This window comes from Ceratotherium simum, chromosome 37, assembly GCF_057802395.1.
Source record: "Ceratotherium simum simum isolate JZ-2026a chromosome 37, ASM5780239v1, whole genome shotgun sequence".
Taxonomy (NCBI): domain Eukaryota; kingdom Metazoa; phylum Chordata; class Mammalia; order Perissodactyla; family Rhinocerotidae; genus Ceratotherium; species Ceratotherium simum.
Window position 1 is genome coordinate 4981216 of NC_141936.1, and position 72089 is coordinate 5053304.

General features: G+C 43.5%; 1 protein-coding gene across 2 annotated transcripts; it reads right to left on the reverse strand.

Annotated features, from left to right (window-relative positions):
• Positions 1 to 35038: 35038 nt before the first annotated feature.
• Positions 35039 to 48133, reverse strand: COPS8 (COP9 signalosome subunit 8). Of its 2 annotated transcripts, XM_087424642.1 has the most exons (9): positions 47975 to 48133; positions 46865 to 46935; positions 45671 to 45719; positions 44138 to 44270; positions 39906 to 40013; positions 37832 to 37894; positions 37219 to 37287; positions 36805 to 36852; positions 35039 to 36079 (listed from the first exon to the last, which is right to left on the reverse strand). In XM_087424642.1, the coding sequence occupies exons 1-9, from the start codon at positions 48050 to 48052 to the stop codon at positions 36000 to 36002; spliced, it is 699 nt and encodes a 232-aa protein (XP_087280768.1). In that variant the 5' UTR covers positions 48053 to 48133; the 3' UTR covers positions 35039 to 35999. The 2 variants fall into 2 exon arrangements, with proteins under 2 accessions (XP_087280768.1, XP_004427773.1); XM_004427716.3 differs by lacking the exon at positions 37219 to 37287.
• Positions 48134 to 72089: the final 23956 nt, after the last annotated feature.

Genomic DNA, 72089 nt, shown 5'->3' on the forward strand with positions numbered 1-72089 from the left:
GTAAACACCCTAGGTCTCCCCCACTGAGTCAGTGTCCTTCAGACGATGGCCTTCAGGATGGGAACTGGCAGGCACTGAAGGGCAACAATCCAGGATCCTGTCTTTTGTCTTCTCACGTTGCCTATTGTGATGCAGACTCAAATCACTTCAGACTTATGGGGACCACATACTCTGTTAACTCCTGTAGAGCCCACAGTCAACTAAAACACCAGTTGATTCCCCAAGGTTCTTCTGAGCCAACTCTCAGTCATTTTGCAGACAAGATATTTCTTTACAAATGTTCATATTTACATGTTTGTGCTCAGTGTGGTCTCACGTTATATTTGGCTTTGAGTTATGGTCTCCTGAACTCCCCTTGAATTCCTTTTATACCATCCAGAGGATTAGTTATCCTTTCCAGATTTTGGTTATTCTCAAATAGGAGCTCCTTGCTTAAATAAGGAGGCATTTCTGCATGCAGCTATGCTAAAGTAACTGGTATCATAACTTCCATTGAAAATCACTAGAAATCTGGTCAAAATTTGTGAAACAGCTGTTTTTAAGTATTGGACAACAGGCAGAGTAGGATTATAATCTCTGATAAAAAATAAATAAATTAGGTAAGCCCTACAATTGCCCCAGCTTTCTGCTTGTTTCTGAGCACATTCTAAACTGTGACACTGAGTGGGGGGATCTAACTGTTGTGGTCTTGTTGGGTTGAGAAGACAGAGGTCAGGACTGGGGCAGGATGAAGTGGTGAGAATTTGCTGTTCAGAGTGCTGGAGAGGAAGGAGCTGTATACAGAAGGAGCACCAGCAATGCATACAGCACTCCCTTTGAGTCTTAGACTGAATACTAAGCTATACATGTAGAAAATTTAAGGATGAAATCATAACAATTCTGCATAAATTAAGAAAATAAGAGGAAGGAACATATCTCAACTCATTTTATGAGGCCAGTATAACATATAACCCCAATATGAATACTATACAAAGACATTACAAGAAAAGAAAACTATAGAATATCCCTCAAAACTAGAGAAGCAAAAATTTTTAATAAAATGTTATTAAACCACCAAAGATAGTGATATGTGTGAAAGGAAGATATATCATGACCAAGAGACATTTATATCAGGAATGCAAGGCTTGTTTAACATTCAAATACCAATCCGTGTAATTCACCACTTTAAAAGAATAAAAGAGGAAAAAACCACATAGGATCACCATAATAAATACAGAAAAACATTTGACACAATTCGTCACCTATTCTTGATAAAAACTCTCAGTAAACTACAAATAGAAGGGAACTTTATCAACTCAATAAAAGGCATCTATGAAAAAATCTACAGCTAACATCATACCTAATAGTGAAAATTTGAATACCTTTCTTGTACAATCGAAAAAAAAAAAAAAAAAGGATTTCCACTCTAACCACTTCTGTTCAATATTGTACTACAGGCCCTGTCCAGTGCATTAAGACAAGGGAAAAAATAAATAATATATAAATAGAAGAGGAAGAAGTTAAATTGTCTTTTTTTTTCCCCACAGAAGACATGATTATATACATGCAAAATCCTAAGGAATCTACAAAAAAAGCCACTAGAACTGGATTTAGGAAGGTTGCAGGATACAAGTAAATATGTAAATATCAATTGTATTTCTGTATACTACCAACAAAAAAAGGGAAATAAAATTTTAAAAATACCATTTACATTATCATGCAAAATCGTGAAATATCCGGGAATAAATTTAACAAAATATATGCAAGACTACTTGTACTGAAAACTACACGACATTGCTGAGGAAAATTAAAGAAGACATATGTAAATAGCATGCTCATGAATTACAGAATTTAATATTGTTAAAATGTCAGTTCTCCCAAATTTATAGATTCAACACAACCCCAATTAAAATCCCAACAGGATTTTTGGTAGGAATTGATAAGCTTATTCTCAAATTAATATGGAAATGCAGACATACTAGAAGAGTGAAAACAATTTTGGAAAAAAAAGAAACACCAAAATTGAAGACTTATACCACATAATTTCAAGACCGACTGCACAGCTACAGTAATAAAGACAGAATGATAGTCTTATAATGGTAGACATATCAATCAATGCAACAAAATGAGTACAGACATAGGCCCAGACATCTATGGTCATTTGATTTTTGACAAAGATGCTAGACAATTCAATGAGGAAAGCACGATCTGTTCAACAAATGGTCCTGGAAAAATTGGATATCCACATGGGGGAAAAGTTAACTTTCACTCTTACCTCATGGCATATACAAAACTTAATGTGAAATGCATCACAGACCTATACATAAAAGCTAAAACTATAAAGCTTCTAGAAGAAAAAATAGGGCAAAATCTTTATGACAATGAAGTAGGCAAATATTTCTTATACAAGACCCAAAAAGCATTAACCATAAAAAAAAAATCAGTTAGTTGGACTCATCAAAATTAAAACTTTTGCTCATTGAAAGATTTTTAGGAAAATAAAAAGGCAGGTCAGAGACTGGAAGAAAATAGTCTCAAAACCTATATTTAACAGGGAACTTATTTGCAGAACATATAAAGAACTCATACAACTCAATAATCAGAAGATCAACAACCCAATAGGAGATGGACTGAAGAATTGAGTAGACAATAAGCCCATGAAAAGTTGCTCAACATCATTAGCATTATTAGCCGTCAAGGACATGATCATTAGAATCCCAATGAGACACCACTACAAACCCAATAGAATGGCTACAGTTAAAAATTGGCAACACAGAGGTGGCAGTTGGTGACCAGGTGGTAAAGGGTGATGCCTCCAGGAATGGGGTCTTTGCTCTCCCATTCAGGAGTCCATGGCTCTTGAGTGTCCCTGACTTGCTCTTGCTCTTGCTATGGGTTCGTGAATGGGTCCCACAGCATCCACAGCACGGGCATCTGAAGCATCCAGAGCAACCAGCACATGAGGACTGCAGCATTGGTTGCTCCCTGAGTGGCTCCTTTCTACCTTTGTATCCTTCAGATATGGCTCTCATGTCTGTCCCTCCCACACCCACAAACCTCTGACCACACTTTCCTAGAGTCTTTGGAGACCCCTTGCCAAATTTAACATACATCCTAATGTTCTTGGGTTCAATAGGTGCTCCCTTTTTCCCCTTGTTGTCCCAAAAGTGGCACGATCACTGTTCCTTATAAAAGTGAGAGATGAGCAAGCTTGTCATTTCTTGGATTTCTAGAACATTTAAAACCATAAAAATCCAACTGTTTTGAGTTTGGCAAAACACAAATGGTAATTGCCAAGCTTCTTGCCTTCATTTTGAAGTCTGCATTCACTTAAAAAAAAAAAAATGTATATATATATGGATTTTTTTTCTGGTGTGTTTCACCTTAGGTCTTGCAAAATGACCATATAAGTTATTGAATTTTCAAGAGGCTTTGAGAGTTGTTTTATAAAATAAGAGTTTGAGAAGAAAAAAAATTAAAACAATAATATGTTTGAGTGTTTTCTCCCCTAGAAACCCTGTGACTCAACAGATTTTACACCAGGCAACACCGGCTCTCTCATCCCACATAGCAGGGATCTGTGGTGTAGACAAGGAAATTGATTGTGGAAACAGTAAGTATATTCTACATGGAAATTAGAAGCACAAGTCTCTGTCTTCAAGGTTTTCCCACAAAAAGGAAAATGTGAGCAGAGCACAAGAGTTTTTTCCCAAGAGAAAGACCAAGCTGGGTATTCTGTTTTTAAAGTAAGATTTGGGTTTTCCTTAAGAGAACTAAAGATCAGAAAGCTGACAGCTCCTTGATTATTCAGCTTGAGACTACAACAAACCCAACTGGTGTTCAGCTTTCCCTGGATTTGTTCACGGTACTGAAATATTTCAGAGAAAACAAGACTGGGAATTAGGGGATCAACTGTATATAAGATGACTACAGTGAAATTCTATTCAAATGTAATTTTATTCCTATTCATTACCTTTCAGTGTTTGTGAAAATAAATATAAAACTCAAATCAACTTCAAAAGTTGGTGAAAAGTGAAGTATCAATTACACATGATAAACCAGTAGGATTATCACGACAGGACAATACAAAATAAATTAACAGGCCCTTGAAGGCATAATGAGCATCTTTTACAACAGAAAGATCAGATCTCAATCCTTTTCTGACTTGCATCTTCAGTTCTGGTTTTAGAGCTAGAAGTCAAGGTCAAGGTCATGGGTCAACATAAGAAATCCATCACGCCAAGGCATCAATGAAAGCGTCATATAATAGACAGACAGACAGCTATATGACAGACGTGTAGGATGGGTAGACATATAAGACAGACGAATGGATGTTAACAGACATATAAGACAGATAGGAGGAAAAGTGAAGGGGCTCTCTTGGCCAATCACTACCTGCCCCTACAAAGCTCTCAGTCCCTAAGGATTTAGAGAAGACAGGGTGTCCTCTCTTCTTATGTAAGAGACTGGATAAAAGTCCTTGGAATTTTTATTTAATAGTCCCATATTCTGGCAATATTCAGACATCCTTTGGAGTAAGCATTCCACCCAGATCCCCATATATGGACCAGATCTCAGTTGAGCTCCACGGCACACTGGGGCCCAAGCCCACAGGCTTCATCTGTCATGATGGTTGTCTGCTAAGAAGGTTTAATATTTGGGCAGCTCCTAGAGTTCAAGTCTGGAAAAAGGTAAGGGCCCTTCCACTCCCAATATCTCTGGCTCCCAAGTCCCATCAGGCTATGAATGTAGGTTCATGGACAACCGGCCATCCAAATTGCTGTGAACTCTACTTTCCTAGTTCATTGAGTAACAAATTAACAACCAAACCTCAAAGTAGTAACCACCATCAGTTCTTCTCTGACCTAATCCCACTTAGCCTGTGGTGAGAATTATGATACATAAAGATCTGAGGTGGGAGACTTCATCTACCTGCTACATAAGCACACGTAAGAAAAAGTCTGTGAGAAAGAATCTGTTACCTCACTAGAATAGCAGTCTTCCAGGGTGACCTGCAAATACCCTACTTGTTCTCTCTCCTGTGAGGGCAATGAGGATGACTGAACTTAGCACCATTTTCTGGGAGGAAGAGAAACAACCCGTTACCAGACGGTAGGTTGCCTATTTGAGCAGAGCTCAAATTCCTGGATTTCAAAACTGTCACAGCCAATGTCAATCCCTTTGTTTCTAGAATGTTCCAGGTGACAAGGGCTTATGTCACCAGTGTGGTCCACAGTGAGATTTCTTGGAAGGTTGTACCCCTACTGGCATTGACATAAAGTTTCTCCAGGAATGGCTTCTTTCTTTCAATGGGGGAAATAGAAATACCTTTCTCTTCTTAATTTGAGCTAATATACTTGGTTTAGAAGCCCGGATGTACAAGTGGATGACTGCTCTGTGTCAATCAATCAAATGCAGCACAGAAGAGTTTTGCACCACCAGTGGATAGCCTGGCTCCCAAATAATATTATTTTATTTTATTTTTTGGTGATAAATATTGACACTGAGCTAACATCTGTTGCCAATTTTCCTCGTTTTGCTTGAGGAAGATTGTCCCTGAGCTAATATCTGTGCCAATCTTCCTCTATTTTGTATATGGGTCACTACCACAGCATGGCTTGATGAGTAGTGTAGGTCTGCGCCTGGGATCCGAACCTGTGAACCCAGGGCCATTGAAGTGAAGCACGTGAACTTAACCACTATGCTACCAGGCCGGCCCCCCCAAAAAATGTTAATGCCATCATCAAGCTAAATAAAAAATTGGATAAAATAAAAATTTCTCAGAGAAATCAAGAACATTAACACCCATGAAAAAATAAAATCCAGTACCACTTGGATTAAAAAATATTTAACTGAAAACTAAAACATAATCCAAACTGATCATAGGAATTAATCATAAAGAAAGAAGTTTTAACCCTGCAATCTAAAACAGAAGGATCGGATTGAAGACTATAAAAGCCAAGGTTCTCAGTTAAGTGAAGATTCCTAGGGTATGTAAAGATGGGAATTAAAAAAAAAATGCAAAGGCACTGATTTGGTGATCTAATCATGAGGTCTTTTTTGTTTACTTTCATATCCTCAGAAGGAGACACTGCCATAGCTTTCTAGTCTTTCTTTTGTCTCTGAGGGGACCTCAAAGAAAAGATCTTCAGAGCAAAAACAGTGAATTTCTTTTTCTTCCTTCCTAAAAGTTCTTTCTCTAGAAGCAGGAGAAGTTGTAACTGGATATAGAGCCTCAAGTCTCTGACTCAGACTGCAACCAGAAGAACCAGGACAGAAGGAGCTTCTGAAGCAACTTCAGGAGATTAAGGGGCTTAGTCACCTCCGGAAAGGCCAGCCTATGCTTCTCTTACAAGGGGAACATGGCCATTTGGCAATGGATAGGTGAGAGCACAAGCCAGAGGATCCCACCCTTAAACATTTGTCTCATTTTTCTCCCTGGGTCACACACCTAGGAGACCTGTTTACCAAGCCACATGTCAATGAAATGTGCATTTGCCATTTAAAATCAGTCAGATATGTGTACTGCACAAATCACTGACTGCAAGCTCCTTGCTGCCAGTGTTTTCGCCCTTTATATCCCAGAAGACCAGCACAATGCCAGCCACATTGGGTGCTCAAAAAGCAATCAGTGTGATGATTAAGAGCACTGGCTTTGGAGCCATGCATTCTGAGCCTCAGCACTCAATATCCTCTCTGTGCCTCAGTCTCATCTGTACCTCTTTTGGGTCAATGTGAGGATGAAACAAGAAAATCCAAAGTGTTTCTTGTAGTGATGTTTTCAACTCCACGATTTCCATGTGGTTCTTTTTTATAATTTCTATCTCCTGATTAATTTTCTCTATTTGATCAATCATTGTCATCATACTTTCCTTTAATTCTTTAAATGTGGTTTCCTTAAATTTTTTGAACATATAATAGTTGCTTTGAAGTCTTTGTCTGCTAAGCTCAACATCTGGGGACCTTTGGAGATAGTTTCTACTGATTTATTTTTTTTAATCCTGTGTATACATCACACTTTCCTGTTTCTTTGCGAGTTTCATATTTTTGTTAAAAACTGGATATTTTAGATATCATATTGTATCAACTTTGGATTCGGATTTTCCCACAGCTCTGAGAGTTTCTGTTGTTATTGCTTTTGTTTGTTTAGTGAATTGCCAGGACCAATTCCATAGTCTGTCTCCCCATCAGTGTGTAGCTGCTAATGTCTCTGCTCAGTTTTCTAAAAAATTACTATTATAGTCTTTATTTTTGAGCCTAACTTTCTCAGAATCACTCCTACTTCATCAGAGCTTAGTAATCATGCAAGATTACTGATTACAAGATCGGTCAGAGTTTGTGCTTAAATATCTCAAGTCAGTAAGCATTTGCTAATGAGTCTGTTTGTAGGTTGGGGATGCATTCAAAGTTCAGGCAGTTTACGAATCTTCCCTGACTTTTACTTTCTGTGGGACATTCTCATGTCTTCTCTGTATGTGCTCAAGGCCTCGTGTTCAGCCAGGGATGTGTAGATAGCTAGGGCCCTCTCTGTTCTCTCCTGAGCATGCTCACATCTTGCACATACGCACAACCTTCCAAACTGCCAAGCAGCTTATCGAGGTCGACTATGAATGTCTCAATCCTTGGATTTCCCCCTTACCTTTCTGGCTAGTCTGCCAGTCTGTTGTTCACCCCAGGCAGCATCTAAACATCAGGCTAGCCATGACATTGTCCTTTCCTGTTTGTTTGTCACTGAGATCACTATTTATCTTCAACAGCACACCTTCAACAGGGTTTTTTTCTTTTCTTTTATTTTTTTTTTTGTGCACTGCTCCAAATCAAGTAAGCTTCCTTTGGAAGGGGAGTTTCTGGTTTTCAGGGTGTGCCCACCCTGGTAGAACTACTGCATTGACTGCACTGGGGGGTGGGGAAGTGGGAGCAGCCCCAGCTAAAAACAACACAGACTCCCATTTTTCTTACCCAAGCTTCAGCAGTTTTGCTTAAATCAATGCTTCTCAATTTTTTGTATGGCTTTGGTCAATTTTTAGTCTTGAGATGGTTGTTTTTGATAATTTTGTCCAGTTTTATTATTGTTTTTCAGGGAGAGGATTTGCCAAGCTCCTCATTCTGCCATTCCAGAAGTCAAGAACTGAAAAATGTGAAAATTATTAATCAGACTAGCATCTTAACTACGTATTTCTTTTTAAAAATTCTGCATAGATCCAATCATACACCTAAATTACATAACCTTTATGGCAGCATTGAGACTTAGAAAATTGTTAGATTAATCTTCGGAAGATTTGGTTTTACATCTGGGAAAAGTTACTAGTTCTATGACTCAGAATCTCCATTGATTAATCTCTCTGAGTCTTTAATTTCTAACTTTAAGAGTGGTGTGGAAGGGGGTGCAGAATACTATTATTGTAAAAATTAAATGCAATGATTAAGCAAAAGCATTTTGAAAATTGAAATATGTTATACAAGCGTTACTGCCTTCAATGTGTGTTGGTGCTATGCTGGGTGCTGAGGATCCAGAGCGTACATCACAGAGAAGTCCCTGCCCTCATGGAGTTTACAGCCTGGCAGGGAAAGCAGACATTAATTACAGATGTTGGAGTTTGACTGCAACAATAAACAACACCCCCTGTCTTCTTCCAAGTTCTCAAGCAATTGAAAAATAAGGTACAGGTATCAGACAGGTGGAACTAAAAATATCAGCTTTATTACTGATAAAACTAAGTGGATACCTTGACCTAATCTGTGCCCACAATTGGGCTCCCTAATACACACTCCTACTATGCTCCTCAAACTTCTCCATTCAGCTGGTTGTGGGCAGACTGGTCAGGGGTAGGTGCAGGAAGAGAGTGTGTGCACAGGAGAAGATGCCCCAAAGGGAGCGATACTGTCAGAGCCTGAAGCATTTGGGTTCATTCCATTCTTTCAATCTCTCCTCAGAGAGACTATTTGGAGTGAGAGAATAATCTGTCAGAAGGATGCCTGAGACTCCAACACTTAATGATTAGGCAGAGGAGGGAAGAGGCATGGAAGCAAATTACGGAGGATCCTGGGTAAGAGGCAGACCAAGAGAGTGTTGTGTTGCAGAAGCCTGAGGAAGATAGTTTCCATTCCTAGAGCACAGTTGGCAATGCAGCCTGCTACAGCGAAGCTGGGCATGGTGGGAGGGACCAAAGGTGTCTGTTGGATTGACTGATGACCATAGTGGGAGCAATTCTAATGAAGTCATGTAGGCGGAGGCTGGATTAAAGTGAACTGAGGACTGAGTGAGACATGAGAAAATGGGGACAGTGAGTGAGGGCAGTTTGGGGAAGTTTATGTGTAAAGGGAACAGAAAGACAAGATAGTAGCTGCAGGGGGATGGGACTGGGGAGTATAGCATTGTGATGGTTAATTTTATGTGTCAACGTGACTGAGCCATGGGGTGCCCAGATGTGTGGTTAAATGTTATTTCTGGGTGTGTCTGGGTGTGTGAGGGTGTTTCAGGATGAGATTAATATTTGAATGAGTAGACTGAGTAAAGCAGATTGCCCTCCCCAGTGTGGGTGGGCCTCATCCACTTGGTTGAAGGCCTGAATAGAACAAGGAGGCAGAGTAAGAGACAATTCGCCCAGCTCTGCCTGACTGTCTTCAAGCTGGGACATTCGTCTTCTCCTGCCTTTGGACTCAGACTCAGACTGGAATTTACACCATCAGCTCTCCTGGGTCTCCAGCTTGCCAACTACAGATTCAGGGACTTCTCAGCCTCCATAACCATGTGAGCCAATTACTTGTTATGTATGGAGATATATATCTATATCTATATCTATTTCTATCTTATTGGTTCTGTTTCTGGGAGAACCCAGACTAATACAGGCTTGCATAAAAGACTGTTTATATTGGCGGTGGTGGTGGTTTTGATTGGTGTTGGTGATGGCAATTTTGTGTATGCTTTTAAAGGTGAGAATATCATGAAACGACGAAAAGGAGACAGTAAAAGCAACATGTCAAAGATACAGGCACAAGTAAGAGTCAACATGTTAATGGTCCTTGGAATTAAGAGGTTGGAGGGGCTCCAGAGCAGGGGGAGAGGCAGGCCACAGTCAGGGCAGAGGCAACTCTTCTGTTTCACCAGGAGAGGAGGATGGGATAGAAAAAGACACAAGTGGAAGTGCAGATGTGGTGGTGCAAAGTGGAGAGAGCTCCACGTGATGGTTTCTACTTTCTCTGGGAATAAGTGAGCAAGGCCATATTTTGGGAGCAAGGCCATATTTTGGGAGTAAGGAGTGAGAGGCTTGGGTAGAGTGGAGGCCTTAAATCTGAGTGAGGGAAATTCCCTCCAGACGTTCCTGGAGTCTGTGCTTCTACCTCCTTCCTCCTCAAAGCCGCATATCATGGGCAACTATGTCATTGACTCCCACAGCCAGTTTTTTTTTTTTTGTGCAAGAAATTTTGCAGTATGATATAAATTTGATGAATGCTTGAATTGTTCTTTTGCGTTCTGTTTTTTATACTATCTCATTAGTCCAGCCAATTTTTAAAAAAATTTCCAGACAGTTTTATCAAACTAAGAGCTTGATAAGAAAGGTCCACCTCTGTTCATACATGGGACAGACAAGACCAGTTTCCGACTGCCAGCAATTTTTGACAAAAGGTGGATGTGAAGCTGCTCTCTTAATGTCTAATAGTAAGAACAATAATGTGTCAGACTGTATGTTCCAAAGACACATATTTATATTCATAGATACTTATTCTGTTCCACATATTCTTCTTATAGTGTGATTGAGACCCCTTCCACTGAGAGAGGGGGTGTCTAGTTTCCTCCACTCAAATCTGGGCAGACTTGTCACTGCCCTGACCAATGGAATATGGCAGAAGTTTGACGACATCTGATTTCCTATGCTAAGTCATAAAAAAGATACAGCCTCCTCCTGGTCCTCTCTCTCTAGATGTCAAGATGTTCATCTTTGGAATCTAGACACTATTACGTGAGGAAGCCCAAACCACATGGAGAGACCCACATGGAGAGGGATGAGCCCTCTGCTAATAGGCAGCACCAATTTGCTAACCATGCAAATGAGCCACCTGGGAAGTGAATCCTCCAGCCCCAATCCAGCCTTCAGATGACTGCAAACCTGGCTGACCTCTGACTGTGCAACCTCCTGAGAAAGTTCAAGCCAGAACCACCCAGCCAAGCTGCTCCTGGATTCCTGATCCACAAGAAACCATGGGAGACAATAAATGATTTATTGTTGTTTTAAGACACCGAGTTTTGGGGTGATTTGTCTTGTAGCATCAGATAACTAAAATAAACAATAACAGTAGATTTAACAAATATTATTTGAACGTCTACCTCTGTCTGAGTTCTCAGTGCCCAGCACTGAGTCTAGGGGGGTCAGTTTAGAGTAGCCATCCTAAAAACTCCATGCTAGAGTGCTGTAACCACATTACCACATAGAGTCCTCACAAAATCCCTGCACGAGGTACTGAGATTACACCTATTCTACAGACCAGGAAACTGAGGCCAGAAGGTCACAGCTGAAAATCAGAAGGCCTGGGACAAGAACCCACGTGACTCCGTCTCTGAGACCACGTCCGAGATGATCTTCTGGACCTGTGAAGGTATGCTCTCCTTTGGCTCAGTCTTCTTACCCCCAGTCTGGCCCATCTCAGGTTATAGATGAAGGACAGCCCTGTCACCAACTAAGGGGAGACCAGCTTCACGTTTCAGGCCAGGTCATTCCCTGCCAGCTCCCCCACTTCCCTGTCCACTAACTGCCCCGCTGCTGGTACCCCTCTGGAGACTGTTGCTTTCTGATTGGGGGTATCTGTGCCTGATTAAAGACTCCATGGGCTGTGGGAAGAGGAGAGCAGCTTCTGTGGGGGGCTGTCCTGCAGTAGGACACGTAATGCTTCTCTATGTGTCTCTTCTTGGTGATGTTTGTTTTAGCTGATATAAGCTGGGCTGGCCAGAGCTCCCCACCCCTCTGCCCACCAAGCACTGACGCTTGCTGCACTTCTTAAAATTGTCCCGCAGCCTCATGCCCCCAAAGCCCCAGCCCTTTGAGTTTGAGGCTCCTTGGGGTCTCTGCAGGGATTCCTTCCACTTTCCTCCCAGGAGAGATTTTTCCAATACATGCACAATTATACCAGTTAGTACATCTTCCTTCAATCCAGTCATCTACTCAGTATGTTGAAGACATTTCCTGAAGTTTCTTGCCTATGAATTCCAATCTTCCCTGTTTTCCAGTGTTAAATCACTTCTCAGCATTATTCTTACATTTTTTTCAATCATTTCCCATGGGAATTTTGGAGAGAGAATAGTTTGATTCAGGGGCTTGCCATCTTGAACCACAGACTGAAGACTTTTAATGGTAAAAACATCTCCTCTGCAGAGTGAGTTAATTCAGGATGGAGAGCAGGATTTTGGGCAGCCTGGCACAGAGGAGGAGAGAGGCTGGGAGCAGACCCACCCAGGCCTTTCTGACCTCAAGCCTAATTTGCCCCTTGGCTGCGGAACAGCATTTCTCTCAGGAGAACATGAGGACCTAGAGGCAAAAGGCTTGGTGTGTGCCCATGGTCAGAAACTAGATAGCTAGATGATTTTGCCTTTTCATTGTGGTTAGAAAGGGTATATAAATGAAGAGTATTAAGTATTCTCTGTCCTGAAGATGCAATTTTCCCACCCACAGCTAAGGGCTACTAGCCAACAGCAGTTCCCTCAAACCAAGGAGAAGATGGCATGTGGGAACATGAGTCAGTGACCTTGGCCTTGGGGAGGGCTGTGGCCCCAAGGTTCCAGTTAGGATTATTCAGTCCATTCTCCCTCCCACCTGAACCTACTGGAACCAATGTGTCAGGAAACCCACAGATGAGACAGCATTTATGGAACAGCAAGTAGTTCTCTAGGAAACTCCGGTGACATTGTGAGGAGCCATGGTCTGCTGGGCGAAGTCCCAGGGCAAAGGAGGCCAGAGCCCCAGGCTCAGTCCCTACACTGGCCAATCCGCTCTCCCCTGACATAGGACCGGCAGCTGCATCTTGATCCTGTGGTCACGCCCTACTGTTCTAAACATCTGCTGCTTCTCCCACCCCCTGCTCTCCTCAACCACACAAGGAGACCACAGCCCCACCAGGGCAGTTCAAAGTGGAACAGTGGGTCTGGCCTCAGTAGCTCTCTGGCTCAATGTGCAGCTAGGCCCACCGCAGGTCTTGTTATGACCATTTTGGACAAATGGCTGCTTTGTAGGCCTTGAGGCTGAGTCCCAGGCTCCCTGGCCCTGCTCTCAAAACTTGGAATCCCAGAGCCTATGCAAGAGATTCTGGAGGCTGGGGGCCGTCTGGCAGGACTTCTGCTGGGTGCCATCCCCTGCATGTCAGGTTTCTCCCAGGTCTACTTGGATTGGTGTTGCAGGCCTTGGATCTGCTCTGACCTTAGCCTGTGGCCCTGTGCCAGCTCCATTCCCTTACACTCATCTCCTAGTCCGAGACCCATTTTCTAACCAGTGTCTCCACTGATGTCCCTCAGTTAATGGTGTCTTCGGCTGTCCACACACAGCACGAATTTGACATTGTGCATCTTCCTAGCCTCTCACACTGGATCTTCCCTGGTTTTTACAAATCAAACAGTATCATTTGGGAGAGGGAAGATGGTGAGCATTTATAAATGTGAAGTCATGAGCCTCATTGCCTGCAGGGGCTGGACCATCAACAGGAATGAGTGAAGTTGGCTCTGACCTGGAGGGTCATGAGTCTATGAAGGGAGCAGCAGCAATGTAGCTCCTGCCAATTCCCATTCCACAGGAATGCTGGCCCAGGATTACCAGATGCTCAGATTTTCTCAAGATGTGAGAAATCTCCCACTTTTCAGATGTTAATGTATTAGTGTTTTACAACACTGTGAGATACAACTAAAACATGTCTGCTGACCAGACTTGGCCCATGGACCACCATTTGTGACCTCTGCTATGAATAAAATCATTTTTTAATAATAATAATAATAATGATATTAATAAAAAGTAGTGAGTTCTCACCACATGCCAGGCACTATTCTAAGAGTCTTATATGGGTATCCCTTTTAATCCTCACTAATATTATGAAGTCAGAACTATTATCATCCTCCAATCTTATTCAGATAAACAGAGACAAATAACCTCAAAAAGGTTAAGGAGCATGCCCAAGGTCACACACCTAGAGAGTATTAGCCCCTAGAACGTGTGCCCAAACCACCATGCTGCACTGCCTTCACAAGCAAGGAAGGGCTAGGGAGGGATTTCTTTTTAAGGGCTATGATATGTTTTTTAAAAACACTGGAACAGGGCCGGCTCCGTGGCTTAGCGGTTAAGTGCGTGCGCTCTGATGCTGGCGGCCCGGGTTCGGATCCCGGGCGCGCCCCGAGGCACCACTTCTCCGTCCAACGCGAGGCCGAGTCCCACGTACAGCAACTAGAAGGATGTGAACCTATGACATACAACTATCTACTGGGGCTTTGGGGGGAAAAAAATGAATAAATAAAATCTTTAAAAAAAAATAAAAAAATAAAAAAAAATAAAAACACTGGAACAAACTACACTGGCCCTTCTAGTAGGATTATAAGCAACTTCTTTCTTTTCTTTGGTTTCCAAATATTCTTTTATATTATTTTAAACAAATTTAGTAGAGTCATTAGTGAAGGACTGAGTGAGCCCCAGTCCATCTCTGTGTCCCTCAGAGGAAATGGCCACCCCCTTCTCAGCACAGATTTCCCAATCCCTTGGTGATGCATCTTTGTGGTGGAGAATGAGAATCACGGTTCTTAGTCCCAGTGACGGGGTGCATGTGTGAGTGTGTGTCTGTGTGCATGTGTGCGTGCAAGTGTATTGGGCTGGCATGGGAGCTGGATGTGTGGATATGTATTTTGGAAAGATTTTCCAGATGATTCTGCCAACCACACCCCATTCTGCTTGAGAATGATTATTTAAAAATTATTTTTAACATTAGAACTAATCTTCAATACCACTATAACTCATCTTCCATACCACAATCACTAAATCTACTGGCTGAGCCCGTTCACTTATTCTTACTAGCAATGGAAAACCTTATTTTCTCCGCTCTGTTATCAAAGTAAGTTGTGCTCATTCAGGAAGATTTACAAGATACAAAAAAATAGAAAGAAAGAAAAATATATGAAGTATCATAATATAACCACTGTTTATACTTTGGTATATTTCCTCTTGGTCTTTTAAATATGTGCAAATAACAATGTGTGTGTGTTGTTCAAATGTACAACTAACCTAGCATCTTCCTTTTTAAACTTATTATATCGTAAGACTTTTCCATGTTACTAATATAATTTATTGGGAAAGCTGGTTAATGGCTCTATATATTCAATCAAGTGCACTTGTGGCAATTTTTTCATCTTTTCTATGATTATCAATATTTCAGGGTTTTTTTCTCTCAAGTTTATTACTGTAAAAATGCTGAAATGAATCTCTGCATATTTTTTAAAATATATTTTGTTTAGTCCCCAGGAGAGATTCCCAGAGAACAAATTAATGAGCAAAAAATATGAACATTTTTGAATCTCATAAAATGTGTTGCACAATTTATTTCAAAAAGTTTTAAAATGATTTATTTTCCCTCCAGCAGTGTGTTAAAGTGCCTGTTTTCACACCCTCTCTGGCTTTGGGCGAGCTCGAGCACAGGGGAAAACAACAACAACTTGTTATTTTAAAATCAACTCCACGCACCAAGATGCACGTTGTGGACGGGAATATTCATCCCATATTTCAACAGGAAATATCCTTCCCAAGCCAGAGGTTTATAGTATTTCAATCAGGTGAACTGAAGCAAATCTGAGAAAAACAGAAAACAAAAAAAACTAAGGTTGAGCTGGTACTTGAACTACCCTAAATCCTATGAAGGAAAACAGTTTTCTTCCCGCATGACAAATCCTTTCCCTTCCTAAGAATGTGTCTGAGATTTGGAGCTGAACTCAAGCACAAGGTCAGATGGGCTATTTGCTGGGCTCTCAGACCCTGAACCTGAGGTCAGCTGGGGCTGCCCCAGCCTGCCTGCCAGCCGGCCTCTGGGCCTGAAGCCCCCACCGGCTCCCTTAGGAACTCTATCAGATTTGTCAAACATACTCTGTACCCTTGACATGTAATGCAAGAAAGGGGGAAAAGAGAGGCAGGGAGGTAGGTAGAAGTATTGAACTCCAGGTTCCAGAGGGTGGAGGTAAAACATAGCTTCAGTAAAGAAAATGGAGACTATGTCACTTTGTTCCACACTCAGAATGTGAGGGGAATCCAAAATGGAATACACTAACAGACAAACCCAAATCACAAATGAGAGGGCTGAGAGGCAATGACACCTCGCTAGCAATGACCACACCTGGTACCCAAATCTTGGTTTCTAAATAATGTTCTCCAATTAAAGGAACAGGGCTCTTCGGAGAGACAGCTGACACCAGGGCTGGCCCAGGGAGTGTACAAGATTAGCCAGGAAATTTTGTGGTGCCAGAGAGTAAGACAGTGATCAAAAAATAATGGGGTCATGCCAAAACAGGAGCCAACTTGAATGATCTCCCAATGACGGAATCTGGGACAAGTTGAGCAACAAAATATATTATGATAGTAACTCTTAGAATAAATACCCACGACCTCATACTAATACAAATAAATAATTGAACAAATAAATAGGAGACAAAGACAGCTCTTACTTACAGTGAAATTCCCACTAATATATGCAGAAAGAAGGATGGAAATAGAATGTCATTATCTTGCTAACACATACAAATAATTGTTATAGGCAAAAAATCATTCAACGGATGGTAAAATTAGTGAGTGAAAGTATGATGAGAAATGAGTATTTACACAGTTTCAAAGAATCTCCCCACTAGATGCTTATTAATTACAAAGAGAAACATACTAACTTGACAGTGGAGAAACCTGGCAGACACCACTTTAATCAAATCATCACAGTGACCATTACTGGTAATAAGACATATGGACCTCATGTACCCTCGGCTACAATGCACTGAGAAGGGCACAGCATTGCTCTGGGGTATCTTTGGCAAAAAAGCATAACCTCAGTCTCATCATGAGAAAATATCAGACAACTTCAAATTGAGAGACTGTCTGCAAAATAGCGGCTGGTATTGTTCATTCACTTCGAGGCCGTGAAAGACAGAGGAACGGCCCCAGATTGAAAGAGATGAGGGAGGTAGGACAACTAAATGCAATGCAGGATTCTAAATCAGATCCTTGACCAGAAAAAGGACATGCGTGGGATAACTGGTGAAATGTGAATAAGGTCTGTAGATTAGTTAACACTATGTCAACATTAACCTCCCGGTGTTGGTAATTGTGCTATTGGTTATCTTAGATGTTAACATTTGTAGAAGCTGGAAGAAGAGTATAGCAGAATCCCTGTACTATTTGTGCAACTGTATTATAAGTCTGAAATTATTTCAAAATAAAAAGCAAAAAAAAGGGGTCGGCCCTGGGGCGTAGCAGTTAAGTGCGTGCGCTTCGCTGCTGGCAGCCGGGGTTGGGATCCCAGGCGTGCACCGAGGCACCCCTTGTCAGGCCATGCTGTGGCAGTGTCCCATATAAAGTGGAGGAAGATGGGCACAGATGTTAGCCCAGGGCCAGTCTTCCTCAGCAAAAAGAGGAGGATTGGCGTGGATGTTAGCTCAGGGCTAATATTCCTCACAAAAAAAAAAAAAAAAAAAAAAAAAAAAAACAGGAAAAAGTGAGGGCGATTTTTTAGGGTTTCAAAATTTTTCATTGGAAATTTCATTTATTAATCATTTTGGGAAAAATTGATATTTTAACAGTACTGAACCCTTCATTAGGTCAGATAGCTTGGCTTCTTTTTAAAAAACTAACAACACAGAGTTTATTTAAAAGTCTTGGAAGTAAAATTAGCTGGGAAAGGGACTGTATTTTAGCGGTGAGCAGTGGAGTTAACAGTCATCCAAAATCAACAATGTTGACTATTAAGAGGTCAAGTCGAACTAATTACACAAATCCTTGACATGCTGTCTTGATTAAAAAAGAACTCAAACTAGCATTTATGAGAACACTAATCAAAGATTAATTGAGAATCTCACAAAAGTATGCAGTGTAATCAAGGCATTTTCAGAGCCACACCTTGGATTTCCTGCAGCTGCATTAAGCCCGTCAATTAGCTCTTCTAGCTGAAGTCCAGCTTCAGTTTCATGGAAATCCAGGGCTCTTGGATTGCTTGAGTAAGATGGAAATTACTGACGATTTCAGAATGCACTAATAAGGGAGACCCTCCAACTGGCTATGGGCTTTACCAGAAAATGAAGCAATAGTCAAAAGTTTGGAATATCTACTTAGATTTTAATCACATTTAATCTCTAATCTCTGAATTTACTGTTTGGCATGCATTTAAAACTACAGACAATTTCCATCACAGAGCTTCCATTAAATCTTCCCATTGAGGATGACATGCTAACATTTTGTAGTTTTTATATCCATCACTCCACTAAATCCCCACTAAAATGACCTAACAGAATAATAGGGAAAATTCTCCATGATCACTGGAAACTAGGAAAAGGCACCATCCAAATTCTTAAATTCTTGATGATTTGCAATAAGAAATGGTACCAGAAAAAATGGGATAAGGGAAAGGTGAACCATCCCACAATTTACATCTTCCAGGGGGAGCTGTAGATTATGGTGGTTCAGTTAACAGAGAATGAATTTCAGTCCTACTGCAGCCTGAATCTGGGGCAATCTCAGCCTATGATAATTGCTGAGATAGAGAGAGAGGTAAGGACGGCAGCTCTCCAAATGGAGCAGGAAATTCTGTTGTGTCAGCTCCTGCTGAAGTTTGTCAGCTGGCAATGGGAGATAAAGGGTTAGTGCCCCCAGCTGGTGTAGACTGCCACAGCAGATGGCAGACTGGGAGAGCAGATATTCTAGTACAAGACTCCCTGGGCTTTGTGCGGCCTTCCACTAACTGCAGTTCCCGTGTTGCACATCAAATTACATTAAACCTAGCAAAAAGAAGGTCAATAATTCTAAAATTTTCCATTCTTTTATCTGGGATAGGTTTCCCTGTGTACGGCTAAAAAAGCATTGAAAACTCACCAGTTCCTGCAGAGGAAAAGATGGGGACCAGTTGGCCCATTCAAAGAAATTGAACCTTCATGAAACAGAGATATTTCAAGAAACAGAAGAAAACTTAAAAAACAAAAAGAAATCAAGGTTAAGAAATTTGAAATATATATCCTAAATGAGATTTGAGGAGATATTTTTTCTTTCCTTTCGATTTTGCTGATGCAATTTGAGAAAAAGAGAATTCTCAAAGAATTATATACCCAGCTAAACTACAAATAAATGGCGAAGGCAAAATAAAGACCTGTTAACCTTCAAGAAATCACAATATTGTGTTCTATATGTCCTATCTGGGACCAGAAAAAATGTGTTTAGGAATAAAATTCAGCAAAATAAAAGAGAGATCAAGGAAAAGAAAACATGAAATTCAAGAATCAATGGAAATAAACCAAAAGTGCAATGAAAAGAAACTCCAGGATACTAACATTAAGACAAATGATACATGGAGAATGAAAAGGCAACCCATGTAGTGGAAGAAGGTACATTACATATACCTGACAGTTACATTACATATACCTGACAAAGGCTCATCTTTAGAACATACGAAGAGTTCCTAAAGATTGATAACAGTAAAATAGTAAAACCAATCTAACCAAAATATGGGCAAAATACTTTGCAAAAACCGATATCCAATGGCCAATAAACATATGAAAAGATGCTCAACTTCATTGGTCATTAGAGTAGTGCAAATCAAAACCACTATGAGGTTACACTACATACCCATCAGAATGGCTAAAATAATAAATTTTAAAAAATAGACAATACTAAGTGTTGACAAGGATGTGCAGCAACTGTAACTTTCAAATGCTGCTCATGGGAATGTAAATTGGTACAATCACTTTGGAACACTCCATAAGTGGAACCACAACCCTTGGATCAAGGGTCTGGAATCCCAGATCTGGGCTCTTCCTGCTGTTTACCAGAAATGTGTTGGGGCTCTGTGCATTGAGATCCACTCTGCAAGAAGATTGGCATCATGTCAGTCAAGGTCCCAGCAGGAAACAGATGGCACACTCAAGCTGGGGAGTGTAAGAGAGTTTAAAAGGGGACAATGAACAAAGCAGGGCCCTGTCACTCAGGCTGCCATACATGGGCTAAGCCTACAGCTGAAATCTATGCTGTGTCCTCAGCAGTACTTGTCATTGTCACTCCCAGGGAATTTGCACTGCCCATTGACATACAGTTGCAACTTTAGGCTCCACTGGATTACAGGTCTGCTTCCATAAGGGTGTGCTGTTAAAAGTTCCACTGAAGTTGAGGCTACAGTCATGTTGGGCTCCACATGCCAGTGGACCAGCAGGCAAAGGAAGGAATTGCTCTATTGACATTTTGAGCTAGATCATTCTTTGTGACAGGGGCTGTCCTGTGCACTGTAGGGAGGTTAGTGGCATCTCTGGCCTTTGTGTCCTCCACCACCAATTGTGACAACCAAAAATATCTCTGGACATTGTCAAGTCAATGTCGGGAGCCAAAATTGCCCCCTGTTGAAAATCACTGATTTGGAGTTTCATTCTCAGCAATGGGAAGATCCCAAGGTTTTGGACAAATAAACTTCAATGCTGATATTCACAAAATTTCATTGGATTTGCTTTATAAGAAGGGGCTCCTTTCCTACTGAGCAGCTAATGCAAGGTTAGGATTCCAGTCAATTTTCACATAACTGCTTCCACTGTAAAAGGCTACTTTACCAGACAACCTCAGGCCCTTCCCCAGCTCCAAAGATAGTTTTCCTGTAAAACATATGAAAGGGATAACACTTATGTTTCCTAATACCTTTAAAAATATTTGAGACCATTTGGTATTGAAGAAAGAGAATGGGCTAGAATCAGAGAGAGGGAGCTTAGAATCCTGGCTTTCTGCCACTGTTTTCCCACCTTGGAGGGTCAAGTTTCTCTGAGGGAGCGGGGGGCAGGGGGCAATTTCCTCAGACTGTAAAATAATACCCAACCCAGGAGCTTCTTTTGAGGAGTAAATGATATCTCACTTGTGAAGCACTTAGTAATGCCTTCCCCGGGATGCTTCCTTCCTGTTTTAGGCTGGTTGAGCTTCTAGTTACCCTCTCTTCTCCTTTTTGTGTGCTTGTTTCTCTCCCTTATCGTAGTGGGTGAGAACCTTCAGCGAGGAACAGCTTTCCATGTTGCTGCGTGCAGTTTTGCTTGTCCTTATGAACCAGGCATAACCGACGGCTCTACACAACTGAAAATAGAAACTGAGACTTTTACAAACATCACCCGGATTAACACAGGATGACCCCCAAGTAACAAATAGGTGTGGTACGCCGAAAAAGAAGGCTTTGTGAAGTCTCACAATCCACTCAGCCCAGGTTGGCAGAGGAGGCAGGGGTGAGGGTGGGGGGAGGGTGGGGGTTGGTTGAGTGGGGCCAAGATGACAACCAATTCTGTAGGACTAATGTAAGTCAGGTGTCAACTGAAAGAGCCTTGTGCAAGGCCTATCCTTGAGAAAGCAATTTTGGGAAGGTAAATGGGAGTGAGGGAAATAGAGGGAAGTATGTGTGTGTATGTACACACACACACACACACACACTCTTACACACTCTCACATATGAACACACATATACACTCTCACACACACATTCTATCACAGTTTCTCTGACACACACACACTCACACACACATTTGCTAAACTCACACATATGCACAAGCTCACACACTCACACAGACTCTCTAACACACATTCACACACTCACACACACACTCTCATACACAGACTCACAGTCTCTTTCTTTCTCTCTCTCTCACACACACACACACACACACACACACATGCTTGCACACTCCTACTCAGTCTTCGCCCCTCAGAAATGTCCCAGATCCCGCTTCCCTCTATGACTCAGGGTTCCCAGAAGGAAGAAGCGCCACATCATGGGTTTGGCACTTGGTCTGCTCCATCTTCCAGCCGCCTCATCCCTCGATGAATCATAAGCCTCTTGTTTATTTAACCACTTCAACAAGCTGGATTTCTTCCAGGTGCTTTCTTGGGCAGCCGGGGTTGTGAAGTGGGAAGGAAAAGCTGGGTCACTCTTGACCGGAGATTTAGAAAGGAGGCGTGACGCAGAGGACGTGCCCGCCAGAAAGCTGCATGTTCTCCCCGTCTGGCGCTGGGCCTCTGGGTGTCCCCGCGGACCAGAGGAAGCAGTGGCACCCTGTGTTGGGGCGCCCCCAGGGCCCAAAGTGGGGGCTCCCCGGTGCCCCACAACTGAGGAGGAAGCAGCCTGTCCTCCCGCTGGAGCTGGAGCGAGATGCTGCGGACCAATCAGACAGGGAAGGGTGTCCTCCTGGAAAAAAATCGGAGCCCACCACCAGGCTCGTCACTGCTCCCACTGAACGAGCTCAGAAAAGAGCGGCTTTTAGAAACGTTTGATTTTAGCTTATGTGGCACTCACAGAAATCCCAGGAAACAGGAGATTTTAGTAAATCTAGATAGCCTTTTGGGAGGGCTTTTATCTGAGAGCTGTTGATAAGGATTAAGAGGAATAGCTAAATAACAAGAATGCTTCTCATATTTGTTTCTCAGGGTATGTCTTAATATTTTTTTAAGGCAAAGGGGAAATTAGAATGTTATAGCTGCCAGAAATGTCCAAAATTAGACTTGCTTTAACTGCTTCTCAAAGGAACTTAGACCCAGTGACTTACAGAGGCCCAGATGTAACTATGGCTAAAATGTCCTTCTAACCAGACAGCTGTCCTACATTTGGAGGAATTCTGAATGAACTTGGCGGTATCCCTCATTAATGCTAATTATCTTTAGCATCCCGGCAGGAAGGATTCCCACCTGGCAGAAACACAGGTTCCCAGGGAAGCAGCCCCAGTGGAGCAGCCATCTCGAAGAAGTGTGGTACCCACTCCATAGCCTCACTTTTCCTCCAGAAACTGTGGAAAGCAAGCCCAGAGTTGGTCAGAACATGCCTTGGCTCAAAGTGACAGCCAGGGCTGGTGGGATCGGCCTCCTGCTCTGCTGGGCTGACTGGGATGGGACACCAGCTCGTCATCCAGGGACCTTGCAGGTGCGGCAGAGCCCCGGTCAGTGGCCTAGGACAACACGCTGTCCAAGGAAGCAGTGCACACGTGGTGAGGCAGGAGAAAGCCCTCGTGTGAAGCCTCTCCTTCCCTTTTATCAGTGGGTGGAGACAATGGTTTCAAGAAAAGTGTCTTTTAGACTGAATTTTACCGTATTTGGTTTCAGTTCGAAAGGAAACGGAAGAAGAAAAAGAACAGGAGATGGGGAGGGCCAATAGGTTGCAAACAGAGATTGACGTTCACAGAGAGGGAAAAGGGTATAAAACAGGGGTGTGGGGTGTGGAGGAGGAGGGGACAAAAGAGAAATGGTGATCCTTAGGGCGGCCCTGGGGACGGTGGCCCTCGTGGGACCCTGGGCTCAGATTTCATACCAGGGAGGGTCTGAAGACCAGATCCAGGCCTGATTCGGGAGTGAGTGGGGTGCGGGGAACCCAGTAGACCCTGGAACAGCCTCCTGTGTGCCCCAGTGGAGAGGAAGGGGTGGGGGTCCAGGCTGAGGGCGGATCCTCCTGCCCAGGGGCTGGCCTGGGGCCAGGTGCTGCACATCTGTGTCACCTTAAGACCCAGAAGGAAGTCACATGTTGTACACCCGTCATTGCACACAACTTCACAGCCTCCACAGACCCTGCAGCCCATGCATGGCCTTGGGTTCAAAGCCCAGGCCCACACAGGACCCCTTTATCAGCCCTAGAAGTGAAGCTGAGGCTGGGGGTCTCGGGGAGGCCTAGGAGGGAAGCCAGGAGGGCCGGGCTGGGACCTTGAGGCCGGGCTCCAGCGGCCCTGGTGCTGCTCCGCACGTGCACTCGCCTTCAGAGAGGGCTTCCATCCAGAGAGGGTGCCCACGGCGGGCTGTGCTGGGGTGGGGACACACAGGAAGAGGACATGACAAAGGAGGAGAACCCGCAGGGAGAGGGAGAGGATGGGGGAGAGAGGCGAGTTCTGGTTAATGATTTCTGCTGTGCGTTGCGGGTAATCTAGTGCTTTTACATGTGTACATGTGTGCATATGTACGTGCATATATATTGAGGTATTTATTTGGAACAGGAGCACATCTTGAATTTGGACAATACCAGAGTGGCTCTAGGTTTACACTTCAAACTTAAAGGAAACAAAATCTTCGTGGTAGAAAAATTTAGTCAATTAGATAAAAATTCCCATTCTTTTTCTTGAAATGTTGAGGAAATGCACTTCTAGGCTTGGGCATTTTTAATTCTCAATTTTTGAAGTGCTGCAAATTCCTTTTCAGGGACTGACATTAAGGATAGTGTGTTAAAATTCACAGTCTTAGTATTATGTTAGGAAACAGATTAAGCATTTAGTGCCCCTCCCAATTTTTGTCTAGACCAAACTAGACAAAATGACAACAAAGTAATCCAATTAGTGGAAACCAATGCTTTTGAACAATGGAAAAACCTTCAGTTATCTGTGTTTTCAATTACAGAGTGGGTGTGTGAATGCCAAAGGTTCTAAATATATTTTGACGTTAATTGAATGATTAATTTCTCCAAGAAAGCTTTCACTCCTCTGGCCAAAAAGAGGCCCAGGGAGGGTGAGGACCTTGCGGTGACAAATGCTGGTGTCCATGACCAGTAATTGTTCTCATTGTCACCGGGCTCTGGTTTGTCTTAGAAATGAAGGATCAGTAGGTCACAGGGGGAAAGAGAGGAAGGGTGCGGAGCAGGGGCTGGGCTGTTGTGACTTGGGCGGATAATAGTAAGGCTGGTTTCAGTCAAGCTCCATAAATGTGGACCACCAGAGACGGGGAAAGGGGTGCTGACTCCCCACAGAGTCCATTCAGTGCGCCAGCTCTGTTTTGCAGCTCTATATCCACAAATACGCACATCCGGCATCACCACCTTCTGACTTACGGTCTCATCCTCTGCAGGCCCCTTTCTCTCCCGTGCTGTGAGAGAGGGGGAAGTTGTTTGGGGCTCAGACAAGGGTGCACACCAGGTGTGAGGCCCCCGGTGTGACGGGCAGACAGCGCAGGAGGAGTAGGGAGCGTGTGGCTGTCACTTGACCACGTGGTGACTCTCTGAAAGGACGTGTCCTCTCTCGGCGTCCATTTTCACCAGTGTGAACAAGGGTGAGCCTAGTGAGCCAGCAGGTCTCCTGCCTTTGTGAGGGTCTGAGCAGGCCATGCCCAGGAAAGGGCTGAGACACTATTGAAACATGGAGGTTTCTATATAAACCACTGAGAAGCCTTAAAACCCAGGCTTGGGAGCTTCAGGAGGAGGAGCTAGAATAGCTGCCCAGGCCCCGGCTGCCGAGTCCTTTGTGGGAGCAAATACAAGGACACATGGCTGGTCTCTCTCCGAAGCAACCAGGGGGGCCTCAGCTGCCTTCAGTGGCATGGTTGCTCACCCTGAGGGTGAGAGCTGATAGAAGGGCCCTAAGAAGGCTTTCATCACCCAGAACAACTGCTCCTGGGCTCTTGCAGCAACTGAGAAGATTCTCCCCAAATGTGATCTTTCAGCTGCAAGTATTAACACAGAACAAATGTACCCTTTGAGCGAGAATTTCCACCGTGTCAACTAGCCAGCAGCTGTTCCATGTGCTCTCACAGCCCCGGTTTCCTGGAAGCACATGTGGGAGTGTGGTGGGTGGGTGGAGGGAAGGTCCTACGGTTTTCTTTTAGAAATTGGCCTCTGAAGGTGCAGCGTGGCTCTGAGGGGGGCTGCATCCCAGACCTTAGGACCTTTGGTGAGGACAGCGTGAGAAAGAACAGTGTGGAGCCAGGCAGAGCATCCCTACACGGGCTGTTGTTTAAAGTTGAGCTTCGACCTTGTGAAATGGATGGAGGTGGCCAGGAGGCCTGTCCAGGATTTCAAGGAAAGGTCACTGCCTTTAATGCAACATATGCTATGGGCTGCATCTGTCTACCTTTATCCTTGAACTCTCAGCAAAATGTATTCACATGTGTAGACTGGTCTCTGCATGCTATGGGGGTTTAGGGAAAAGGGGAGATGAGGTAGACCAGTGTGCCCTGCAAGGCCGGGGTGATGGCAGCAGTGACATCACTGAGGGAAAATGGCTTCCCAGAGGAGCCTGATTTCATGGTGGGAAGGCCTGAGGCGGGAGTGACTGTGGGTCTGCTCTAACTTAGGACTGTTAAGGGCAGCACCTTAAGCAAAAGTGATTCTTCTTTTAAAAATATTTAAAGCAACGGGTTTCTTTTCTAAACATCTTTCTTACCACTCTAAGCTGAATTTTAAACACCAAAGAATGAATTCAATTAGAGAAGTGTGCAATCAAAACGTGCATGTCTCTTTTCAGACGTCTGGAACTTCCTGGGTGATCAGGATTCTGAGGGAAGATGAACAGAGAAGCATGCTGAGCAGGCATCGGGGGTCTGAGGCTGTTTTTCTAAAACCATGAAGACTCATGTTCCCAACGCTGGTTTTTGCAGTTGGAGTAAAGACCAACCATGGCTGTTAGAAGCTATGTTTCAGGGACTAGAAGACACTGTCACCTTTCTGCATCATTTTATAAGCAAGGAAGCAGAACACTGATTTTCAGGTATGACATGGTCATGCTTGAGAGCTGAGAGACCAATATGCCCCTGAAAGCCAGCTCTTCATAGGTGTGCCACCTGCTCTGAATGACCAGGAGTCTCCTCCACACCAGGAGCACCCCTACAGCAATGACCCCCCATCGCTTAGCACAGACGTGTCCTTTGGAACTTTCAGACCATGGATTAATTTCAGTCCTTGCTCTTCTTCCTCACCCCAAGACCCAAGACCCTCCAGAGGAGGAAGAGCCTGCCACATTCAGCCCCCATGAGCCAACCACAGCATGAGTGAGAACAGAGCTTTCTGGTTAAGCCACTGCTTACCTATAAATTTGCTTCCTTTGTAAACGCCTTTTAATTTTCTAAGTAATGTGGTGATGACTACTCTTGTTCCCCAAATCTGTATCCACATCTCAGATTACTTCTTTAGAAAAAATGATAAGGAGAAAAATTATTGGGTCAAACGGATAAGAGATTCTTGAGGTATGTACATATGCTGCTCTATCTGAACATTTGATACTAAGGATTTCAAGTCGTGTCCGTTTTCTCTCTGGAACTTCCTGTCTAATCAATCAGTATTATCTACGGCCTCAGAAGGACTCTGGTAAGCTCTTTGATCTCTGTCCTCTGTGTCAGGTCAGTGTGATAATTAAGATAACTGGCATTGGCTTCCTGGCTCCACCACAGCTGTGTGAACTCGGGCATGCTGAAGCCACGCTTTTACTATTTACAGAACGGAGACACAGAGGGCAGCCTCATGATTTTGTGGGGATGAAATAACGTATATTGAGAACATGGCAGTGTGCTCAACTAAAATAATGAACTTTATTCAAACACTAAATCCACAGGCAAAAATCAACATCAATTCTGAGAGTTGGAGTCTCTCTCGCCGTCTGATGACAAAGGACCAATGATCATAAATTGCGGGGGTCATGTTGCACATTCACACCTGGCTCCCAGGAGCAGCTGCCACGGTGGACACGAAGGCTGAATGTTGGGGTCAAGAAATCTGGCAAATGGTTCTTTGAAAAACATCACGAAAACTTCCTTTATCAATCGAGGAAAGTTCACCATCAGAGAAGACTACTAGTTTACATTAATGACATTAACTTATTAATGTATTTCCACACTTGTTCTAGAAAAAATATGGAGGGTATTTACAGAAATTCATTCAGGATAAGGAGAGTTACAAAAGCAGGTTGTCTGGGCAGCAGAGGGAAAGAAACAGAGAGTTTAAGGAGAAAAAAAACATGTCATGCATGTGAACAGTGACTGGGTTCAGTATTCGGCTCTGAGGTCCCTATGGGCCAAGGCAAAATGGCAGAGATTATGGTTAGGCGATGCACAGGATCCACAAGGCACTCTCCTGACACGGAGACCTGAGAGGAATTTCTTGCTTGTGGGCATCTCATGTAGAATCGTTACTTGGTGATACGGGTATAGCCTTCTCCATATCCACAGCAAACACAATAGTGTCCTAGGCTCCTTCTCCGAATGTCTCCTCAGGAGCAGTGCCCAGAACAAGCACACAATGTGGGTTTAGAAGGGAGAGACTGCAAGTCCTTGGAGCAGCCTCCCTGAGCTTCCCCGTGCAGAGGAATCCCCCACGGGGCTTGTTAAACGCAGACTTTGATTCAGTAGGTCTGGACGGGGGCTCCCAGGCGATGCCCACCTTGTGGCCCAGGGAACACACTTTGAGAATCAGGGCTTAAGGGAACCCTCCATGAACATTACTTTTCACAACTGAGCCTTTGATAAAACCTAGATGGCAGAGCGCTTGGAGTTAACTTTCTGATGAGAGCAGGGTGCTTTTATATCCTGTGTTGCAGTCAAAGGCAGGGTCACACGCTTTGAAGAGCAGGGCCAATGCTGCCTGTCCCTGATGATGCTGACAGACCTGACTGGGACTGAAGCCTGCAGCCAAGGGCAGTGCCCTTGTCCCCGGCGGGGCCACAGCCTCCGGTTAGAGCTCCCTTACACTGACTCTGCAGGAGATCTCTCTTAGCAAATGTCCGGGATAATTTGGTTAGGTTGTGTCTATTTTATTTTTTAATTTAGCAAACATTGGATTTGGTCTTCTTAACTGACGAATTACAAGTGTCTGACAATATCCCCCAAACTACACCTTGGCTGGGTCTTTTATTTTTTTCCCTGATTATTAGGAATTCAGCTCCAAATTCGCTACAAATTTTCTATCTTGCCAAGGCTTAGTAAACTCATCCATTCCAGTCTTATGACAGAAAGACTGGCAGCTCAAGGGCCAATCAAAAAAATTAGAAACTAAGAAAACAAAACTTCTCTTGAAAAATATCTAATATCTAATGGCACTTTCTCCAGTCTTTAGAAGAGACTTATTTCTCTGCAGAGATTGTGTTTTTAGCCAGGAGTGATCGTGACCTGATATTCAAAGATGGAGCGACGGCAACGAGCCTAACCGCCCAGTGAAACATAGCAGCATATTTCAAACAATAAGAAAACCAGGGACAGGGGCCAGCTCCATGGCCTAGTGGTTGTTCAGCTCACTCTGCTTTGGCAGCCCACGTTCGGTTTCGGGGTGTGGACCTACACCACTCATGGGCAGCCATGCTGTGGCAGCAACCCACGTACACAATAGAGGAAGACTGGCACAGATGTTAGCTCAGGGCTAATCTTCCTCAGCAACAACAACAAAAAAGAAAACCAGGGACAGTGAAGGGTAAGACTCAAACAGATGCCTGGCCCTGGCTACACCATTTGCTTTACATATCTCAACTCAAGAGGGTCTCAAAACCCAGCGTTCTGCCTGCATCTTTGGTTTCCCTTGTCAGAGCGTTCTGCCACCTTGAGGGAGGGATGGGTGGACATAGAGAAAAGCTACCCTGCACAGATCCCCACATCTAGAGCAGCAGCTCTGGTCACATGAACGGCATCAGGCAGAGCATCAAAACAAGTATTCAGCCAAGCTCAGGTTGATAATGTATGATGATGAAAACGAAAACTCCTGATCTTTTGAAATCAGTCCATGTTAAAGTGCCTCGGGCAAAACTAAAGCAGCAAGGACACATTTCCATCCAAGTTCTGTGTGTTTTATGGGGAAATGGGCTCAAAATCCTGCCTAGCAGTCTGCTAAAAAATCTAGATTTTAAGGGGAGGCATCCAACAGGCTTAAGGCTGCCAGATGGATTTGGAATTTTTTGGACCATTCTCCTTTGACATCATTCACTGCCCAATCTCACAAACAACCTAATCCCGTTTTTGAATTGTGTTTTTAACTGACATGGATACCTGCACATAGCCCTTTGTCACTGCATGGATTATAACACGTGGGGCATTTCGCCGGCTGTCCTGAGTTGCTCTTCTTAGAGACTAGGCACCGGCGTGCAACTAGGAGAACATTATTAAATCCAAACTGGTTTTTGGCGATTCCTCTCATCATGTGACTCACAAGTGGAAAATGGCCTGGTTCCTCTTTTATTCAGAAGGAAACCTTTTCCTACAGCTCCACCCAGGAGCGAAAAAATGATTCATATCCAGGATGCACATAGTCTTGTCAGGTGAGTGTACACAATGTGATCACTGAAGCTCACTCGTTTCTTGAAAACATGTCTGAAGAGCTCCTGGCTTCCCACTGTCTCAACCGACCCAGGAGAACATCGTCAATCACTTAAATCAAGAGCACTTCTCACTCTGGTTTTAGCTTGTCTTTAGATATTTAGATAAAATTAACACTGCCTTTTCCACTACATTCTGAAAGCTTCCTTTACTTGGAGAAGCCACAAAATCAGAGGGAAGTTATTGCTTTGCTTAACTGTAAAAAAAAAAAAAAAAAGATCAGATTACGCACAGTTATTAACTCCATCAATAAGGCAAACCTCCATCTTCCTCTACTTGCAGTGTTCTCAGTGGTTCTCAAGTGAGAGGAACCAGCACAGTATTTGCTAACAAGGAGGTATTCACTCCAATTCACAGCTGTTCCAGCCAAGAGTCAATAGATGCCTTTCATTCCCTGCTTTTCAACGCAGAGTTTAATTGCAGGTAAAAGTCCCCTAAACACATAAAAAGCTAGGAGACTCCTGGAAAACTACTGATCTCTCTCGGAAGGCATATCAGCCCTTAGTGCCCTAATTTAGGTGGATGGGGCAGAGGGGATGGATGCTGTTACATGCAGCTCTGTCCTTCCTGCGTTTGCTACGAAAAGTGGAAGAGGGGGACGGGGACACAGGAAACTGTCCCTCACATAATCAGTGCATGAACATTCCTCCAAATGTCCTTGATGGTGGTTATTTAACTTGGTTTCAATGATACCTGAATGACAGGACTCACACTATCTCTGAGATGACCCAGACCACTGCCATCTAATATGCACTAGTCACCTGTGCTAGTGAGCACTTGAACTGTGGTTAGTCCAGATGGAGCTGTGCTCCAAGTGTAAACTCCACATGGGATTTCAAAGACCTAGCATGAAGAAGTGAATGTAGAATATCTCATTACTATTTCTGATACTGATGACATGTAGAACTGATAATATTTTGGATTGGGTTGAATAAAATGTTAAATTTAATTTCATGTTTTCCTCTTCCATTTTTTTATTGTGGCTACCAGAAAATCTAAAATTACACATGGAACTCACTTTCTCTTTCTATTTGACGGTGCTGGTCTAGACAGTCAAAAAGCTCTTTGCATTGAGTCAAAACTGGCCTTTTCTAACCATCACCCAATTTTGCCTTTGGGAGCAATAAATGAAGCATCTCCAGATGACAGTCCAGTGTTTGGAGACAATCATCATCCCACCCCATTGTTTCTTCTCATGCTGGATAGACCCTCCTAGAGAACATTGCTTCTATGACATGTGTTAAAGATTATTAACCCAAACTTGGAAAATGACAAGATGATTATACGTCCAAAAAGATACACATCCAAGATGTATCTCTTTCTACCGTTTAAATTTAACACAGGAAGATTGAAAGTAAAAGCGTGTTTCTTGTAAATAGCATTTTTTTTTTTTCCTTTCAACACTTTAAAAACACCATTTCATTGTCCCTGGCTTTACTGTTGCTTCTTGGAAGATAATGTCCCTCTCCTCTCTCCAGCCATCCCCCATGCTTTTAATATTTTCTCTTTGTCTTTGATTTTCAGTAATTTTACTATGATGTGTCAGGGTGGGGTTTTCTGAGCTTCTCGAATCTGTGGCTTGATTTCTTTCATCAGCTTTGGAAACGTCTTGGCCAGTGATTCCCCAAGTATTATTTTTCTGCTCTATTTTCTCTCTTCTCCTTGGATGTTAATTACATACATGGTAGATCTCTTTGCTGTGTACTAAATGTCTCTAACACTCTTTCCAGTAAGTTCCACCGTCTTCTTTCTGTGCTTCAGTTTCAGTATTTTCTACTGACCTGTCTCCAGGTAGTTTCACTCATGTTCTACTCTGGTTCATGCTTATAGACGCTCCCAACCCCCCCAGGCTTGTGTGTTTACTAGAGCCCAGCACAGCAAGACTGCAGGAAAACTAAGCTGTTTCTCACGAGTTTTTTTTGACTTCCTATCCCAGGCAGCCTAAAAGTTCCCGAATGTCTTGAAGGGTAAACAGCTGGGTGGGGTAGCCCTCTCAAGTCCCCATTTGTATCACTCCATCCCTGTGAAAGCACCTAAATCCTGCAGCTTGCAAGGTCCCCTAGCAGAGGAACCTCGACAATCAGCCCAGGAAAAGGCTGCAGCACACAACCTCTTCATGGGTCTCTCTTCTCAAATCTCAGCTCTATTCCTCACTTCTTCAGGAGCTCTCTGATGTCTTTTGACAGATTATATTTGTATGTATCCATCTTTTTGTAGTTCTTGCCACAACTGTGAGTCTGCCTCAGAGTACTTCAATCCAGGAGTAGAAATCTTCATGTACTTATCACCATCTCCCCCACCCTCTGACTCTTCTTATGTGATTTATTTTTTAAGGCAACTCACTTATTTGTCCTGCTAAATTACCCACATCCTAGATTTGGCTGATTGCTTCCTATTGGGGTGTTTAACTTGTTCATCTAATTCCCACCTTTCATGTAAATGGACAGTTAAACCTAAAACCTTGATTAGATTCACATTCATCTTTGGGGAGGGGAGGTTTGTCCTGAGAAGAAAACTTCACCAGTGATGCTACATGGTTACTCTGCCATCACACCAGGCTCATCTGTCCCACCAGCAGCGATGTTAAGAATGGATGGATTCAGGTGCCTTCAGCTTGCATGGAAATAGATCACTTCCCTTGATCCCAGGAAACAGAGAAGGGGTACTGGAAGAATGGAACAGGAAGGAGGAAGGAATGATCCAAGGCCACACTGTAGAGCTGGTTACAATGGGCAGCCACAGCTCAGTCTTTTTGGAGTCCTTTTTCAGGAACCAGCTACAGGACACACCCTGGGATTGTCTTCCCAAAACAAGGGAGTGTTTATTCACTGTATCACATCCCCAACTGCTGAAGGTTGCTCCAGGGCCTAACTCCCTCTTACCCAGGTTTGTGCGGGCATCCCTTGTCACACTGGTAGGGTAAGCCCCAGGGTAAAAAGGCAGATACTCAGCGGATCTGAAGCAAGACGCTGTCAGGCTACACCTACATGCAGCTGGTAGTCTCAGCAGGAGCCAGAGCACCAAGGCAGGCCGATGCTCCGTATTTTATGCGCTGTCTTATTCCCTCACCCCGGCGGTCTCAGCAGCCATTGATCCTTATTCCCTAGATCCCTTATTTCATTAGGGCCTGCAAAGTACTGATTTTCTAATTCTATCTACATTTATTAGGTGGAATTCTTCCATAAAGAATTTTCCATCACTGGTGGTTTGACTATTTTGCAGGTTCAATTTTGTTACTTTAGAGGTTGCTAGGGCATCAATTCATTATACTCCGAAAACTGATAAATAAGGGAGAGGTGGAATCAAACACTTATCCTGCCTTTCCTGTACAATGATGAGGTTATTTTAGAGTTATAATTATGCATTTGGGATTAATATAAACACATACACATATTTTCATGCCTAATTTGTCTCCTTCAAGTTGGCTTCTATAACCTTTTGAAAGAACCCTATTAGTCTCTGAAACGTTCTGGAACCTGGGACTTCTTGTACCAGAGAGCAACCTATACAATTATTGCCCCAGACCTTATAGATGTATTAACTATTTTGCAAATAAGTTCTGGTTCCATTTAACTGAAAATGGAATTTAGAGACCTCAATCTGGGCTTTAGTGGTTCTCATTCTTATCAGGTTGTAGTTATTCTAGGCCTTTTCAAACTGAAAAGTTGGAGTTGGAAATATTTACTGTTCAGAAACAAAAATTAATCATATGAAGTTTCTAAGTCAAATTTAAGATTACTAGCTTCTAACAAGATTACATAATTTCTAATTTGTTTTATCCTACGATATACTTTTTTTTTTTTTTGCTGAGGAAGGTTCACCCTGAGCTAATATCTGTGCCAATCTTCCTTTATTTTGTACGTGGGTTGCCACCACAGCATGGCTGATGAGTGGTAGAGGTCCGCGCCTGGGATCCACGCCTACGAACCAAGTCACCGAAGCAGAGCACGTGAACTTAATCACTAGGCCATGGGGCTGGCCCCCCCATAATACACTTTTAATAACAGGGATGATATCAAGATAGTTTTTTGAAATTAACCATGAAACTGTATTGCGCAGTCTCAAATTTTTGTCCTTAGTATATATCCCATTGACAATATAGAATCAAAATACGGTGCTTGAGTCACTAGAAATAATTATTTCTTCTCTACTTAGTTCACTGTCCTCCTCTTCCCCTTTAGAGAACCATTTTTATTACTTTTTGGTTTATCCTTCAATTGTTTTTGGAAATAGAAGCAAACATGTATGTATGCACCTTTGTATCCACTCACCCTTTCTTACCCTCAAATGTTTTCACCCTGGGATCACTTGGTTTTAGTATATAGATGTTCATTCATTCATTCATGTATGTATGCATTCTACAGCCACATGGCACTACACTGTATACTATTATTTATTCAACTAATCCCTATTAATGAACACTTGGGTTGATTCCACTCTATTAAAAATAAGGCCCATGGATACAATTTGTACTTAATACCCAGAAGTCCAAAAACTGGCATTATCACTTTCTAGCTATTGATCCTGACTTCTCAAATTTCCATTTCCTCAATTGTAAAACAAGGAGTTTTAACAACATGACGTAATTCTATCAGGGTTAAATAAAATGTTAATTTAAAAGGTATCTCCATAAATCTTAACAATATCTGATACAGTCAGTAAAATGAGTTAAAACATGAATCATGTAATTACTATTACATAGGTCACTTCTATTTAATTAAGAAATTAGTATTTTGAGAGAGACAAAGACCAACTAGAATGTATCCACAGAAAGACCAGGATAGTGAAATTTCTACAAACTACCTTAGATGAAACAGTTGGAGAATTCAATTAAATATTTATTGAACAAATGCAGAATAAATGAACTACAGGGTGCTTTAACTTGAAGATACAATAAACTTCAAATAATCAGAGGGCTGTCACACAAAAAATGAGAGTCTTGTTCAGTGTTTCTCCAAAATGCAGAACCTGAACCAAGGGATAAAAACAAGCAACCAACAGGCTGCAGGACAGCCGTACCAAGTGTCTCTCTATTCTTAACAGCTTCCTTCCCCACACAACGCATTCCATACTTAACTTCCCTTCTTCTGAAAGGAAACATTACAACTTAACACTCCTCATGAATGTCTTAAATGAGTCGCATTTTCATGGCAAGCCCTCCACTGCCAGCAATGGATGTACTCACACTATTGGAAAAAAACGTATAGTTAACACAATGGATTATTAAAGAACTTGTCTTTCGTTCCTCAGCTATATTTCAGCATTCTGTATTAGTGATTCTCAGGAGGTGAGGAGAACAGAGAGCATATTCTCCAAAGAGGAAGAATCAGAACCCCCAGCAATTCAGGTGCTGCCTGAGGACAGTCCTCTTCAAACCCCAAATGAATCCCTACAACTGTGGATCAATGGTGCAGATGGCAGTGTGCTGGGTCCTGGGGCAGGAAAAACCAACTGACAACCATGGTTCTACACGAAGCAGGAGAGCTCTATTTTATGAGTCACTAGGAAATATAAACTGACTGACTGCATAATACTGACAGGCTCCATCCAAATTGTCGAATATTACAAAATGAGAATTGTGTCCACAACTATTCAGCATAATATTTAAGGACAAAATATATATAATATACTTTATATTATATAGGCATTTTATCACATGCTCAGTAAGGAATGCTGAGGTGCTTAATCCATCCGATAAATTGAAAATAAAAATTTTACATTTTTGTATTTGTCAGTATAGAGGATTCTGAAGGTGGATCTTGAACTCAGTATAACCAATCAGTTTTCGAGGAAAGCCACATAATCGGTCAGTCTGGCTAACTGCTGTTCATTGGGGATTGGTGGAACTGGGGCAGGCTCTGTATGTTAAAGAGAGAAACATACTCAAAGTTAGACACCAGTGTAACAAAGCTTTGGTCTTGCCACCCACACCCCCCCAATGTTTTTAATTTTAACAATAAGGAAACTTTCTTAGATTTGCTGTGATTTTGGACTTTTTTGAAAAACAAGCCAAGAAGTTTCAACTTTTATGAGTAGTTTTCCCAAACTGGGAGTAAAGACATTTGGCTTTGTTATTAAAGTTTTCCATGTGACAGTTAAAAACACTTTTAGTTAACAGGCAACATCTCCTTTAAGAGAATACAGCTCTTCTTGGAAAGACGCCTACCCATGTGATATTTAATTCAATGAATAATTACCACATGCTGGGCAATGCTCGAAGAGAGTATTAAGTTGTCAGTGAACACAAAAACACAGAGAACTCCATCGTCAAAGAGTTAGTTCTAGCATTGAGAAGGGACCACATGCCAGCATGGGGGTGCCTTCCGAGGAGGTGCTGTGACAAGCTCTACCACGGCCCCCCAAACAACACTGAGGAGGCTCTCTGGCCCTGCCAGAGGGCACCACTGCCTTAGGGAAGCTACAGAGGGGAACCCACACGCTCCCTCTTGTAATCAGATGTAGTATCATAAACACCAAGTACAGAATTTAATCTCTTTGTTTACAAGGTTAGAGCTAAGAAACACCACAACAAGAAATGAAGAACAATCAAACATCTTTTCAATGAGCATATGAAACTACTTACCTGATAAGGGAATAAACCTGTTAAAGGAAACATCCAGGGCCCCTGCAACTACATAAAATTTACAGCCCAATTAAGAGAAGTCACTGTAAAGAACTTTCATGTACAACATGTCATTTTTAATGCAATGGCATTTGTGGTCATTTATTTCTCAAACAGGGATAACAATTATGCTCTACTTTTTACATTAGTCTTTTTACTTCAGTGGTCTTCTCTCACCATCCAGATGGGCTAGGACCATCCATGTCTTACCACTCCTGTGCCCTCTCAGAGCTGAGCACACTGAGATTTGTGTAACACCTTACCGTGGGGTCAACAATGTCTAACAATACGAATTCATAGCAGGTGAAAGGAATTTTGGGTTGAAGTAGATCAGAAGGGTTTATGCAAGTGGGCATTAAGCCTGGCTCTACAGACCTGGCAGAAAAGGACACTCCCGGTAAGCAGGATGGAGAGAAACCACCAAGCAGGAATCAGCACGGCTCACTTAAAAGGGGAAGACACAGGGATGGGAATTCATGACGAGATGACGAGGACAGGGAAAACCATTTAAGGCCTTAAAAGACCAGAGAGCTTAATTTTGTGAAAGTTACGGCCATTGAAAGTCTCGTTTAGAACAGTCTATGTGTCAACAGTACAAGGAGAAAATGTATCTGAGTATTTAAAATATTTTTTTAAAAAGGCAATAGTTTAGATATAAAGGATAATAAGCAGTTAGAAATGGCCCCATAAATAAAAGGATGGACGATTAATACTTAGTAAAAATTAAGTTGTATTAAGGATTATGAAACACCCATATAAAATAATTTTTTATATAGGAAATACATTTTCAAAATTAAGATAAAACTAGGTGACATTTAAGATCTTTTCTACCCTAAGTGTCTATCATTCTGTATCTATAACATCTGCATTACTTTCATTTTGTTAGTTTAGATTTTTATCTCAAATTTTTCAAATTCAATGCCGGAAAAACTGAAGCAGTCTTAAGAAGAGCTCAACGCTGCACAAAGGGACGAAGAGCTCCACCTACCTGGCTTTTTGGGCATAACCATTCTTGTCGTGGAGTCGGCTTGCCATCCTTGTTCTAATATACCTAAAAATGTGTATTTGACACAAAAGAACAAATAACCAAAAAACCTCCACAATTTTCATTTAGAAGATCCACAATCTGTCAATGACATTACTTGTATGGGAGATCTGACACATGTAGTCTAACCTGCAATGTGTATTTTTACTAGAAAGGTATACCACAGACTGCATTTTCATATGAACTTGAATACACTATGGTAGTAACCTGATCAATATTAAAAACAGACGTAAGGAAAACTTACATGGTACCTTCTGTAATCATTCTACCAGTAATAACAAAGATGATGGCGATGATAAAAACAACAGCTCACATACACAGAAGGATGACCAGTGGGTACTGTGCTAGGTGCTTTTAGAGGGATCATTTTATGCAAGCGTCACAACAACTCTATGAAGTGGGACACATGGCCACAATTTAACAGATGTGGAAAATGAAGTTCAGAGAATTCTAGTGACTTGTCCTAGATCACACAGCTGGCACAGGGGGTAGGCAGGTGGGGGTACCAAGATTCACACCCAGGCAGTCAGTTAAGAGTATGGGCTCTGGGGTATCTTAATTATTAGATAATAAATTATGGATCAATTTCAAGAGACTAGTCAAAACAAATACTTGTATGAGTAAGTAACAGTATGATTTACTATAAGAACTTTCATTAACCCACCCTATGTGTGTCTAGAATTGTGATAGGCCTTGGAAATTGTTAGAATAAGATGTGGTGCTCAATGGAGCTCATATTTTGGTTGGAGAATCCCAAACATCAATCATCGTAAAAAAAAACGCCACAGGTGCCTGCAATAGTCTATAGCAATCCAGCAGGGCAGGGATGAGTCTGGGCATCATCTGAGAAATGAAAGTGCAAAAGCACCTCTGGAAACCTGTGGGTAAGAGTGTGGTGCAAGCACCTAGGTTACTGGTAAAAACAGCGAAGAAAAAAATGGGCTGAAAAGGGATACTGGGATGAGACTGCCTTTACCAAGTATGGGTGGAATAAGGATTTCTAAATGTGAGCAGTGAGATCAGTTAAGAGTTATTTTCTTAAAAAAAAAAAAAAATTATCAACATGTTGGTTTTCAGAGAATAGAAATAATTTAAAGAAGTTACAAAGTTTAAGCTCAAAATTACAAATATAATGTTACCCACTTAGCATAGTTAAAAGCAAATAAATGGCACATGCTTCATTTTCTTGCATGTCACTTTCTACTACTCGTAAGAACCAGGATGTAACCTGGGGTCCCGATGTCAGATGTTATCAAATGCTTTATTTTGTACCCTTTTCTTTCAGTAACTCTGTTCTCACCACCTTCCTCTTCTCTCCCACTATTAGTCAACAGCAGCTCCAACTCTTCCTTCCTGGGCATCAACTTGGAAGAGCTCACCACCATTTAACAGGGTTTGGGTGTTGATCAAAGGTCTTAGAGATAAAAGTAGAAAATATTTAGGGGTCAAGCCATGGGAACCATGACAAGAAATGACTACTGGAACACTAAAGAGGTTCCAGTAAGGAAAGAGCTAGAATAATCATATGCAGCAAGGGTACCGCTCAGACACACAGCCAAATTGTAAGTTCACAGAAACGGTAAAGTATTTCTTTGCAAAGCTCCTGTGTTAAGATATCTTTATCTGTGTTAGTATATCTTTGGTGCCTATCTTTGGAAAAAGGTGCTTTAAAAGTAAATAGAAATCCACAATCAGAAGTCCAAAAAGCTCTACAAACCAAAAAATTTTGTCTTTAACTGGTTTGGTGGGAAAACCTGATGTAAACCACTATGAGTCTATTTCTGATTGTTCCCCACACCAAGAGTGTGGATATGCACATACGTGCTCGATTACAGGCGGCCTGGTGTCCGGGACCCTGCTGGGGGTGTTGTGCAATGTATGTTTCATATCACCTTTCTAAAAAATAAACACAACCTAAATTTCAAGACCACATCCTGTTCCAGTGGTTTCAGATAAGAGATTGTGGACCTAAAATTTACACTTCCATTTTCCTTGAAAAGAAGTAAGCCAAAGATACCTTTCACAGCCTCTTCCACAGGAAGTCCAACAAAGGCTGCAAAGTCATCGGCGACGATCGAGGTATAGGCTTGAGAGACCAGGGCGAAGGCTCGTCTCCTTGTCGCGTCTATTGTGGGAGGGGAGGATTGGCAGACAGTAAACCTAAAGAGCTGACATTTTTAAAACACACAATTAAATTACACTATTGTCCTTGTCCAAATTTTATAAGGTAGACTAGATTAACTCAAAGATTTCTATACTTATACAGATACATGTGCCTAGCATGTAAGAGGTGCTCAAATATTGCTGAAAAAACAAATGCATTTCTTATGCTTCCTCTTAGACAAAAAAATCTCTCAGATGACAATGAAAATGACAAAGATGGAAAAAAGTTAATATACACAAGACTCAAACCCTAAGAAAATTTTATTTAAATATATTATTATGTATTTGGGATGCAGATTTTTAAATTTCTCTTTTATTCTACTTACAAATACTGGAATCAATGGAGCAGAAATTACCTAATTCCATCATTAGCTGTCCTTTCTCAGGAGGGCCTCTGATACAGGATCACACCTGGGAGCTGCAGAACAAACCTTATAACTAGAGCACCCTTCCTAACTTTCAAGCTGGCTCTCATCTCTTGACTTCACTCAGATTCAAGTCCTAAGGTGAAGCCTGAATGACTGAGCCTAACACAAAGTGGCTGCAAACAACTCGAGCAAGAAACCTCCTTCCTAGAGATGACACGTGGGACGTCCCCAGGCTTAAATTTCCACATTCAGTAATCAGAAGAATGAGGCAGAGACAACAATCCAATGGGAGGAAGTGGAGCCTGGCTAGCCTGTTTTCCTGTCCACTGCTGTTTCAGTAACACAAGGGCTCCTCTGCCTGGCTGTCTACATGCTTAGGAAATATTCTGGATTTTACTTGTCACATTTAATAGGCAAGTGTAGATGTAAAAGACAGCCCCGTAACATACTGAAAATCCGCTCTCCATTCCTGGGACACTGCCTAGCCACTACGCCAATCTCCCCAGACATCCTTTGCTCCAAACTATCCCCCAGGGCCTCAGACATGTCTTATACCTTTTCATCTCCAGGCTTTGGGTTAATGCTGTTGTGTGGCCTGAAACGCCCTCCTCCCTGCTCTCTACTATTCCTAGGTCTGTTTATAAACTCTTCCTGCAGCACTAAAATTCACTGCAGACTCTGCCCTTCTCTGAATCCATAGTATTGTTCACACTGTTTATTTAACAAGCAATCTTTTACCACCTATGGCATACGCTGCTCCACCCCCTTCCCACTCATATCATCTCAATATCCCAAACATCTCTACAGGACGGTTGTCTTTTACATCTTTATATCCCCTGACGTGCGTAGCATCTCTAATGAGGTACATGCTGAATACAAGCTTGTTGATGGCATCACCAGGACCCAAATGTCTTAGGCGACTTTCTCCTCTTCCCATGTTTTTACAGTCAATTCCTTCCTTCTTACCACCAACCTCTCAGCAAATAACCTTAAATCAGACTTTTAAAACATCTTAGAGGTAAAAGAACTTCTTCTATTGAAGGCTACAGACATTCAGCAGAAAAAAACCGAGAGCAACAACGGAAAAGGAAAATACAAGTGTATACCAAAAACGATATTCATTCGGTAAGCCCACTACATTTTAAAAACATTTACTTTAGTTCAAGCACTCTGGTCAGATTTTCAGAGTTGAGAGGAAAAAGATGGGGAACAGAAGAAGAATGGAATGTGAATGGAAGAGAAAAACAGAATGGAGAGAAGAGAAACAGAAAGGGGCATAACCGGGAAATCGAAGAGAAACATACAGAGGAAGCAGAAGTAGACTGGCAGAGGAAGCACAAATACAGGCCAAGTGTTCCACAGCATCAGTCAGAGGCTGTAACACTCAGGCTGCTTTTGACCACTCGGCATGAATGAATCTAACATCTACATTCTAACCAGTCACTCCGTGACTCTCAAGATCTGTGAAATTTGTAACCTCACAAGGACATTCATTAGAATGACATGCTGGAAGGTGGAATAAATTGAGCCAGCAGCTAATGACTGTGGCAATTCATCATGGGACAAAGTCTTGGGGAGACCCTAATAGAAGGCTCACTCTGTTAAAAAATACTTAAAAGCGCCTATTACCTATCAGGAACTGCCAACTGCCAGCACTGGAGATGGAAGGGAAGATGAGGTGGCTGTCCCGTCCTTTCCAACCCACCTCTGCCCTTCCATTCCAGGGAGGCTGGCACCACGCCTGTGGCCCCTGCTTAGGGAATGGGGTTCTGCAGGTCAGGGAATGTATTTCTTCCCCGCTCCCTGCCCTGCTCTGGCTGATACTCTCTATCTATAGCTTGTGTGAGGCAGCCCCTTCTCTGTGCCTCCAGTAAAGCTGTCCCTCACTTTGTGCCTCTGGGTCTGGGGTGAGAATGGCCACTGTCGACAGCTAGTACCTGGGGGCTTCACCAGTCCCTGTGGGTTTCCTCTGAAAATAGTTCTTTCACTAGCCTCTCTTCATTAGGCCATTTTCAATTTTCTAATAGGACTATGACTAATTCAGAACAGAATGGGAGAGATCTAAGAAAGTGATTGTTCTTAACCAGAAAATAGAAGTTTATAATACATTAAAAAACAAAATATTAAATTTAGCAGTAATTCAATCTGTTATGAGACTACCCTCACAAGGCTGCATTTTATGGAGGAAAATATAGTACCATTTATGAATCTGGGGATTTGCAGAATTCTCAGGATAGTCATAAATATTGTAGGTGAAAAGAAGAGTGCTTTAGAACACAATAAGTGTTATACATATTAATTCATTTCTAAAAATCTGAGGAGAGTACTGGTTATAATCCCATTTTACAAATGAGGAAAACAAAGCACACAGGGCTCACTCCTAGTAAGTCAGAACCAAGATTTGAACTCCAGAAGTCTGGCCCTAGAGTCCAAACTCCCACGTCATGATATACAGCCTTTCAGGGGCCTACTGGACTGCTTTCAAAGGAGTTCTTAATCTAACAGAGAATCCACCAGGAAGGAATACAACTATACCCACCAAAGGGACACAAGGGGACATTTGCTGAAGGAGTCAGGAGACCCAAGCCCTAGTCCTGCCAAAGAACCTACTATATATAAGGCTGGGAAAAGACACATGGCCTGTGCCCTCACAAGACACTTGTAAGACTGAACTAGAAACTACCAAAGTACATTACTACACTAACTGCTCGGGCCTTACTCAAAGCGGTTAAGGCTATTTCCTGTGCAAATATCCAAAATTGCCCCTAGTGTACCTGTGTAACCTTATTCCACACCCCTCCCTTCCCACCTAGCTGCTGGCCCTGTAGTCCAGCTCATTTCCTTCGTATTTTAAGTAAGTGCCTCCTGTTTTGTCGCTTACATTGCTCTGTTTTATATTGATACAGTTTTATCATTCCAAGAGAATTAGATATACCTCGGAAGCAAGCTTTACCTTCTGTTCCCCTGAAAAGCTGATATCCCTTGCCAGACTGATGAGCAGTTATTCAAAAATTCCTGCTCACTGACTCCTCCAGAGTGGAAGGCAGACAGTGAGGGCAGGTATTAACTATCGAAACAAGGTAACAATAAGAAATAAGGGTATAACAACATAAAAAGGGATCACTGTATGAATTTATAAAAGAGTTAACCAGGAAGACTGGCAGCAAATGTTGGAGGTGGGAAAATGGAGAGAGAGAGGCAGGACCGAGTTTTATTGTGGGATCAGTGCTATGGTGCACCAGGCTTGTAATCTTTCAAAGCAATTACAAAAAGTTTGAGCATCTGTGTATTAGAATTGATTAGTTATAAATCCAGAAGCTGAAGACAACCCCTATCAAAGCCTGAGGTCGACAGAATCTAAAGTACAGTCTGTACTTTCATATACGTGGGGTTTAAAATCTTCACCAACCCATATCTGGACCTTATTGGAGTGACTTCATTTCATTTTAGGAGCAAAATACCCATTTACTGACAAGAGCAATTTCAAAACAGAATTAAATTAAGAGACAGTGAGGTCCCTAGCTGCCAATATAATCTCAAGTAACATGAAACGAAGAAGCATGATTATAGCAAATCTAAAAAAGAACTGAGAAAACTTCCCCATTCACCTTGCAGAAAATATCTATTTTTTTAAACACATCATTGACTCACTCCAACAGTGCAGCACTGACGGAACAGGTCTAGCCTAATTTAATTCTCCACCACAAAGAAACACTACCTCTAAGTGCTTCCATGATGGGCTGGACTGTCTCAGACCACTGGTAAGCGCTGATTGTCGTATAGATCCCCGGGAAGTCTCTCTGCCAGATTCTCTGTCCCACAGACCAAATTCCTCCAAGTTCAGAATTTGCCTGCAATAAATATGATTGCCTTTGAGGATATTCACTCTGTAGATCTACCAACAATCGTATCTTAAAACATAATTCAATATTTCTTTTAAAAGGTATAATTACTTTTCAGCACAATCACTATCAAAAAGGTTTTTAAATGATGTAAACAGTAATTTAAAATTTATTTTTATGTTTTATATGAATTCTTATAGTAATAGGAAATTAAGTAGTCCAAAAATATTTCAGAATTAAGTGTAGGAATTAATTATCTTAAACGTTGTTTTTTAAAGATGTATTTACATTTCATATATACATATATTCAACATACAGAACATATTCCTATATACATGTACATAAATATATATACATATTTTTAGGACAAAAATAATAGCAAAATGGCTAACAATACAGACTGCCAATCTAAGATGTCATACATTGTAGCCTCTCTAAGAACAGAGTTCCCACTAACATCACTGAAACTAGGGGTATAATTTATAGTTCTTTATTTTAAGCCAGTGAAGCTGGAGGAACATTCCAATCTTACTTAACAGAATGTCTGGGAAAGGAAAGGAGACTAAGAATACTAATCTGATCTGCTGCTGAAAATCAATAATGAACAAAAGAATTTGGGTGAACTCTTGGTAATATCCTGTGAATGCTTAACAAATTCACTTCACCTTTATGCTAGACATAGTGAATCACTTGAAATTAAAAATTTACTTCACTTTGGAAGAAACTTTTAAAAGGTTATTTCATCTAATCTCCCACCCAAAATAAGAAATCTGAAATCCTCATTAGCAAAATTTATAATACTGTGAATAATCATCATTTTTAGAATATTCTTATAAACAATACCAGTTTTGAAATAAACACCACTCTAGGAAACTGCAAAAATCAGTTAAAAAAACAAAACAAAAACCAAACGTTTATCTAAACTGGCTCAGTTATTTACCAGGTCAAGAAGTGACCTGGTAAAAGAAATCTTAAGAAATCTGACCCATAGGAGCTGAACACAGATTTCTATACCATCCAAAGCAAAACCAATTGATTAGAAGGATTTGTAGATGTATTTCTTTTTTTTTTTTTTTGCTGAGAAAGATTCGCCCTGAGCTATCATCTGTGCCAATCTTCCTCTACTTTGCATGTGGGTTGACGCCACAGCACGGCCACCAACAAGAGGTGTAGGTCCGAGCCCAGGACCTGAACCCAGGGCACTGAAGTGGAGCATGCTGTGCCAAACTTAACCACCAGGCCATGGGGCCAGCCCCCTGTAGATCTATTCTTAAACTTCAATACCAGTTTAATAACTATTTCTGTGAACCACATGGATTAAAAAAAAAAAAAAAAACTTTTAAGAAGTTGCCATTTAAATGAACGTCATTACTATATTAAGTAGTAAAATTTATCGAAAGAATACTTACAGATTTTATAGCAGGTGGTATTCTTTTCCAAAGATATCTTGCATTATTCCTAATTTACATCCCCCCAAGAAAGAATAAGCAATTAAAAAAAATCACCAGAGTAAATGCTTAAATTCTAGATCCCAATGCAAACACACAGAAGTATACTTTAAAATACTCTATATAACATAGAGTGAAATTTAGTTGTATATCAATTTGTTCAGGGGAAGTAAGAGCAGATTTCCAAACAAAAAGACACGAAATATTTTTACCAAAGTAACATTTTGCCATTTAGTGAATTTTTATTAATGATCCAGATCTTAAATTAAGGCAACAGTACACTAAAAACACAGACTTAAACAGAACTGCCTGCCTAAATAATTTATTCATATATGTAATGAGCAAATGTACACACTTTCAGGGCTCTGGCATTCCTTGACAATACGACTGCTACGCAATGCTTTTATCCTTATCATGACCCCTCCTCCTACCAGTGGGTAGAGAGCCACCAAAACTTCAAGGCAGTTTTTAAGAGTCTGGAAGCTTGAACTACATCAAACATATGACGACGGGATTACAAAAAAACAAAACAGATAATTTATATGATATATGTGTAATAAAAATCTGTTTCGTTTTTTAAAGAGATATGAAATGAAAAGGTTTAGAATTTAAAACAAAATTTAGCAGTAATCATTGATGGGCCCTACAATTACAAGGGACTCCTTTTGCACACTTATGCTTTCTGACCTCTCTTCAACCAACACCAATCAGGAATAATTAAAAAACAAAAGCTTTTAAGAAATCTCATACATGTTGGTAACGAATTCCTCTTAGCTTTCTCAATCTTCCCTTTCAGTTTCTCTTGGTCTACTGATTACACGTGAAGTTAAGTAAACAGAGGTCATAAGAGAGTTTTATAAAAATACAGAAAAGAAAAAGTCAAAAGAATTAAAGGAATTTATTGACACTGTTGTTTCTCATAACAAATTGGAATGTTTTTTAGAAGGTATATGTAAACAAGTGTATTTTAAAATAACTTAGCCTAGTCATAGTTTCTTAAGTCATGACTCAGTAAGGAAACAGGTATACTGACTACTATAATAAAAGACATAGCTCCTTGTGCCTATGTTTCAGCGACGCTACTTCAATGCAAGAATAATTTCTATATAACCTTGAGGAAGCTGCTGCTCTTAGCTTTAGGTAGGAGGTACTTACATGTCATTATGGAGCAGATATAAAGCTAGAAGCTGACCATACACTGGGGGTGTTGCAATTCCTCCAGGAGCCTAAAAGGCCAAAAATGAAACAGAAAAACCTCACTATTCCTATATTTTTATTTTTAAAAAAGCATTTTATTAACACCAATCTAAAAAGTAAGCATATTTTATAGTACTTACTGTAATAGATGTAGAAGTATCAAACACTAAAAACCAGGGTTTCAAGTTTAAATCTGTCCTCAGCTGTGATTTATCTCCCTCTAGGCCCCTGCATCTTTATCCTCACAAGAATATTTAAATGGGATCCCTTACCCAGTTCTCAAACTCTCATTTAAACAGTCTTAGTATCACCTACAAGAAACAAATATTTCCAACAGATTCCTAAAGCATTATGACCCTGCCCATTAGATCAAATACGTGGAATACCTAAGTAAATGAGTGATCAACAGAAAAACATCAGAGCATCAGAACATTTCTCTCCTCATTCAAAAAACATCTAAGTGTCTATCAGTGAGTTGCTACTTGTGGCTGCTGTCTCCTTTAGTCAATTAACTTTTTATACTAACGTTATAAATGTTTTTTAAGTGCCTTTTTAAGGAAAACACTAACGTTAATAAGTGCATGATACAACTTTCACCTGTCTTACTGCAGACAAAACGGCAAGCTTACGTGATAACACTATGAGACTAAGAAGGGCTTTCTGGGTTAATAAAAGGTTAGAGTGGTCACATCTTCTTTGGTTTGTGTGTGTGACTGCACAAATGTCTTTGATAAAAGCCACATTCCCGCACAACGAGAAGTTAAGATGTCTAGACCAATCATCACGGAAGCACATTGGAGGATGTCAGGAGCAAAGACGCATGAGGTTTTCGGGCTCACTAGATGAAGACACATAACAAGAAGCTCCCAGCGAGTTCGGGGAGGCCGGGCCTGGATCCCCAGCCTCCGGAGCAGGCTGCAGCATCCCGGGCTCCACACGCCGGGCTCCCGCGCCGCCAGGCGCCCGCCCCAAGGCCCGCGGGCCGCAGGCCCCGTTACCCTGGAGACCGGCGCCGCCCGGGGCCGCCCGCGACCCCGCAGTTTCTCCCAGCGCCACGCGAATGGCTACCTCGAGCTCCTGGTTCTCGCACTGATCCAGCAACTTTTTGAAACTAAAGGCACTTTCCGCCATCACTGCCACTGGCATCTTCCCGGCCGGTTCTGCCGCTGCACCTTCTCAAGACCCAGATCCCTCACCGTCCCTCAGGGCGTCGCGCCCGCGATGACGTACAAAGCCGCCTTCACCGCCGCGAGCCAGGCGCAGGCGCGCCGTCGGTTCCGGCGCATCGATGGACGTCACTGCGGCCGGGCGGGGACGCCGCCGCTCCGGCCCGCACTCTCGGTGCTCTGGAGGACTGGCCAAGCCTCGCGGGAAGCTGCTTTAAGCGCGGGCCCGAACTCAGGAAGGGAGGGGATTTGTGCATATTTGCGGACTATTAGATGTCTCCACTTTGAGGCTTGATACACAGGCATACTTAAAGGCTCAAAACCTAGCTTTTGTTTCTCCCCCAAACCCGCCCCTTCAGCAGCCCTTCCCGTCTCAGTGAAGGGCACACCGTCCTTGCGCGCGGGGCTCCTCTTCTGCAGACCCCACGTCCGGTGAAGCGGCGCTCGCTGGACCGCTGACACTGCTGAACTTCCGTGCTCTGCTGATTTCCACGCCTGCCTCCCTGCAGGCTACTCCCTACACAGCAACAGCAGCCAAAATGATCTCTTCTGAAACATAAACCAGATCTTGTTGCTCTTCTGCTCATATTCCTAAAATCCAGAGTCCTTGCGGTCGCTTAGGCTGCAAGTTCTGATTCCCAGATCCTCTCCGACTTGCTCCAGCCATCCCGGCCTCCTCAGTCTTCTGCACAGTGCTTACTGCTAGCGCACATTACATTGCATATTGTTTATTTACATATTTGGTTTGCTGCCCTTACTAGACCACCAGGGAAGAGGCTTCGATTTGTTCCCTGAGGTAGGATTGGCTACATAATTTGTGGGCACAGAGAAAATTGAAAATGCAGGACCCCTTGTTCAAAAAACAGGAGTGTCATGAAAGGTAATATAATATAAAACTGTTTCCTTTGTTCGCAGTGTCTCTCTCAGCTTTTCGTAGCAGTTTTTAATTTGCTATTTAATATCATTCTAAGTAAAGAAAAATGGAAATTTTAAATTATTAGCTTGAATTTTACCACCCATCTTTATATTGTGCAATGCTAGTGTTAAATACAAATATAAGTGCATTTAACTCAGGTAGAATCACAGAAATTACACAATTCTTATCTCAGCACATGCGTGCATGCATATTTTGTTCTTATCAGAACCTTGGAAATGCCACACAAAACTAACTCAGCTGTTTTTCATGCACTTGGTTTTATGCAGGTGCTCTACCAGCACTTTCTACCTTAGGCATTCTGATGAGTTAGGAAAAACTGAAAGGAAAAGGAACCGTCCCTTTCCTGCTATGTAATCATTTTCATCACAAAGGAATATTTCAGCATAATACAAGGAAGTAACATCAGTAAGAAAGAATAGGATAGGGTTCCTTGATTGCCTGTGTTTCCTAGGACACCATTGCCTTCAGTTTGCATTTGAAGCAAGTTCAGGTTCTAAGGGAAAATGGGGCCTCTCCGGGCTGTCAGTGCCCAGCTTACTCTATTGTAGACATAATACGCTTACCTTGTACTCACTTTGAGTCTTGCTGAACTCCCACCATTGGGTCCAACAGGAATTCTATTTTCATAGGGTATTTTATACTCTATATGGAATGGCAGTGAACACGCATATTTCACATATCTCTTCACTCACGTGGAAATGCTCTGTGATCCCAAAGGGTGTCATTTACCAAACACAAGCTCAAAGATAAAACTATTAAGAATTTCAAGACAGTGACAGCCTCACTGATTATTTTTGCAGAATCAACAGTTTCCATGTGGAAATGATTGTGTTTAGTAATGCTTTGGATGGACTATAAAGATTAGAAAATCACTCCAAAAGTCCCTCAAAGTCCTTAAATAGGAAAGCATGCAAATAGCAAGTATAACTAGAGACATTTTGGAGGAATAAAGCCACAAAGTTGCATGAATCATACGAAGAAGGGAAGGACTAGGGCAAAATGATTCTAAGGTCATTCGACATAAATTTGAGGAGCAGGATTTTGAATTTTCAACATGTAATAATGGCTCCCAACCTGTTTTGGACAAAGAAAGATTTGGTTGCATCAACTGCCTGGCAATTTGATCATTTAAAGGGAAAATTATGATTTTAAATCTTTGGCAGGTACTTTGGGCTGCAAAAGGTGAAGATGTAATAGATGGTTCTTTGCTGAACAGAAAAATCCCAGTGAGGCTTTGGAAATACCATCACAGCTTAGAGGTAAAGTCTGGGGTGTCATTTAGAGGACCAAACTGTTCTTGAACAGACAGATACAAGGATCTGGGAATTGGAGGCTGACAGCTAGAGAGGGGAGGAAGGGGGTCTTGGGAGAGGGAAGGAGGGCTCTGGGGGTGGGGAAATGGAGCAATTGGGGCCTAAGGCAAGACCCTGGCCTGGATTCAGAGGACTCCAGGTGGCAGTGAGAGGCTGATGGATTTCCAGGGCTGTGATGGTTGATATTCATTTTTCAGTTGTTACTGTACTGTGCTGCATCTAACTTTACCCCTAAACTTTCAATAATAGGAGAAGTGAGGAGTATGATAAAGGGCAGTGTGGTGTAAAGCCAGTAATTTCAGGTGGTGGGACTCAGAAGAGAGATCAAGACTTCGTAGGGGCCGGCCCCATGGCTTAGCGGTTAAGTGCGTGTGCTCCGCTACTGGCGGCCCAGGTTCGGATCCCGGGCGCGCACTGACGTACCGCTTCTCCGGCCATGCTGAGGCCGCATCCCACATACAGCAACTAGAAGGATGTGCAACTATGACATACAGCTATCTACTGGGGCTTTGGGGAAATAAAAGGAGGAGGATTGGCAATAGATGGTAGCTGAGAGCCAGTCTTCCTCAGCAAAAAGAGGAAGATTAGCATGGATGTTAGCTCAGGACTGATCTTCCTCACCAAAAAAAAAAAAAAAAGACTTCGCAGAAGCAAGACAGTAGAGAAGAGGCCACCAGAAGGAAGCTCTGCTCCCTGGAGATGCTGACTCTGGGGCAATGAGAGGCTGCGTTTCCCACTGCACTTGGGATGAGGGATGGTTCAGCATGCTGAAGGGAAGTGTGGGCTCCTGAGGCTGAAGGGTGTGGGTCTCATATCCATTCCCCCTGGCTTAGCCCTCTTGTGCAAGTTGCCCCTCCTCTCTCAACTCTTGTCAGAGGAGAAGCACAGTCATTGAGGAAGTTGGAAATTGGAGAATGGCTAATTCAGAACTCTGAAATTTCACCTGGTTCCTGGGGAATCCACTAAAAAAATCTATTAGAACTAATCAATGGATTCAGCAAGATTGTAGGATAGAAGATCAATATTCAAAATCAGTTGTATTTCTATACACTAACTGTGAACAAACTGAAATTAAGAAAACAACTTCATTTACAATAGCATCAAAAGAATAAAATACTTAGGAATAAATTTAAGAAAAGAAGTGCAAAATTTATACTCAGAAAACTATAAAATATTGTTGAAACAAATTGAAGAAAACCTAAATAAATGGAAATACATCCCTTGTTCATGGATTGGAAGACTGTATATTATTACGGCAATACTACCCACATTCGGATTCAATGCAGTCCCTATCAAAATCATAGATGGCTTCTTTGCAGATATTGACAAGATGATCATAAAATTCCTATAAAAATTCAAGGGACACAGAAGAGCCAAAACAATCTTGAAAATGAAGAACAGTTAGACTCACACTTTCCAATATCAAAACTTAACTACAAAGCTACAGTAATCAAGATAGGGTAGATGTGTAGGTCAATGGATAATAAGAGTAGACATATAGATCAATAGAATAGACTGAGAGTCCTGAATTAAACCCTTGCATTTACAGTCAGTTAATTTCTGGCCAGTCTGGCAAGGCCATTCCATGGGGGAAAGAATAGTCTTCTGAACAAATGGTGTGGGGACAACTAAATATCCATATGCAAAAGAAGGAAGTTGGACCCCCTACCTCACACCATCGACAATAATTAACTCAGACTGGATCAAAGACCTCAATGTAAGAGCTAAAACTAAAACATCATTAGAAGAAAACATAGGGTAAGTCTTCATGACCTGGCGTTATGCACGAGTTTTTTAGATATGACACCAAAAGTCCAAACAACAAAAGAAAAAATAGATAAATTGGATGTTACCAAAATTAAAAACTTCTGTGCTTCAGAGGACACCATCAAGAAAGCAAAACGACAACCACAGAATGGGAGAAAATTTTGCAAATCATATGCTGGATAAGAGATTTGGATTTAGAATAAATATATAACTCTTACAATTCAAAAATAGAAAGGCAAATAACCCAATTTAAATGAGCAAAGGATTTACTTAGTCATTTCTCCAAAGAAGATATACAAATGGCCAATGAGCACATGAAAAGATGTTCAGCGGCATTCCTCATTAGGAAAATGCAAATCAAACCCAAAATGAGATACTACTTCCTACCTGTGAGGGTGGTTATAATAAAAAAGACAGATAATAGGTATTGGTGAGGATGTGGAAAAGTCAGAACCCTTATACACTGCTGGTGGGAATGTAATGTGGTATAGCTGCTTTGGAAAACAGTCTGGCACTCCTCAAAAGTTTAAATGTAGAAATAGCATATGAACCAGCAGTTCTACTCCCAGGTATATATCCAGGAGAAATGAAAATATGTCCACACAAAAGCTTGTGCATGGATGTTCATAGCAGCATTATTCATAATAGCCAAAATTGGAAACAATCGAATGTCTATCAATTGATGAACACATAATAAAATGTGGTATATCTATACAGTGGAATATTATCTGGCAATAAAAACAAATGAAGTACTGACACATGCAAGAACATGGATGAATCTTGAAAACACTGTGTTAAGTGAAGTAAGCCAGTTGCAAATGACCAACTATTGTATGATTCCATTTATGTTACATATTCAGTATAGGCAAATCCATAGAGGCAGAAAGTGATTGGCGGGAGGCAGCAGAACCTGGGGTGAGAGGATGGGCCACAAAGGACCAGGGCCGTGGGTGGAGTCTATTGACAACCAGTCTGCATCACAGTTGCAGGGAAGCAACTGCAGCAATGGGCCAGCCCTGACCAGCCCTCCTCTGTGGCAAGGCCCTGGGCTTCACAAAACTCATGGTGGAAACTAACCTCAGGCCATGGGCAGCTGCCTCTGTCAGGAGGTAGGGAGGGAAAGGGATGCATTTTTAATTCCAGAGGCATCAAACTCTCAGTAGAGTAGAGGAGCATACTAATTCTGATGAGTGATCCCCTGGAGGAGCTGGGATTTGCAGGGTGCTGATGTGGCCCAGAATAGGAAGGTAGGTTCTCGTGTACTGCCATTGGACCATTGACTTAGGAGCACATCTGTGTCTCTAACTGGTAAAATCTCAAATGGAGCCCTTGGCAAAGTCATCCCCTGTGAGAGGCACTGCCAGTGGATGCCGCCATTTTGGAAAGCAAGGCAGCAACACACAGAGCCAGGACACGATCTGAGCCTTCAACGTAGAGTTCTGCCCTTGGGAAGTTATCCTGTGGAAGTCCTTGCAAAATAGGAAATAAACTATAGCTGAAAATGGCACAGCAACATAAAATACAATAGCTGAAGCCCTTAAATGACCTAAAGTTCTGACAGGTGAATTTTTAAACATGTCATGGTCAGTCAAGGGGATGTTTTGAAGCTATTAGCTTCATAAACATAAAGTCTGTGTAAAAGTAGACTTTCTGAAATAATGTTAAAACATAGAAAATAATATTGTATATCCCTCTTGGTTATGACTATGTTCCAGCCTAGACGTATAGATAAATGTTGGAAGGGAACATAGAACTGAAAACTATTGTAAGGTTAAGGGGGCTAGATTATGGGTGAAAAAATATTTTAAGATTTCTTTTAATATTGTCAAATTATTTTAACAATGATTTTTTTTTGCCCCAAATCTTAAACAACTTTAAAAATTCAGACTTGAAAGATAGGACACATCTCTTTCTCTTTTTTCCCTCTTTTGACTAAGGCTTGTGTTCACAGGTGAATAATAAAAAAGAACATTTTTGCAAAACTTCAGAAAGGCACTGGAGCTAAGGGCAGATAAATGTTAGGGAAATTTTTTGGGAAAAAAGATAGTGGTAAAAAATAATAGCAGGGCTAGAAGCAAGGGGATGGTAATAAAGCAGGAAGAAGAGCAACTGTGTGAGGGGCCCCACGAGCAGAGCGACGGCAGGTGGCAGGGTGGTCTCATGGGAAAATGACATCGTTTAAAGCCTCTTCTCACACTCCTTATTTATTTCCTCAGTGGAGACATGTCTCTTGGCTAACATGAAGGGAGTATAGAGCAGTTCATTAAGCTTTCCACTTCTAGTCTTATTTTAATTCTGTGACCTACAAGGGGCAGTGTCGCACTTTCTTGTATTGTGAGCACATAACATATTGGGTGGTCAGTAAATGTTTGTTGAGTGAATGCTGACTAAATGTGCTCACTTTTCTTTTATTCACTCCCTGAGAACAGGACTTTGCCTTGCATTCTATTCCTCTCTGTCCATCAATCCTTCTCCATTTCCTTTTGCTTCTACAACTTGCAGCAGGATGCTTGGCGCTTCCAGCTCCAGTGGCAATTCTAACAATGAGGACCCTTCTCAAGACAAAAGAGTATCTGGATGCTATTCTCTTCTCCCCACCGAGAGGGATTTGGCTCACTATGCTCCCAGACCTCAGTACCAGAGCAGCTGGAACTGCTCTTGTCTTCAGAGAGCCTAGGGCAGATGGCCATATTGGTCGCCTCCCAGAATCCCCCTCTCCTCCTCGTAGATGCCTTCCCCAGTGGTACCCCGGACCTCTGCCTGCGACATCTGACTTCTGTCCTGCAACATTTCCCTATTGTTTATGCTGATTCCTTCTGTCCTCTTCACCCTTCCAGGCCTGTAGGACCACTTAGAACCCCAATCCATTCCTACTGATTCAGGACTCTAATACTTTATCTGGTTTTCTTGAATTATCTCCCCCTGTGTTAGGTCATCTCTCCATATCCAGCTTTGTGTACAGACAGCTCTCTTGGAACCAGAAAAGGCTAACTCATGGCATGGATCATGCCATTGCCTCAGCCACTGACCATGGCAGATATTACTAATCAATCACAGCCTTCTTTCCCATGGAGCCTGGACACGGTTTCAGAGTCCCCCTCAACAAAGAACTTCAGCCAGTCCCTACCAAGGAACAGAGTTGGCATGCAAGGAAACCTTGTCGGCATCCTGTGCTGGAGTGAAGGCTGCTCCCCACCTGTTTGCCCTGGATTTCTCCCAGTTGCCATGTCCCATGTGTTTGATCAGGGGTCCTAATTGTGAGCGTTTCCAGAGGTGGAATCAAGATTGTTATTCTTCCTTAGACAGCTCTTCCCCTGTTCCTCCTTCTCTTCTGCCTTCTGCTTGCTCAGGGCTCCCCAAGTCCCAGCAGACTTTGTGCTGGAGCCCATCTGAGTCATGGTGACCCACCAGGGCTAACCCAGGCCTTTCAGCAGCAGCGTGCACTTGGCAATAAACCGTGGGTTTTGTTTACTTCTTAGCCCAGAGTGTGTCCGTGTAGCCTTGCCTAAGAGTCACCAGAGTCACCTTGGGTGACTCTATGCCCAGTGGACTGTGGACACTGGGCCAGAATGTGAGCCTCCTGCCGGCTGACCTCCCGCAGTGCCTACCCCAGCTCCCTCACAAATGGTGTGTGATCATAAACCCTCTCAAAGAGATGATTTATACTTTCCTAGAAATAGGCTGGAATCTGGAGTTGCTTAACAGAAAGTCAGTCTTCACTGGGGAAAGAAATGTAGGGATTTTGGAAACCAGACAAAATTTATCAAGTATTTTGGGGGAACCAAAGCTGAACCCGTGACGTGTTTCCCATGCCATTTATAGCAGAGTGTTTGAGAGCCCAGCGGTAAAATCCTAGCACTGGGGGCCGGCCCCATGGCTTAGCGGTTAAGTGCGCACGCTCCGCTGCTGGCGGCCCGGGTTGGGATCCCGGGCGCGCACCGACGCACCGCTTCTCCGGCCATGCTGAGGCCACGTCCCACATACAGCAACTAGAAGAATGTGCAACTATGACATACAACTATCTACTGGGGCTTTGGGGGGGGGGAAGGAGGAGGATTGGCAATAGATGTTAGCTCAGAGCTGGTCTTCCTCAGCAAAAACAGGAGGATTAGCATGGATGTTAGCTCAGGGCTGATCTTCCTCACAAAAAAAAAAAAAAAATCCTAGCACTGACCTCTCGACCTTGGGCTAGCCCTTCAGCCCTCTTTGAGACTACTTCTGCGCCTGTAACACTGAAGTAACACTGGAGCTGCCCCGCAAGGCTGTTGTGAGGACTGAGTGAGTCTTAGTTTCATGTCTGGGCGATTGCTGTTCATTACATGACAGCAGCTAGACGAAAGTGGGGTCGGGAAGTCCCACAACCGTATCCACACAGGGTTTTAAGACACAGCTTTTTAAACTTTTGATAGTGGGAAGCAAACATTATACTTAAGTTTTATGGAGGAAATGCAGTCCTAAGGAAGTAATTTCCAGTTTTCTCCTTCTACAAAGTAGAGGGGAGAAGGCAAGCCAGGCGGGAGGAATCTGGAGACCTTCTGAGTGCGAGCCCAGGATGACCCACCAGGGGGCGCTATCGCACCGCACAGGATCTGACACGTCTCTCTGACTGGGGGAGCTTGACTTGGGTTGAGCGATAGGATACCGGCCTTATTTGATCCTTTATTCCTCAGCTAAGAGCAATAATTTCCTCGTCCTCAAAATGACTGTTTTAAGCTGAAACCTCGGGCGCTGTGCTTTGGAGGAGTCCCTTTCCCTGTGTCTCATATATGTCTCTCAATTTTCCCAGATTCCTGGGCCTGCAGTCCCCTTCATGGTTCATCCTACACTAGATGGTCAAAGCCGAGTGGATGTGTGTGCGAGGCTCACGGTGAAGGTCCTGCTCAGTCTGCTGCGTTCATGGGCAGACTGGATAAAGTGTCTGGGAGAGAAGACTGGGCGGGGTAGGGGTGGGGGTGGGTCGTTAGGCAGATTTCTCTGTGGGTGTCCCTCGGCCTCCGTGCTGGGAAGGGCGGATTCCTAGCTGTCCTAGGGGAGCTGATGGGCTGAAGGAGGCGGCCAGCATGAACGAGCTTGAGGCTGTGAAGATATCAGTGTTGCAAGTCTTGGGAGGTCTGGGACTGAGTCTGATAGAGCTAAGGATGATTTTTAAACTGGATTTAACTGGATTGGAATGACCATGTATTAAGCTACATCATGTATTGGATTGGAATGGCCATGTATTAAGCATCATCTCCTGCAATCTTCACAGCCACCAAATGAAGAACCAAGGCTCAGAGAGGTTAGGTAACGGTCCCATGGTCAGCCAGCTAGTAAGTATCAGAGATTTGAACCTGGAGCTGTCTCACTACGAGGCCCATGTCCTCAGCAGCTTTATGCAGAGATCGAGGGGCCCCCACACACCACTGAGTGCTCACCCAGCTCCGTTCAAACTCCTGTGTGACTCCTGGGGATCGGTGCCAGAGACAGCCTGGAGGTAACTTTGCACCTAGGTCACGGCTGAATCTTGGAGCCAGATGGTGAATCCATGTCCTTCCTCGTAGCCCTTTCAATTCCAAAAGGCCTCCACACCTAGATCTACTCTGCCTCTCCTCTTTCTAAGACCTACCCACACCCACCATGCCAGGCACTGCCCTAGGTGCTGGGATCCAGCAGCAGATGGATCCAGTCTCTGTCCTCAAGTCACCCATATTCCCTTGAGGAATTCCTCTAGTTCTCTGGGTCTGTGCTTTCTAGAATTTACCAGTTCATTTCTGTATTAATTATCTATGATTGCATAACAAATGATCCCAAAACTTAGCAGATTAATACAATAGACATTTATTGTCTCACACTTTTTGTGGTTCAGAAAAAGTGTGTAGCCTAGTGGGGTTCTCTCTCTCAGGGTCTCTCTCAAGGCTGTAATGAAGGAGTTGACTGAGGCTGTGGGCTCATCTCAAGGCCCAAATGGGGAAGGATCCCCTTCAAGCTCCCTCACGTGGTTGTTGGTGGGATCCAGTTCCTCATGGAGGCCTCCCTCAGCTCCTTACCAGGTGGGCCTCTCCATGGGGCAGCTCAGGACGTGTCACCTGCCTCCTCCAGAGGGAGCAACTGGGAGAGCCATAGAGAACAAGAGACAGCGCCTGAGACGAATGCCAGAGTCTTTTTATAACAGGATATTGGAAGTGACATCCCATCACTTTTGCTGTTTTCTATTGTCTAGAAACAAGTCATTAGGTCCAGCCTACACTTAATGGAAGGGCTATGAATACCAGACAAGGTTGTGAATGCCAGAAGGTGGGGGTCATTGGGGTCATCTGAGAGGCTGCCCACCACAGTCTGCCCTCTGGGCCTCAAAGATTCACATCACTCTCCCATGCAAAATATACTCACCCTCCTCCCAAGATCCCCTAGAGTCTCATTCCATTAGTGCAAGAGCTCACAGTCCAGAATCTCAGCATCTAAATCATATCTGGGTATGAACAAGGCTCCCCAGGTGTGGTTCTTAAACACAGTTCCTCTCAATCTGTAGATCCCTAAAACTAAAGAGACATGTCTCCTGTGCCCTATGCACTAAAGGGTGAGACAGGCATGGGATAACCACTACAGATATTCCTGCTCAAAAAGGGGGAAATGGAGAATATAAACGAATCACTGGTCCATAACAATTCTGAAATTCACTGGGGCAGATGTTGAAAGTTCCTGGGTTAGGTCTCAAGGCCTGGAAATAGTTTTCTATGTCTTTCAGCTCTGCCCTCTGGGTTCCTAACTCTGAGTCATCCTTCCTCTATTCATGAAAGGTAGAATGTTTGCAACTAGTGTCCTCAGTCTATTTCCTTCTCTCTAACTGCTCCTTGCCTTCAGGATTACCTCTGTCCCTTCCAGTCCAAGACAGCAGCGCTTCCACAAGGATGCCGGGGGAAGGACACCCAGCACAGAGGGGTTTTAGCTGCTACCGTCATTAATTTATTTCTTAGGCTGGGTGATAGGTACACAAGTCAGGGTTGTATCACTCTTTGAAGCTTTTGGTGTATCTTCAGTATTTCATAATAAATGTTATAAAAAGAAAGTATTGTTTTTAAAGTGAAGAAGCAGAAGCAGGGACGTCACTGACTGTCTCGTCTGTCTCTTGCACGTTTTTTTTTTTTTTGAGGAAGATTGGCCCTGCGCTAACATCTGTTACCAATCTTCCTCTTTTATTCTTTTTTCTCCCCAAAGCCCCCAGGACACAGTTGTATATCCTAGTTGTAGGTCCTTCTAGTTCTTTTACATGGCACGCCGCCTCAGCATGGCTTGGTGAGCAGTCAGTGGGTCTGCGTCCAGGATCTGAACCAGCGAACGCCCGGCTGCTGAAGCAGAATGCGTGAACTTAACCACTGTGCCTCCAGGCTGGCCCCAAGAACGTATTTTTTTAAAAGAAAACTCATGGTATTGGTGCATGAATAGACAGACCAATGGAACAGAATAAAAGTCCAGAAGTGACTCAAGTACATAGGGAAATTTAGTATATGATAAAGGTGACATTTCAAATGCTGGAAAAGCAATTGACTTTATAATTAATGATGCTGAGACAGTTAAATAACCATACCTCACACATGCACATCAATATACTTCAAATGAATTAGAAATATAAATGTAAAAAATGAAGTCATACAAGTTCTTGAAGGCAACATCAATAAATTCCTCTATGGAGAAAGGCTTTTTCATTGTGACTCAAAATCCAGATGTCATGAAAGAAAAGATGAATAAAATTGAACACGGAAAAATTGAAAAGAAACCTCTGCATACCAAAAAGTACCATATGTGTTGTTAAAAAGAAACAGACACAACCTGGTAGAAAATATTTGCAATATAGATTGGAGACATGGGGCCAATTTCACTAATATATAAAGAATTCTTAAAGATTGAGGAAAGACGAGTGGAGATGGCCAGGTGGGCAGTAGTCTAGTTTTTCAATTTCTCTGATTCTCTCATAAGAATAGCGAGAAGTACTAGATAGAAAAACAGAAAGCCACAGATAAGATTTACAGTGAAAGTGGGTCACAAGGTATTCTCAAGAACTTGAAAATACGAGCAGATGGGAACAAACCCATTAACAGCACAGACTTGTGTGTTTTTGTGTCTGTACAAGAAAAAGCAGAGGGAAGTAACAGGGCATCTGATGGACCAAAGAAGAGGAAAACCTCAAACAGGCAACGGGATTTCACCATATAGCACAGAAGGATGATTTGAGCTTGGCAGGTGGAGCTGGGAGGGGCATTGCCGACCTCAGCAGTGGATAGTTGGGGTTGTTCCTGGTCAAGTTGGAAAGAGTTGAAGCTGCCTAGACCCTGCTGACTCTCAGAATGGACCTACCAGGGCTTTCCAACAGGACAGGACCCCAGGCCCAGGAGAAAGTGCTTGGAGTGGAGGAAACATTTTGCAGAAAAGGGACAACTGAGAAACAGGAAAGAAAGGGTCCAGATACAAGCAAAGAAGGGAAACATAGCCAGGAAACTTCAGAGGCTGGGCTGCCATGTTTTTAAAACACTTCACAAAAATAGCAGCAGAGAGAGCTCTGTGGGTTAGAAAAGCTGGTGTGAGCCATGACTCCTGCGAAATGGTCAAGATAATTATGTCACATAAAAGGGACAACAGAAAAGGATGGAGGGAAAATCTTGGACAAGTTCTATATGAAACATTGAGGGGAAAAGACCAAAAACCTATTAGACAAATGGGCAAAGATTTGAACAGATCAAAAAAAAAGTACAAATTGACACATAAGAAAAAGTGCTCAAATTTATCCATAATGAAAAATAGAACACTGAGATACTGTTTTTCACATACCACGTTGGCAAAAATTCAAAAGTTTGACAACGCTCCATGTCACTGGCTGTGGAGATATAGGAGCTCCCATATACCATTGTAGGGGGAGCAACAAGGTTCTGCTCCATGGAAGGAAACTCGACACATATAACCAAACTACATGTACACGTATTACAGTACTGGGTTGAATAATGCCCCCCCCCCAATTCATGTCCCCCCGGAACCTGTGAATGTGACCTCTTTTGGAAATAGGGTCTTTGCAGGTGTAATTATGTTAAGATGAGGTCATACTGGATTAAGGTGGGCCCTAAATCCAATATGACTTGTGTCCTTATAAAAAGCAGAGAAGAGACACAGATGAAGGGAGAGTGCCAAGGGACAATGAAGGCAGAGATTGGAGTGATACATCTATAAGCCAAGGATGCCAAGCATTGCTGGCAACCCAGCAGCTGGAAGAGGCAAGGAAGGATTTTTCCCTAGAGCATTCCTAAAGAGCATGGTCCTGCTAACACCTTGATTTTGGAATTCTAGCCTTCAGAACTGTGAGAAAATAAATTCCTGTTGTTTAAAACCACAAAGTTTGTAGTACTTTGTTACCATAGCCTTAGGCAATGAGTACATTTACCCTTTGGTGAAACAATTCCTCTTCTAGGAGTTTATCCTGAAGACACACTTCCAGTGATACAAAAGATAATATGCATGATCTTATTCATTAGGGCATCGTTTGTAATTGAAAACAGTCTAAATGCTGAGACACAGAAGGCTGGTTGAACAACCCACGGCAGGTACTCTCAATGGAATGCTCTTTAGAGCTCTATAAAGGAACGAAGAGTTTCATTATGAGCTGTGGGAGATTGACTCCAAAGATGGCACCAGTGATTCCATTACTTTCACTTTGCACATGCAGCTAACCACATCAAGAATCTGGGCTGTCCTTGTGTCTTGTTTTGCCCAATAGATCACAGAAGAAGTGAATTGTGCCAGTTCTTTAAGAGGACTGGCAACTTCTACCTCTTCTCTCTTGGATATCACACAAAAGATTGGGGGCAGACATGGAATATGGGTGGGACATCCAACAATGTCATGGCCAAGGACACTAAAATCATGGTCTCTTGGCAAGTCTTACTCCTAGGGAAGGCGAGAAGGCCCCTGACTCTTGGCTAGGGGTGGGAGATATGATGAGGGCCTTTTAAAATCACTCAAGTGCTACATTCCTCCTCTCTAGCACACAAAGTGAGGTTCTGATTGAAAGTTGGTTCCCAGGAAGCCATCCACAGGCAGAGAAGGGACTGCTGGGAGGGGTCTGGTCCCTCTAAGAACTAACGTTTTCATTACGGGGTTTTCAAGTCAGTATTTTAGAGGAAACTTCAGCCTTTTGAGGGCTTCATATTACTCTTCTCCTCTGATCTTTTTTTTTTAGCAATACTCTTAGAAGACCATTGTCTTTATTTATTTATTTATTTTTTTTGTGAGGAAGGTCAGCCCTGAGCTAACATCCATGCTAATCCTCCTCTTTTTGCTGAGGAAGACTGGCTCTGAGCTAACATCTATTGCCAATCCTCCTCCTGTTTTTCCCCAAAGCCCCAGTGGATAGTTGTATGTCATAGTTGCATATCCTTCTAGTTGCTGTATGTGGGACGTGGCCTCAGCATGGCTGGAGAAGCAGTGTGTCGGTGCGCGCTCAGGATCCGAACCCAGGCCACCAGTAGCAGAGCACGTGCATTTAACCGCTAAGCCACGGGGCTGGCCCTCCTCTGATCATTTCTGGGTCCTAACAAGATGGTTTCTCTGACCTGCTCAGCTGGCACCTGGGTCTTTTGCTGCCGCCATCAGCCAAGGTTCTGCCCCGGAGGCTCTGGTGGGCCCCACTGCTCGCAGCCTTCCAACCTGTAAAGTACCGATGATGATGTTCGGTTCTCCTTCCCAGGGGGCACTGAAAACTTTCCACGTGATTTGAATTCTTTGAAGAGTTCAATCATTGGTGATGTAATCTGGGGCAGATAGCAAACTGTTGCCCCATTTGCCCAAAGGGAGAGGGAAGTGTTCATATTTTTACAAACAAAATGACTTCCTTTTAGAGCTCCTTGTTCTGCGTTAGTGGGTAAGGGCTGAAATCCCCAGAAGAGCTTTGTGGGAAATGACTTTCCTGATATTCATCAGCAAATCCTGTGGCCTGCCCAGGCACGTGCCAGCTTCCACGAACTGTGGATACAGTGTACAGTGGTTCCTACCTCCCTAATTGAGGGGACCAACCAGGGTGCAGTTTTTGAATTTCAGGGTGATCGATAACATAGCTCTGGCAAAACAGATAGTCTTCAATAGAAGATGAGACTGATATTAATTATGGGATTGGAAAAAATATAAAGTTATTCACAGAAAGTGGGTGGGCCAAAGTGGCATTATGCATATGATTATAGGATTATGATTTTGCTCTTTGGTTAAATACCAATCTTCTTGCAGAATTTAAATGTAAGTGTTTCTTTTCCCAGAGTCTTTTTCACCCAAAGGGATGTCAGTAGCTAGTTGTGTAATAAGGAGTTTGGTTGGCCTTTATTTTTTGTTCCTGAGAAGAGGTAACCTCTAAGCCTTTGGAATTTCCCAAGTGACGGAGTATCTTTGTTATTCATGGTGGGCCCCTTGGACCACACCTGATAGTCTACGCCAATGAGCTGACTCATGTGGGGGTTCCTAGATATTTTACCCTAATGAAGTGACTCAGGATGTAGGCTGGCCATGCTGGAAAGACCAACAATGTGATGAGAGAGTTGGGGCTTTGACCCACATGCTATCAGCCCCACATCTGGGGCTCAGGCGGGAGCTGGATAAGGAGTTCAGTCATGCAGGTAGTGATTCAATCAATTTGCCTCTGTAATGAAACCCCAATAATAAACTCTGGATACTGAAACTCCACTGAGCTTCCTGGGTTGGCAATACTCTGTGCCTATTGCCGCATATCAAGGACAGGATGGCACGGCATCCCTGAGGACATGAGGGCTCCACATATGGACCCTCCCAACCCCAGATCTGCTCTAGGGGTCTCTTCTTTGGCTGGTTCTGATTTATATCCATTTGCTATAATAAAACTGTCGTTGTGGGTATAGTGCTTTCCCGAGTTCTGTGAGTCATTCTAGACAATTATCAAACCTGTGGGTTCCCCCAAATTTGTAGCCAGCTGGTCTGAGTGAGGTTGGCTGTGGGGACTCCCGAACTTGCAGCTGGTGTTGGAGTCTTGGCCAACTTGCTGGTCTGGAGGACCAAGCCCTTCACCTTGAGTTTGGCAAAGTCTGGGTGGCCTGATAAAGGAAGAAATAGAGGTTGAAAAAGGCATGATACTAAGTCTGGGTGACCACATGGGTGAGGAGGAGGACGGGCCTGCGGACAGCTGGGGAGTGGCCTGGGACAAGCTCAGACATCCTTCTCAAGCCTCCACATCACACTGGACAGTGGAGGCAGCGGACAGGGAGAGGCCTGTGCTGCAGGCGAGAGTCTGTGCCGCCACTCGGGGATCCTGGCCTCTGCCTGTGCAGTCGCCCCAGGTGGCCTCCAAGTCTGTGCTGGCGGGAAAGGCTCACTGGGCAGTCCAGGCCCCACAGACCCACCAGGCCAGAGGTAGGGTTTTCCCAGGGCCACAGCTCCCATACCCAAGACACACATCAATGCCAGCCACGGTGGACAATTGCACTCCGTGTGGGGCCAGAGAGAGACCCCTGCTGCGTCCTCTAGGTGCGTGCGGGCCTGCTAGTCCACTCAGGTGGCGGCCTGCCCGTGCTGGCAGGTCTGCTCACTTCATTTTCAAGTTGAGTCAACAAGTGTCCCTGAACTGCCTCCTCGGTAGTTAAGTGAGCAGTAAATGACTAAGGACTCATTTCCTGCCTCTGTGGGGTCTAACCACGCTCATTACACAAGATTCCCGGACTAGAAGCTGCTGGGAAAGAACCACATCAGCGTGTGTCTTAGACTGCGTTAGAAAAGATAAGTCTATGGGGCGAGTTGATGAAAGGAGTGAGAATACCGTTGGACCTTAAAGGACTGATGGGGCTGGCTAGTCCGAAAGCTGGGTGGGTGGCCACGCAGAGCCAGATCCCAGGGGGATCACCAACTGAGAGCCTGGAGAGAGCCGGCTGGCAGGGGACAGAGAGGAGGCGGAGAGGGGAGAGCCCCATGACCAGGAGGTCTCCACTGTGCCTGATTTGGGGCTGCTCTGGTGGTTCATGTTGGTCAAGTTGTTCCTACACACTGCGCCCAGTGCCCATCATTCATCACAAAACTCTGGATGTGCTGGGTCCCAGCGCCTCCATTTGAAGAGGAGGAAATGAGGCCCAGAGGGGTTAGGAGACTCGTCCAGAGTTACACAGCTAGTCTTCAGTGGAGCTGGTTTTTCTTGTTTAAATATTTCTTTTGTTATGGTAAAATTTTAATATCTATTATATATATATTTATCTATGTAAGTATAGATAAATATAAATATATAAAATTTGCCATTTTAAAGTGTAAAATTCAGTGGCATTAAGTACATTCACAAGGTTGTGTAACCATCATTACTGTCTATTTCCACAACTTTTTCATCACCCCAAGTAGAAACTGTACCCGTTAAGCAACAACTCCCCTCTCCCCTCTCCCCAGCCCCTGGTAACATCTAATTTGCTTTCTCTGGGCAGAGCTGGGAGGAGTCATGTCAGCCCTGCCTCAAACAGGGCTGCCTCTGCCTGCCCCTCTGGTGTGGGTCTCCCCCGTCCCGTGGGGAGGAGAGAATGAGGGCTGAATGTTGGGGCTGAAGCGTCCTTCTCAGTGCTTTCCCAGGAAGCTCCCGTGTTGTGGGCCAAGACAGGAACTTGGAAGAGAAAGAAAGGGGTTCAATTTCCCAGACATATTTTATAACCATACTTTTTACATTTCTGGATCAGTTGGGACTCACATCACACACGCCAGAAACTGCAGTTACCTTGTCTCAACCCAAGAGGAGCTGATGGGCACAAGTCACGGAGACGTCTAGAGATGGGGCCAGTTTCAGGCAGGCTTTCTGTGTGGGGTCACATGATGTCAAGGGAACTTAGTTTCTCCTTGTCCAATTGTTGACTCAGTTTCCTCTCGATTGGCACACTCGCAGGCAGGCCCTCCCCTTGGGAATGCAGCAGCTCCAGCCTCACATTCTCTCAGGTTTACATGCAGCAGGGGAGAGTCCCACCGGGTCCAGTGCCCACCAATAGACCGGTCACTGTGGCAATGCTGTGAGGTGGTCTGATTGGCTTAGACCCAGGTCACATGATCAACCCTGCCCAGAGCCCTTGGGTGTAGAGGCAGGGTGGGATGGTTTCCCAACTGAAGTCTGGATGGAGCCACCAGAAGTAGGGTGGGTGGATGCTAGATGTCAAAATCAACAGATGATGACCAACACTTATTGAGCCCAACCTTGTAGGGTTGTTGAGTGGGCTCAATGAGTTGTTTAGAACACTTTGCCTGGCACACATTAAGTTCTCAGTAAATGTGAACTCTTACTGTTACTATTTGCTAAGCAGCATTCTCAGCTCCTCTCTGGCACCATATCATTGAATCCTTACGAGCCCGGTGAAGCGGGCGTTACTGTCTCCACTTTACAAGTAAGGAAACCAAAGCTTAAAGAGATTATGCAGCCTGACTGAGGTCCCACAGCTAGTGAGAGATGGAGCCAAGATTGGAACCCTGGAAGTCATCCCCCAGAGCTTGTGTGCTTAACCACTCTACAGCATGGCTTCAAGAGGGATGCCCATTCCATACAGATGGGCCAAGAGGCAGCGGCAGTAGGCTAGATGGTAATGTATTTAAGTATCCCATAATGGTATAAATCAGATTGTCTCAGGAGCCAATTTTCACTCTGATTTCAATTTGGAAACCCTTTTAAACTACATTAACGCTTTTAAGATTTAATTCTGAAACACATGAGGATTAGCACTACCTCCCTATTACTCTAGCAGCCAGAGAGAGTTAAGTGGCTTCCAAGGCTTTGTAACTTACAACGAGGAAGAAACTTACACACCGAGAAAGTGTAATTCAATGAATAACAGGAATCTGGCTTAATTCCCAAATAAAGCTGTTATCATAAGAATTTATGAACAGAGGAATAAAAGACATTTAGCAGAATCTCCAGAGGCAGATATTAGACATGAAAATCAAACTTTGCAGTGCTTTAAATGTTATTTATCACATCTTTCTCTCTTTTGTGGGCCAGGGCCTGGATCCCCAGGCCTGTGATTGCATTGTTTTAAGTGGGCAGGATCACCAGTGGCTGCTCTCACGTGGAGGTGAGAAGGACAGGGAAAGATAAATGGGGTGGAGACGAGACACAAATGGCTCCCTGTCTGTGAACACAGAACACAGGAGGTAGATAGGATATCTAGCTTGAGTTCAGTGCTTAAAACTCTTTCTGGAAGCTTAACATCAGTATTTTTCCATTAAATCAACCCAGAGGATGTTGGGTAATGAAATGAAATACTAATCTCTGCTCTTTTCTCTACATATAGCCCAGGACCAGTGGGGCTTATCCGTGTGTAAATCGGGGGAATGTAATGCCAGCTTTGCCCATCTCCTCCAGTGGTCCTGCTCAACCTGTAGAAGTCTCCTTAGAAGTGGAGAGCTGCCCCCATCTAAACAGAAGCCAAAGCAACTGGCCACCGTGGGCTGCTCAGCCGGGGTCAGCGTGTGCCCTGCAGCCTTTGCATGGCGTTTCAGAGAGGTCCCAAACGGCACCCCGGTCATTCGTCCCAGCAGGTCTGTAGTCCTGGGGATCTCTTTAAAGCTAGTTCACTGAGAAATGACACTCAGAGCTTCCACCTTCCTCCGCCTGCTCAGCCAGCAGTCACCTGGCCACTGCCTGTAAGCAATGCCTCAGTGAAGATGAGTGATTTAGGTCCACAGATTTGGGGTTATTAGCCATCTAGTGATGGAAGTACTTCTGTTGGATGCAATTCAGACTTCTTGATCTGGGATGGGTCCTTATATGTACTCGGCAGCCCTCCCTGACGTGAGCTGTCTTAACTGGAGCTGACAGCGCTCGTGAAGGTTGCTCAGCCCTGACCAGCCCCCTGCAGTCTCACTTCGTTCTCCACTTGGAGTTCATGATCTACAAATCATCACACCATCATTACCCACACCTTTTTCCTAGCATATCTCTTACTTCGTGCAAAGCCTTTTTAAACTCATTGTTAGGGCTCTGCTAAGCTCATTATTTTGCCCCAGTCTTCACTCTAGCACCAATCCCATAACAATAATATGCTCTGCTTGGTTGTATTACTGTTTCTAGGAAGATTTGCAGGAGTGCCCTGATTCTGCTCTCTTCTCTCCATTTTGGGGTGCCTCCTTTTCCGCTCCCGAGTGTGGTAGTCTGCCTTTCCCTGTCCGAAGGTGGCCTCAAGTCTGGATGGCTAATGCACACTCTGCCCCAGGAATGTGGGCTTCCTGGGTAAGGTCAGAGTCACCTGAGAGTCTGAGAGGTGGGCAGACATACTTCATGGAAAATGTGGCAGGACCCCAAAGGCAGTCCACCCCTTCCGAGCCCTGTGGGGGAGATGGAAAAGGTTGCTTGACAAAGCCTGACATTTCTCTCCCTCCATACAGTTAATGACAGCTGCGGACAGCAACTCTTGTCCCCAAGAGTCACCTAGAGCTGCCCTCCTTCTCTCCCTCCTTACTTCCCAGCTTTGTCTCCCTAGCTAATGACCTTCTCCCAGCCTTATGCTCAGGATGTCGACCACTGGTCTCTCCTCTTTGTAAACCTTCCAGCCCCTCTTCCCGACTTCCATCATCAGTCCCAGCCCTCCTGTCCATTAGTTCTTGACTCTGAACATTCCCTGGGTCCCAGTGGAGCTGACTGCTCCCGGCGAGGGGCACGCCTCTACCAGCCTCCATCCCCCAGAATCTGATGTTCATATGATGGGAGGTCAGCTGACCTCATGTTGAGCGGGAACTGCCCGGAGATACACAGGAGCCTGGTAGAGCTTTGGGACAAAGGCAGGAGAGACACAGTGACCGCCTGAGAAAGAAAGAATATCTGTTTCCAGAAAACAGTGACCAGGGAGGACGGGCTCTCTGTCATAGGAGAGAGTAGAATTTGACTGATAATTCTGAGGACCAAGAACCAGGAGACTCGGTGCCCACATGCACCCCAGGCGGTCTCTCTGAGTCCACAGCCCTCTGGACGGGGCTATCCCTCTTGTTCTCTAGAAACTGGGAACTGCCCCCAGATGACAGCCAGCACGAAAACGAGTTGGTCCTGCAACCACAAGGAAATGCGTTCTGCCAACAACCTGAATGAGCAGGAAGTGAATTCCTCCTGGACCCCCCAGAAGGCAAGGCCTCTACCAAGAGTGAGCTTTCAGGCTGCTCAAATCTGTGCTGAATGTCTGACCTACAGAACACGTGATTACACATTTGTGTTGTTTGAAACCACTAAGTTTGTGGCGATTTGTTACAGCGACAACAGGAAACTAGCACGAGGCAGAGAGGAAAGCAGAGTCTGGGCCCCCAGTGGCCCCTGGTCTGAGCCCCATGGCAGGAGGGCTCTGGGCAGAGTGTGACACAGCAGTTTTCAAGTGAGACCAGGTCACCAGGCATGATGCCCAGTGGAAGATGGACATTTTGCCCATTTTGGGAAGGAGCACGGACTGCCTGCAGTGTGTAGCACACTTGGGCCCTCTGGAGTTTGTCTGGAATGTTCTCCCAGAGCGCACCAGCAGCAGTGGTAAAAGGGGATGCTGCCCTCCACGGCTCTGTGAACAGAGGCATCGATGAGGAGAGCCCATGCGATGCCCACATCTACCCAGATACCCCTGAGGGGTCTCAGCGGGGATGCTGGTGCTGCTCTTGTTGAGCGGAGTTACAAGCCATTGAACTTGAGACTCTATGACAAAGTGAACTCATTTAACAGGCTGATGGTGTCTGGGGACATTCAAGATAAGTGAAATTTAATGCCCCTGAGCCTCAGTTTCTTCATCTGTAAAATGGGGGGAATAATAGCTACCCCAAAAATCTGTTGCAGGGATGAATTAGGTAACAAGAGCCCGGATGATGAGCCATTCCTCCCTTCCTCCCTCTCCTCTCCCTTCACGTTCTCTGACTCTGCTTTATTCTGCTGTGACACCACGACTCTACCTGTCTGCTTCAGGTCTAATCACGGAGCTTCACAGCCTAGCTGTGGTGTCCAGCATGGAGCCATGCCACCTCCTGGGCCTGTACCGGAAGTCACCTTTGCTGAGTCACCTTGGCCACCTCAGCCTGCAGGGTGGGTCTGAAGGTGGAGGGAGGGTTGCTAGCCAAGAGGGACATGGGAGCTTCCTGGTGGGTGGTGGTTTTGAGTCAAAAAGGGATGTGGTGGGGCAGGGTGGGTGGGTATTGTACAGGGCCACCATCTCAGGTGTGGTGGCTACCTGAGAAAGCAGTAGGACGAGCCTACTGGGATGGGTCTGAGGTGGGTCTGAGCCCTCAGGTGGGAAGCTTGAGGTACTCGTCCAGGTGTGGGAGGCGGGGCCTTTGTACCCAACCCTGGGTGCAGGTACTCTGTGTTCTTGGGAAAAGCAAAAGATGAACCACGAGGTGGCGCTCACTACAAAAGAATTCTAGGACCAGTTAAAGCGCCCACTCCCCATCCCAGAATTTACTCTTTTATTAACTCTCGATTTACGAAAACAACAATATGAACAAAAGAAATTTAATATTTTCTTGAGCATTCTTTCCTTCTCCTTTTCCAATATTTCCAGCTCGGTTCTGACACCCTAATCCTGTGTTATCCCAAAGTCTAGCCCAGAACAGCCTCCTAACTCCCTGGAAAGAACGCTGCATCTTCCAAGGGACCTGGGAACGCTAATGAAGCCGCAGAACGCCCTGCCATACGTGGCTTCCTAGATGGAGAAGCTGGTTTCTCCCCAGAGTTCTGACAGAGGGGCAAAATCTGGGCTTCAGGCACGGTGGCCTTCGGAATGTGATCTTTCTCCTAACCCAGAAACTCTAAGGAGAGGGAGGAGTTTGGTTTTATGTAAAAATTGTCTATTTCTACACACTTACGTATTTTTGCTCTTTTGTACCACACCACCTTCCATCGTTTCTCAGGTTGTCCACTCACTGTTACATGTGTCATTCGCTCTCAGGATCCTGCTGAGCCAAGTTGATCTCCTTCACCCCCAGAACTGTGTACTATTCAGGGCCCAGCCCAATGCCTTAGGACGTGGGGTGGGTCCAATGGGTGACAGGACCCTTCAGAGGCCAGATGCACTGAGGAGAGAACCCAGACCTTCAGAACTTTGGAAACAAGTATATTTTGTGTCCTTGTGGAAAGTCATACGAACAGCAAATTTCACAAAATTGTTTCCTCTTATTGTCTCTTGGTGTGTTGTATGCGTGAGTGTGTGTATACATAAAATATTAATGTCAAGTGCTGTCTGAAACATCGCCACTGAATTCTGACTGCCTTTCACGGCCAATGTCTTGTGTGGCGTCATTTGTAAGGTCCAGCCCCCCTGTTCCAACCAGCCATTGTGAGGTCACCTTCTGTGAGCTTTATTCCTAGGACTGTCCAATCTGGGCACCTCGATCACAACCAGAACGTGTAGCTGGTCAGAGGACTCAGCCCCACATCTCCCCGGGACAGACCTGCCTCACTGGGTCACTGGCTGGGGCCACCCACAGGAAATGTGGCCTCGATGCAAATATTTAGTAGACAATAAGCCAGAGCTAAAGAAATACTTGATTCTACAACTGTCTTGAAGGTCACATGTGATGGTGAGAGGAAGAAACATGGGGACTTCTATAAAACGAATCCTTTGTTTTTTTTTGTGAGGAAGATCAGCCCTGAGCTAACATCCATGCCAATCCTCCTCTATTTTTGCTGAGGAAGACCAGCTCTGAGCTAACATCCCTACCCATCTTCCTCCACTTTATGTGGGACGCCACCACAGCATGGCCCGACAAGTGGTGCGTCGGCGCGTGCTAGGATCTGAAGCCGGGCTGCCAGCAGTGGAGCACGTGCACTTAACTGCTACGCCACGGGGCCGGCCCCAGAACGAATCCTTTTAACGGTGAAATCTGCTAAATCAAGACATAGGTACTTTGATGGGACTACATATAATTTAATATGAAATCTGCTTCAATCCCAAACAATGAAGAGGTGAATTTATAAGTATAAGAAAATGAGTTTTATGCATCTGTTAAGTAGACAATATTGAAAAATATCCAATGGCATGGAATAATGTTCT

Coding starts and splice junctions, on each gene's coding strand:
- COPS8 (XM_087424642.1), bottom strand. CDS start 48,052: ATGCCAGTGGCAGTGATGGCGGAAAGTGCCTTTAGTTTCAAAAAGTTG. Junction 46,936..47,974: donor GCGAGAACCAGGAGCTCGAG/GTAGCCATTCGC, acceptor TTGGCCTTTTAG/GCTCCTGGAGGAATTGCAAC. Junction 36,853..37,218: donor GGAGTGTCCTTTTCTGCCAG/GTCTGTAGAGCC, acceptor AATTTTATGTAG/TTGCAGGGGCCCTGGATGTT.